This window comes from Nymphaea colorata, chromosome 5 (genome assembly GCF_008831285.2).
Source record: "Nymphaea colorata isolate Beijing-Zhang1983 chromosome 5, ASM883128v2, whole genome shotgun sequence".
Taxonomy (NCBI): domain Eukaryota; kingdom Viridiplantae; phylum Streptophyta; class Magnoliopsida; order Nymphaeales; family Nymphaeaceae; genus Nymphaea; species Nymphaea colorata.
In genome coordinates this window covers 13569678-13641766 of record NC_045142.1, presented here as the reverse complement: position 1 = coordinate 13641766, position 72089 = coordinate 13569678, and the positions used below count along the sequence as shown (strand labels likewise).

At 37.6% G+C, this 72089-nt stretch overlaps 3 protein-coding genes across 4 annotated transcripts; all 3 read right to left on the bottom strand.

The window, feature by feature from the left end:
• Positions 1-27624: 27624 nt before the first annotated feature.
• LOC116254468 (phosphoinositide phosphatase SAC8) lies at positions 27625-53898 on the bottom strand. 2 transcript variants are annotated; one of them, XM_050077937.1, is made up of 20 exons: positions 53488-53898; positions 51075-51149; positions 44518-44645; positions 44308-44399; positions 44116-44173; positions 41952-42008; positions 41276-41307; positions 41099-41181; positions 40920-41026; positions 40432-40518; positions 40280-40357; positions 35242-35306; positions 32866-32964; positions 32658-32757; positions 29245-29347; positions 29099-29171; positions 28677-28770; positions 28426-28512; positions 28177-28243; positions 27625-28099 (listed from the first exon to the last, which is right to left on the bottom strand). In XM_050077937.1, the coding sequence occupies exons 1-20, from the start codon at positions 53675-53677 to the stop codon at positions 27972-27974; spliced, it is 1803 nt and encodes a 600-aa protein (XP_049933894.1). In that variant the 5' UTR covers positions 53678-53898; the 3' UTR covers positions 27625-27971. The 2 variants fall into 2 exon arrangements, 1 of the variants encoding a protein (XP_049933894.1); XR_007573436.1 differs by lacking the exon at positions 27625-28099 and having other exon boundaries at positions 28426-28568.
• A 3085-nt stretch (positions 53899-56983) lies between these two features.
• LOC116254996 (protein NEN1-like) lies at positions 56984-61942 on the bottom strand. Its single transcript, XM_031630684.2, has 5 exons — positions 61376-61942; positions 60742-60788; positions 60074-60137; positions 57917-58611; positions 56984-57538 (listed from the first exon to the last, which is right to left on the bottom strand). Exons 1-5 carry the CDS (start codon positions 61799-61801, stop codon positions 57274-57276), a joined length of 1497 nt encoding a protein of 498 aa, XP_031486544.1. The 5' UTR covers positions 61802-61942; the 3' UTR covers positions 56984-57273.
• A 2523-nt stretch (positions 61943-64465) lies between these two features.
• Positions 64466-65220, bottom strand: LOC116255204 (malate dehydrogenase, mitochondrial-like). Its single transcript, XM_031630989.2, has 2 exons — positions 65022-65220; positions 64466-64894 (listed from the first exon to the last, which is right to left on the bottom strand). The coding sequence occupies exons 1-2, from the start codon at positions 65202-65204 to the stop codon at positions 64601-64603; spliced, it is 477 nt and encodes a 158-aa protein (XP_031486849.1). The 5' UTR covers positions 65205-65220; the 3' UTR covers positions 64466-64600.
• Between the last annotated feature and the right edge of the window lie 6869 nt (positions 65221-72089).

Sequence of the window (72089 nt, the reverse complement as noted above, 5' to 3'; positions counted from 1 at the left end):
TTTGCATATTTGATCGATTACATTTTCAGACTAGATTTTGACCCCTGAGTAAGGGTTCCCAATGGACGGGTATCTTCCCACCATTTCACAAATCAAGACCTATGGCTGAATAAAGGATCGGGTAGATATGAACAAAATGCCTCCATCGTTGTTGGGTTAGGGCATATGTTTTGGACCACTCTGGAGTATCAAGTCCGTGCTCTACAATGGTTCTTTTGGATCTGATCCCATGAACTTGCCTTTATCGCTGCGAGAATTGAAGAAGACAACACTCTGGTTGGTACTCCACTGTGAAATAGGGTCTGAGGAGTAGGCAACCTCTATCTAGGTTGTATGTGTATCTTGATTTGATGACAACTATGTAAAAGAAAGCCCATATGATGTTTTCTTGATCAACTTGCTCTATTTTTCTTGATAATGTTTCACGTTGAAGAATCTTTTGTCAAGATTTTGGAAATGGGTAGATTGTGGTCCTGCATGTTTGTAGAATCAAGACTATAGGGAGAAGACGCATCCTTCAATGTAGCATGCATCTTCAATTGATAAGTTGGACAACCTTCTGTATAGAAAGGTGAGAGCTGCCTTGACTATTGATCGATGACCGACTTTAATGTGTCCCCATTTTCTAAAAAGCTGAGTGACCTTGAGATCCATATTTTTTTCTTTGTTGTGGAAGAAGATAAGTCCAACGATGTACATCATCATTGAGTTTTTGTACTTGTCAAAAACATTGCTAAATAAGGTAGTCAGATTGATATATTGAGAGAGTTTCTTGCTGAGACTCTCTAATTGAATGAACTGATGTCCATTTTGTTCATGAGTGGCCAACTTCTTTTTCTAGTGAGTCTGTGCATCACCTCTAAAAGTTCTTCTTCTTGGTTGATGAGGAACTGAATTTCAATCAACCCTCTAGGATCGCCTTCCGACTGAGGGAGTCTCATGATATTGGAAAATTCATCCTGGGTGATGGTCATTTCACCTAATGGAAACCAAAATGTATTGGCTCTTGGATTCAATCTTTCTTCAATTATGTGGACTAAACAGCCATTGATCGGTTGGGTCACCAAGTTGACTACTTTTTGGAGCCCATAATTCTCCAGATGGTCTAGAAACATACATCTAAAGGTGTGGTACCATGACAAGTATCATTGTGGTAGGTAGACTCCAGTTGGTATGGATCGAAGCCCGCCAAAGAGAATGTGATCATAAGAAAACATACAATCATTTCCTACAATTTTGTTGTTTTGGAATATAATATTAGGTCCCTAATGGGCCTAAGTTTATACCAAGATCAATGGTATTGGTCATTTTCATATTCATCTATGCTTTGGAGCTCCCTGTATCTCCTTGTTTATCCATTGACATACCAAGGACTATTGTCTGTTTTAGTACTAAAGGGAAGATTCTTCAATCCAATTGTTTGGTCCAGTTGTAAGGCTATATCTTAGACTGGGTCCTAGAAATAGTCTGGCAATGTGATGAGCAAGACTTGATAGGAAAGAGGGTTTTTGAAAACTTGAATGTAGAAATAAATGTTTCTATTGCATACATTGCTAAGAGATGAGCTTTTGAAACTTAGAGGTCAAAGTGTGGACCAAACAGCCAATGATAAGTTGGGTCACCAAGTTGACTACTTCTTTGACCCCACAATTTTTCAGGTGGTCTTGAAACATACATCTAAAGGTGTGGTACCATGACAAGTATCATTGTGGTAGGTAGACTCCAGTTGGTATGGATTGAAGCCCATCAAAGAGAATGTGATCATAAGAAAACAAACAATCATTTCTGAGAATTTGGTTGTTTTGGAAAATAATATTAGGTCCACAATGGGGCTAAGTTTTTACCAATATTAATGGTATTGGTCATTTTCAGATTCATCTACGGTTTGGAGCTCCCTGTATCAACTTGTTTACCCATTGATATACCGAGGACTATTATTTGCTTTGGTACTACAGGGAAGATTTTTCAATCCAATTGGTTGGTCCAGTTGTAAGGCTATATCTTAGACTGGGTCCTAGAAAGAGTCTGGCAATGTGATGACCAGGACATGAGAGGAAAGGGGGTTTTTGAAAACTTGAATGCAAAAATAAATGTCTCTATTGCATACATTGATAAGAGATGAGTTTTTGAAACTTAGAGAGCAAACATTGACCTCATACAATCCCTAGATTGAGGAGGGGTAGAATTAGGACTAAGTGAGCATGTTTTTTCTCCTCAACTGGTCCTAGAGGCATAAAATCATGCATGATGCAGGTAAGTGTGGTCATGAAGGTTTCATGCAATGGATGCCTGCCATATTTAGAAAATGACTTGTGCTTGAAAAACCAGACAGATGATGAATGTCCCACCGGGTGTGCGATATGTTTGCACCCTTCATTCCCTGGTGTAGGCACAAGGAAGGTTGCACGTAAATCAGCAAAATTAGAGTTCTTCTTGAAAATAGATTTTAGGAGTAAGGGACCAACATCAACATGAGGATCAACTGTTCCTACTGCCATTAACAAGGTAATCGACCCACGGTCTAGATTTCTCAAGCTTTGACAAGTTATTTTTCCTACATGTATGTGCAGGGATTGGATTTTAGATTTTTGGAGTTCATTTTGAACAAAAGATTGGATTTGATTGAGAATATTTTTGTATTTCAGAAGGAGATCACCATTGGAATGAGATTTTTGAATTAATCCCAGATTTTAGCAATTGAACTTTGATTTGGTCCAAAAAATTGGAATTGAAAGAGAGCTTAAATTTTGGATTTTGAATAGAATTGTGGATTTGGTAATTGAAATGTTGTTTTTGAAACCAAGATCTTGGAATTGAGAATTAAAAATTCAAAGTTTGGGCTAGACTTTAGAATTTAGAAGAGTTTGGATTTTTGAAATTTGATTTGAAAATTCTTGGAAGCCTTGGGGCCAGAATTTTGTTTTGAAGCCAAAATTGAATTTGGAAAAATGAAATTGGATAGTTGAAGTCTAACTGGAAATTTTGAAAATTGGATCTTCAAAATTGAAATTTTTAGACTTGGAATGGTTGGAAATTGACCAATTGAAAACGTCTTTAGATTTGGGGAATCTTGAGATTTGGACCTAGTTTTGGGAGAACTTGATTTCATTTGGTTGGTTTTGATCCTGGAATGAGCTTGGAAAATTTGAAATTGGAAGTCCAATTCTAGTTTTAGGGGAATTTTCATGATTTGAAAAATTAGAATTTTGATTTTTTTGGGATTTTGGTCAATATCATGAAACTTGATTTTGAGTATATTTTGGTTTTGAAAGTTGTTTTTGGGGAAAATCCGGTCATGTAACTGATTTGAAATTGATTTTGAAAATTCGGGTTTTATGACCTCTTTAAAAAGTTTGTGTTTTTGCATCAAAATAAGTGAGATGACCAAGTTTTTGTTGCAATATGCTTGGTCACAATAGCGACTTGACTTGCTTAAATCTTGGTGAATGTGAGTGCATGCATTTGTGGAGTAAGTGCATGCATGCATGAAATAAACTAAATGTGCATTCATGCTTCACTCTTTTTATCTCCATGCTTCACTCTTTTCATCTCGCATAGATATGAGTCCACCTTGTAAGTTGGAAATGTAGGATATCTCCAAACCCATCCTTGATGTAGAAGTGGCTTTTGGAGGTGATGTCCATGAGCTTACGTTTTGAAATTTTAGTCTTTGGAAATAGGATTTCAAAATTCATTTGATAGGCTGATTTCAACTCATTTTTTACTAAATTATGAGCAAAATGAGTTCTTTTGTTTGAAACTTCTAAGGATTTGAGCTTTGAGAATTTTTCTCTTTGCATAGGAATATCACGTTTTCTGAAGCTTTTGAAAAATTAATTTTTGAGTTTTGATTTTGGAAATAGCTTGATATGTATTGATTTTTGAAAGTGGCTTGCATTGATTTTGAAAATGACTGGATCTTTGGAATTACATATTTCCAAATAAGCTTGTAAAAATAGGATTTCTTTTGTGCTTTTGGACTTGACCAAAGTCCTTGTTTTGGATCTAGGATCATTTTTAGAAACCAACTAGATTATGCCTTTTGTTGATTGTTAAGTCTTCAAAATCATGGGAGTTTCTAAAAATTTCAGAAATGAACAAGTTGAGATAAGCTCATTTTGATTGCTATTTTCCATTCAAAAGGTGGACTGCACTCATAGCTTGGGTAGATCTGATTCTTGGTGGAAACGATTTTAAAAGATCATGGAGACCGATTTGTTGCTCATTCAAGGGGGAAAAAAACCATTCATTCTTCACTCGTCTCTCTTTCTTTGCATACATCGTTAAAAACATCCAGTCACATAAACGAATGAGCTACATTTTCTCCCAAACTATGGTGGTCTTCTCTTCTTGATTTTGCACAAGTAAGACTCTTGGAAAATCAGAGTTTTCTTATGGGATAAACTAAGTTTGAAAACACTATTTTCTTGTCTTCAAAACAGAAATATGGTTTGGGTTGATTGTGAGAATCGTGGAAATGCATGCACATATGATTTTAACATGTACATTTTTTTTTTTCTGTGGTGACCCAGGTGGACATCATTCTCAGATTTAAAATTAAGAAAATCCCACCCCAGCCTGCACGTGTTGGCCCTCTTAATCCACCATTTATGTGAGAAATTAAAAAAACATCCACCATTTTCCAGCAACGTTATGCTTGTAAGTATCAACTATAATGCTGTGACATTTTAGTGACCACAATGAAAGAGAAATGTGCCGAAGCATCAATTGGCAGCACCTGTGACAAACACAGAGAAGAAAAGGGAAGAAGGGAAAAAGATTTGTTTGAGGGTTTGCTTCTAAGAGGCGTAGGTTGATTACTCAACTATCAACTATTAGATGAATAGACACTGGGTTTTATAGACCAGATTTATGGTAAGAATTAAAACAAAAACTTTAATTTTGTGATATATTTCATGCTTTAATTCTGTAACTGTGGAAATTCCTTTGTAGTTACAGAGAAAAAGGATAGGGCTCAGGGCCACTACCCAACATTTCCCACGTGGCCATGAGACCACCAGTTTGCTTCCAATTTATGTGGGTTTTCTGTTTCTAAGTTACGAGGTTTTTCATAATTGGTTTGTCCATTGTAACTTGAATTTACTTCAAGGTTTGTAGCGAGGTTTTTCATTCAAGGTTTTTCCATCGCAACCTTTCAAATATATCTCAGCCTCATATGGGTTACATGCTTGGTAAACAAGTCTTCTGATATTCCCTTGATAAGGGGATCTGCTACCATGTCATTGGCAGGCATGTATTCAACTAAAATTTTATTTTTCTCAATTATTTCATGGACATAATGGTATTTCACCATTATATGTTTACTGTTTGAGCTCACAGCTCCATTTTTCATAGTGATATCGCTGCCTGATTATCACAATATAGTTGAACTGGTTCATGATCAAGATCTAATTTCAAGTCTTTCAAGAACCAATTTATCCAGACAGCAAATGTGGTGGCAACATTACACGCCACATATTCTGCTTCTTGTGTGTGCTGAGCAACACATCCCTGTTTCTTACAGGACCAGGCTATCGCTCCACCTCTAAAGAGAAATACATATCCATATGTGGACTTGTTGTCATCTCTATAACCAGCAAAATCTACATCGGTATAGCCAACTAAAGTTAGCTTATTCGCTTGATAAAACAATTTCAGTCTGTTAGTTCCTTTTATATACCAAAAAATTCTTTTAACCGCTTGTCAGTGAGGCCAACCAGGATTACTTTGGTAACGACTCACAAGTCCAACAGGAAAACTTATGTCTGGTCTTTTACAAAGCATTAGATACATTAAACTACCAATAACTTGTGCATAAGGAACATGTAATTTCTGTTGTTTTTCTCCAAGACAGTCGCTACTGCTTAGATTTGCTCTTTTAACTATGGGAGTTCCAATTGGTTTGCAATCTTGCATTCAAAATATAATCAATATATTGTTCTTGGCTCAAACACAGAATTCTTGAGTCTCTATCTCGAGTTATCTTTATTCCTAATATGTAGAAAGCTTCACCCATGTCCTTCATTTTGAAGTTCTCATTCAATCAAGTCTTTGTTTTGGATATCATATTGTTATCATTTTCGGTCAATAAATATCATCGACATATAAAGATGAGATACAATAGAGACTCTCAATTTTTCAAACATATACACACTGGTCAAGTTGATTCGCTATGTATCCAAGCTTTGTAATTGCATTATGAAAGGAAAAATACCACTATCTTGGAGACTGCTTCAATCCGTACAATGATGTATGTAGCTTATACACTTTGTCTTCATTTTCTTTGACTACATATCCATGCGGTTGAGACATATATATGGTTTCCTTTAATTCACCGTTTAAGAAGGCAGTTTTCACATCCATCTGATAAACATCTAAGTCATATAAGGCTGCAATATCTAAAATTATTCTGATTAATGCAAACTTTGCTACCAGAGAATAAGTTTCTATGTAATCAATTCTTTCCTTTTGGGAAAAACCTTTCGCCACCAGCTTTGCTTTAAACTTTTCAACTATTCCGTTGGCTTTATATTTTTTCTTTAGCACCCATTTGCACCCAATGGGTCTTCTATCCTTAGGAAGATCTACTAATTCTCAAACTTTATTCTTTTCTATGGATTCAAGTTCCTCATCCATAGCGTTCACCCAATCTGATGATTCATGCGAGTTTATTGCATCATCATATGTCAGATTGTTAGACATTTCGTCAATATCTGCTAAACAGCATAGCTCCTCTGCAAGATATACATAATAATCACTCAAATATGAAGGTAGAGCTCTAGGTCTTTTATGACCTAACAAAATCTGAGTTGATAAGGTAGTCGGTTTATTACCTAACTGTTCCCTAGTCGGTTCATTACCGGATTGTTCCTCAGACAATTCATGCTCAGTTGGTTCATTACCAAACTGATCTCTAGTCGGTTCATTACGAGACTGTATTCCAGACAATTCATGCTCAGTTGGTTCATTGTCAAACTGATCCACAGTCGGTTCATTACCAGACTGTTCATCTGAATAAATCAGATCCTTCAGTAGATCGTTACGATCTTTCACTGGATTATTGTCTTTGTTATTGAGTTCTTTAAGGAATTCTACATCTCTACTTTCTATGAGTCCCATAGTAGAGTGATATAACCTGTAGCCTTTAGATCCTTTTGGATATCCAATAAACATACATCTTACTGATCTGCTATCCAGTTTATCTATTTTTGGAACTAAAACTTTTACATGTGCTATAGATCCCCATCACTTGAGATGTCTTAAGTCTGGTTTCACACATGTCCATCTCTCATAAGGAGTGGTTGGGACTGCCTTACAGGGCACTCGATTTATAGTATACATGGCTGTTAACACAGCCTCTCCCCAAAAAACTTTGGATAATTGTGCACCTATCAACATGGATCTCAACATGTTCAAGAGTGTTCTGTTACACCTCTCAGCAACACCATTTTGCTGTGGTGTCCTATGCATTGTTCTTTGCCTATTGATTGCAAGATCTTTGCAGTGTTCGAGGAATTCATTTGATGTATATTCACCTCTTCAATCAGACCTTATAACCTTGATATTTTTCCCAAGTTGTCTCTCGACTTCAGATTTATATTCATTGAATTTTTCAAATGCTTTGTATATTTAATAAGATAAATATAACCAAATCTTGAGAAGTCATCAATAAAAGTTATGAAGTATAACTTGCCACTATGTGTTTGGACTCTAAAAGGTCCACAAATATCGGTATGAATTATTTCCAATAAATCAGTGGCCCGAATTACCTCAGATGGAAAGAGATTTCTTGCCATTTTTCCATATAAACACGCCTCACATTTCGTGAAATCATTTACATTTATGTTAGGTATAATACCTTGTTGTGTTGGAATCTTCATCTTATTGATGCTTACATGGCTTAATCTTTTATGCCATAGATTTGAACTCACATTCATTGCACAATCAATATAAGCATAACTGAAAGATTTATTCATTTCATTGAGTTTAAACATACCATGTTCCTTAACATATTTTCCATCGAACATGGTCCTCCCATGTTTTCCCACTATAACTTTCTCTGGAACAAAATGAACTTCAAAACCTTTTCCAGTCAAAGCCGGGACTGACACTAAGTTCCTCCGCATGGAGGGAACGTACAAGACTTCAGTAAGAATGACACTTGTACTCGCAACATTCAGTCGATATGTTCCACCTCCCATTACATCACAGTATGAGTTGTTACCCATATAAACTTTTTGCATTCCTGGACTCAGGTTTTCCATACGAATCATGTCTTCTTTTGTTTTTGCAATGTGACGTGTAGCTCCGAGTCGACCCAATAACCAGTTAGATCTCTATCTGTAAACAAGTACTCTAACACAACACAAATAACTTCTTCATTGTAGTCATCATGATCTTTTCCTTTGGTTTTGTTGTTCTGACTCTTGCTGTCCTTCTTGTTTGAGAATTTTGTCATGCAATTCTTCTTGATGTGTTCAGGCTTCCCACATCTGTAGCATTTCACTGTAGTTCCTTGAGTTCTTGGAGTTCCTGCAAACTTGCCTTTGAACTTGCCATCGCTTTTCTTTTTAAAATCTTTAGACCTTGTAAGCGCAAGATTTGTTGGTTTTTCTTGAACATTCATAAGTTCTGTATCATTTCTCTTGGTCAAACGTTCTTGCTGAATAGCTAATTGTATGAGGAGTTTCTCTAGAGTCAAAGTGTCAAACTGAAGGCTCAAAGTTGTGATAGCCATATCCCAAGAAGGTGGTAAACTATTCAGAATGGTGCATATTTGCATGTTATCAGATATTACATTTCCCACTACTGCTAGGTCCTTAGTCATGACCAACATTTTATTAACATGGTCAACAACTCTATCTGACTCCTTCATTTTATACGAGATATATTGTTCTGATAATAATTGAACATGCATAGTAGTAATGGTGTTGAATTTGGATGAAATGCTATCTAACATCTCTTTTGCTGTTGGACAGCCTTTAAACACTCTGATCAGATCATCTTCTATGAATGTTAACATGATGGTTTTGGCCATCAAGTCATCATTCTCAAAAGCCTCATATTACTTTTTTTCCTCATCAGTAGGTTTGTCTCCTAAAATGGGAAAGGGCTTGTTGATCACATCAATCAGTCTTTCTAGAGTTAAGGCCAACATGATCCTATGTTTCCATGCATGAAAATTATTTCCACTGAGCAGTTCAGAGGCTCCCATTCTTGAAGTCATTTCTAAATTAATTTATAATGGCAAGCAAAGTACAATAAACAAGAAGCAACACAGTGAATATAATGTCAGGAAATCCCAATAAAATTCTAAGGAAACATGTGAGGAAGTAACACAATGTGTATTTCTTCTTTTATTTTCAAATTTATATTCAGAACCCTTTATCTGAAATTCTAAACAAGACTAAGGGTACCAAGAGGCAAATGTACATTACATCCCGGTTTTTTGGCAAAAAAAAAATTGCAAGACAAATTTTTACTAACCCTCTTTTTACAATTTCTGAGAACTTAGAGGGTACCTTTACGCAATTCCGTATGACAACTCCGGTTTTCACTGAAAAATAACTTTTGCAACCCTCTTTTTGAAAGGGTATCTAGCAAAACATTTGCGGGATAAATTTCTGAAAAGTGTAACTGCCTTTTCAAAAATTTTGTTAATAAAGTGGACTATTTAGTAATTTTCAAAAATTTGGTATAAATTCAATCGAACCCTAATCTTTTCTCATTTCTCGCTGGTTTTTTCTCTCTCCTCACGAAAGCACCTCTCTCTTCTCGCGAGACGGGGTTTTGTCTGGCAGTGGTGCTTCCGCCGCCGCTGCCCTTTTCCCATCCGTTCACTACCACCCGTATGAGGAAGGCTTCCTCCTCTGTTTCTGCTGCATAGCAGACGGTGGTAGAGGTGTCCGACTATAGCAACGGTTTGCGGGTGAGCCGAAAAGAAAAAGAAGGGAACCAGCTTGGCGGCGGCTAACCCGCTCAACCCACAACATGCTCCCTGATCTCCTGTAGAGATCTGGCACCTTACTGCATCGACAGAAAACAGAGGGTGTGATCCTCTGTTATTCCACCAGAATAAGTAAACAAAACTTCTGCTGCAGCAAGGATCGAGTAGAGGTCGTCGGTTAAGAAATAAAAGGAGAAAAAAACGTCAGAGGTAATCTTCTTCTCTCATCCTATGCTTGTTCCCTGGCCAAACCCTCGAGAGTGCGCTGGTCACTTAAATCTTTCGACTGAGGAAAGTCCCCGGGCCACTTCTGCAGAAATTGCAGCCTTGGAACAAGGGAGTGCCGTGTTATTCTGTCGCCCTCCCTGTCCAAGGACAGGTAGAGATGTGTGTGGAGCCTGAGTTTGTGATTGATCCTCCCGGCAATAATTTGGCTGTTCTACAGTTATACCACTTGGTCTAACATCGTCAGACTAACTAAACGGGGCTTACACTCCCGTGCTCCCTTTCTCTTTGGTTTGTATAGTTGGACTTAACTTTTGTACAAGCTTAGGTCAGTTTTCGTTTCTGTCCTTTGTCTCCTTGGGACACAGGGGTACAGGGAAACAGGAACAATCATAGAATAAAGTGTAACATTATATATCAGATCTATGAAACTTTATGCAAAAATTTCTAACTAGCATGCTTCATTCATTAGATTAGTAGATTCTAGCATGCTGAAGAGTTACGATCTGATAAAAAAAATGGCATGTTAATATAACTGTGAACTCTTGCCGAGCAGACAGAGTAAGCACCACACGCGCTGCTAGGGTCAAAATTCAGCCGCCTTTACTGTTTCCATCATACCATTGATGGAAATAAAGAATCGCAGGCTGTAGTCCTAACATAACTGCAATCTATAGATACTAGCATGCTTCATACATCCAAGATAGATTTTTAGTCTAGCATGAACTGTTTATTCTAGCATGCTTTCATTCTAAGACGCTATTTTGTTAACTGTCAGCGTACTTACTTTAAAGAATCGTGGCTCTGATACCACTGATGGAAACAGAGAATCGCAGTAGCAGCGGAGATTGTAGTAGCGTCTCACCAGCAACGTCTTAGTACCAGCATCAATTGGCTTGTGACAAACACAAAGAAGAAAAGGGAAGAAGGGAAAAAGATTTGTTTGAGGGTTTGCTTCTGAGAGCTGCAGGTTGATTACTCAACTATCAACTATTAGATGAATAGACGCTGGATTTTATAGACCGCCTCTCAGGATTTCCCCAATCCCAGCTACGGTTATGGCAAGGAGATTTATGGTAAGAATTAAAACAGAAACTTTAATATTGTGATTTATTTCCTATTTTAATTCTGTAACTGCGGAAACTCCTTTGCAGTTACAGAGAAAAAGGATAGGGCTCAGGGCCACTACCCAACAAGGGTCTGTTTTATGACATTGAGACACGAGAATATTTGCAAGCTAATGGTCGACCTAGCTCATTATTGCAAAATAGTAGAAATATGGCCATTGACTTGGGCATTGGTGAGCCAAGGGCTAAGGATGTTTGTACCTTTGTCTTTGGCTTGATAGAGGATGGGGACGACCTCATCATGGCTGCCATGAGCCAGAACATAGTGAAGGTGGTCAAATCACACCGACAACCAGCCTTTTAATGGTGTGCGAGTGATCAGCCATGCATTTTAATCTACTTAAGTAACATGCCAAAAAAGTTGGAGACTGACCTGAGTTGATGGGAGGATCGAGGCACAAGCTGGAGTAGCGCCTAGAACAGGGGAGAACAGGGACACTGGGCTGGGCTCGACATGTAGCCTAGAAAATGCCTAGACTGGTGTTGGACTTCAAATCTTCGAAGTCACCTTGGCTGGAGCTTAGTCGAACCATGACTAGAATCAAGCAAGAGCTGCAGCTGGACTTGACTTGAATGTATGTTAAAAGTAGGAGTGAACAACGAGTTGAACTACTCGACCTCGACTCATTAAAGCTCGGCTCATGAACGAGTTTGAGCTGAGCCATTTGCTTAACGAGTAGAGCTTGAGTTCATGAGTCGGCTCGTTCAAATAATCGAGTTGTGTTCGAGCTCAACACGTAACTGCCAAGTCGAGCTCGAGTCTTCATCGAGTTTGTAGAGCCTTAATCAAGTCGATATATTCAAACGAGTTTACATGTTACACCCCAACCTTTTGACCCTCAAATAAAATGTTGTTAAAACATAAACGTTGAGATGCGACGACATAACAATTCAGAATGAATTGAGCCATGCAATTCAAAACAATGGGGCAAACTTTTCATTATATAATCAATTCCGTTCATACAAAATTACTTCACATTTCTCAATCACACATATGACAAAATGCCCCAAAACCATGACATTAATGCCTAATAAAAATAAGGCATCAATAATATCAAAACAAGACACGCCGACACTACAATTGACCCAAAACATCCCCAGTAGGATGTGAGTAGAGTCATCTGATCAACATGTTGCCCCGAGTTTGCCAAAACCTGAAAAAAAAAGACAACTGAAGGCTCAGCCTTCACAATATGGCAACAAGCTAGATAAATCCCTAACCCCTTTAGGTAGTAGCTCAAATATGAGATATATCAATTACGAAACAAATTACTATCATGTTGTGATAGGGCACATAGTCACATGACTTGTCAAGAAGATTCCTCACATAAATCACATACAACTCATGCATAAACATATCATTCTCATTCCTTTCAATCACATTGTTTTCATTTTCATTAACTTTAGTAAATTGACAGTTCCTAAGAGTGCAAACACAGGCACGTGCACACCATAGGCGGCCTACAACTGGGAGACAACTCCCGTGGTGGCCCGAAACAATATGGATCTATTCACGTTGCAGCGGAAGACCACTCGTCTATGGATGAGTGAACTTCAAGGAGAGATACTCATCCTTCTCAGGGACACCCAATTTGGGAAGGCGGGAGCCCAACACTCCAAGCACATCACACAACAATACCATGGGGCCTTGCACCACCTGCGCTCTGAACAGGCGAGACCAGTGGCGAGGCGGGACAACTCCCAAACACATTGCCACAACCCACAACCCACTGGTCTCTCATCTCTTATTCTTTCTTTCTTATCATTATAATTACACATTAACATTCACAAAATGACTGGCTAGTTCGTGAGGTTGGTTTACTTCATGAGTGCACCCACACCTCCCATTGCCTCTATACGAGGTCCACATATGATATTAACATTCTTAGCTTGCCGTCATAATATTATGGGTACAACTGCCCTTCAATTTCATTCATTTGTATTATGTCATTGATAATGTATGTGAAACATTATAACATTCACATCACACATCACATCAATCATATCTTTCAAAATTTAGCCGAACTACGGAGAGTAGTCTCGATCCATGATTGGCTCGTAGTTGTCATATGTAGTCATCATTCTAGGATGCTTTCTAATGCACAATTGGGGTCGAGGAGATACTCGACTTGATACCCCACCTCATCTGTCCTGAACAGTTATTAATTCTAGCATGCACATGCAATTGCATAGTAATTTTCAAAACAAATCTTATCGCATAAGCATTCAATTTTCATGTATACATTTACTCAATTACATCACAACATTCAATCATATTACAATCATTCAATCACATCACAATCACAGGATCCAACGATCCTGAAAACATACATTCAAAAGTTAGCCCCAGGCAGAGATTTGCCTAGAATGCCACCATACCTGTCATATGCATCCACAAAATACCCAAAACGCCTCGAGCTTTGAATCTGGTCGCTCAAGGTCTATTAGACGTGCTTGGTGTACCTGCAAACACAATCAAGTGATAAGTTCTCTACTTGCTTCGCTTCACAATTTACACAAATATGAAATATAATCATTGAGGCATAGGTCATCACCTCAAGAGGGTGTCGACGGGTAGTGTCGACCTACAAAGCCCTCCAATAGGCCACTTCTCAACTCCCTGACGTTGTCACTAAATGCTTTAAGCTTTGCGCTTTCAACTTGAACCAATCACTAATCTGTTTCTCCTTGTTTCCTTAGTTGAGGCGTCTACCCCGCAAATAAGATCCTCAACATATAATGTATGCACATCAATAGAGGCATATTTTTCAAGCTCGCTAAAAACGGTTCTAAACCTTCCAACATCGTCAAAATTTCTATCATGTTTCTAAATCACTTCGAAAATCAACTTATTATGCTAAAAAGACAATTATACAAGTAGATCATCGTCCTTCTCAAAATAGTCCTAAACTTTCCTCAAAATAGCAACATCGCTAGCATGCATTTTAAACCATCAAATCCTTAGTCTAGCATGCTCAATCATTAATTATACATGCTCCAACAACAAATATTTGACAATTAAAACTCAATTAGGTCTCACTCACACCAATCTTAGAGTCCAAATTATCATAGTACGACAGCCACCTCAAGTGTTCGATGCACCCCTAGCCGCAAAAAACCCATGCAATGCCGCCACCACCAATGCCTTCTCTTCGCTGTTATGAGGGGGAAGATGTGTCCCCAAGCTGCAATTCCAACCCAATAACAGTAAGGAGGTGAAAATAGCAAAAGAGAGTTAAAAAGAAGGGTCTGTCGAGAAAAGAAGACATTCGGCTATGAGATAGGTTGTTCGGTTGAGGGAGATAGGGGAGGTGTGAGCGAGAGAGAGTGTGTGTGTGCAAAGAGGGAGAGTGCTCGGTTGAGGGGCTGGCGCTGGAGAGAGGAAGCAAATAGAAAGAGAAGGGAGAGGGTTGCGCCGGAGGGAAAATGTGCGGATGAGAGGGAGAAGACTCGGTCAATGTGGGAAGAAAAAAAGCAAGCAATGGGGAGAGGGAGTGAGGAGCGTAGACAGAGAGGAAGGTCGAGCAGAGAGAGAGAGCATAGGCAGAGGGAGTGAGAGAGAGCAAACAAAAGGGGGAAAAGAGGAGGTGGACAGAGGGAGAGCTCTAGCAAGGAGAGCGTGGGTGAGGGAGTGAGACAGCACGAGAGGGGAGATGAGAGTTGTCGGGAGAGAGTTCATATTAGAGAGGGAGGCGACAAAAAAGAGTCGGGGATAGAAGGGAGTCGACAGAAACCAGCGAGAGAGGGAGGAGGAGAAAAAGGAAGAAGAAGAGAGAAGAGAGAAAGAGGCAGGAGAATGACAGGGCTCACCTCAAGCGCCGCCACTGCAGCCATTCAGCCTCGCCACTGCCGCCATTCACCCTCGTCAGCACGAGAGGCAACGAAGGTGGAACCGAGAGGAAGACGAGGAAGAAGAGGGCGACGTCGGGACCCTCACGCAAGTTGATTCGGGTCCGGGTCTGGACCTGCCCTAGCCCAACCTGAAAAACATAAAGTGTTACATCCTACCCTCCTTAAAATAAAATTTCGTCTTTGAAATTTAGATCATACCTCAATGCAAGAACAAGGGTGGATACTTCTTTCGCATATCCTTCTCGAGTTCCCATGTGCTCTCCTTCAACCCATGGTGTTCCCATTCCACTCTTACTAGAGGAATTTTCTTAGTGTGAAACACTTGCTCTCTTTGATCCATAATTCTAATAGGTTTTTCCTTCTATTGTTAAATCATCTTGCACTTGAATACATTGAAAGTCAATCACATGTGCAGGATTCGATACATATCTTCGTAGCATGGAAACATGGAAAACGTCATGAACATGACTCAAATTAGGTGGTAATGCCAATTTGTATGTCACATCTTCGATCTTCTCTAATATTCCAAAAGGTCCAATGAACTTCAGGCTCAACTTTCCCTTAATACCAAATCGAAAAACACCTTTAGTAGAAGAAATTTTCAAGAACACATGATCACCAACATCAAAAGCCAACTCTTTACGTTGAATGTCGGCATAACTTTTCTATCTACTCTATGAGGTCAACAACTTTTTCCTTATCAATTGTACTTGGTCGATGTAATGTTGCAATACCAAAGGATTTTCGATTTTGTCATCACCCAATTCAATCCAACAAACATGCGATCTGCATGGCCTTCCATACAAGGCCTCAAAAGGTGTCATCCCACTACTAGAATGGTAACTGTTGTTATATGCGAACACTGCTAATTTCACATGTTTATCTCATTCTCCTTTTCAGTCCAAAACACAAGCATGCAACATGTCCTCTAAGGTCTGAATGGTCCTCTCAGATTGCCCATTAGTTTGAGGGTGAAACGTTGTACTCAGCTTAAGCTTAGTACCCAATGCCTTTTGCAACTGCCCCCAAAATCTAAAGGTAAAATGTGGATCTCGATCCGCAATAATAGACTTTGGCACTCCATGCAATCTCACTATCTCACCAATATATAACTCTGCGAGACTTTCCAATGATTAACTGATTCTGATTGGTAGAAAATGTGTGGACTTCGTAAGTCGATCGACAATCACTCACATGGCATCATGTTGTCTTCTAGTGTGAGGCAAACTAACCACAAAATCCATCGTAATGTCCTCCTATTTCTACACTGGAATATCAATCATCTGCAACAAGCCTCCTGGTCGTTGATGTTCTGTCTTGACCCGTTGGCAAACCAATCATTTTGCTACATATTATGCAATTTTATGCTTTATTCTAGTCCACGAAAAATTTCTCTTTATATCCTGAAACATCTTTGTACTGTCAGGGCATATAGCAAATTTGGATTCATGAGCTTCATCAAGCAACTAGCACTTCACCCCTTCATCTCTAGGGACCCACAATCTTTGTCGAAACCACAATAAACCATCTTCATCTTGATACCAAGAAGAATTTGTCTTCTTACTTTCTTTCATATTTTTAGCAAAATCAGGATCTTCCTTTTGCTTCAATATAAGCTCTTCCATCAGAGGATGTCGTATCAAGACAGTCATTGTTGCTTTGCTCTCACCACAAAGGTAAGGCTGCCGAGCTATCACATCTTGTAACAGTGTCCAAGAGTGAGTCAACATACTTCACATTGTTGCTTTAGCATGTCTGCTCAAAGCATCAGCCACCACATTCGCCTTTTCGGGATGATATGATATTTTTAAATCATAATCATTTAAGTATTCAACACCATCTTCTTTGTCTCAGATTGAGATCCTTTTGAGAGAATATGTACTTTAATGACTTGTGGTTTATGATCACCTCAAATATTGCCCCATAAAGATAATGTCTCCATATCTTCAATGCAAACACAACCACTCCCAACTCCAAATCATGAGTGGCATAGTGTTTCTCGTGGGCCTTCAATTGTCTTGATGCATAAACCACTATACGACCATGTTGCATCAATACACAACCATAACTAATTCCCGAAGCATAAGTGTACACCACAAATCCGAATGACCTGATGGGAGTATCAAAGGGGGGGCAGTGGTAAGCTTGTCCTTCAAGGTTTGGAAACTCTTCTCGCGCTCTTCATTACAACCAAACTTCACTCCTTTTCTCAATACCTTAGTCCTGGGCGTAGCTATTTTTGAAAAGTCATGTACAAACCGGTTGTAATATCCTGCCAATCCCAAAAAGCTTCTAACCTCAGTCACATTGCATGGCGTCTTCCAGTTCTGTACAACCGACACCTTAGCCGGATCTACGAAAGTCCCATCCTTTGATATCACATTACCAAGAAAGTTTACTTTCTCTAGCCAAAATTCACATTTCAAGTATTTGACATATAACTTATGCTTGCGCAAAAAACCCAACACACTCCTTAAGTGATCTCTGTGCTCTGCCTCACTATCTGAGTACACTAGAATATCATCCATAAAAATAATAACAAACTGATCCAAGTAGTCTTGAAAAACCCAATTCATGAGGTCCAAAAACGCTGCGGGAGTATTGGTCAACCCAAAAGGCATGACCCTGTATTCATAATGCTCATATCTAGATCGAAAAGCAGTCTTAGCAACATCTTCCTCCCATATCAAGAGTTGATGATACCCTGTCATTAGATCGATCTTGGAGAATACCTTCGCATTCTTGAGTTGATCAAACAAGTTTTCAATTGTAGGAAGCGGATACTTATTATTGATAGTGACTTGATTCAACATGCGGTAATCTATATACAAGCGCATTGTTTCATCCTTCTTCTTAACAAAGAATAATGCTGCTCCTCAAGGTGACACATTAGGTCGAATGAAGCTCTTATCCAAGAGCTCCTGCAATTGCTTCTTCAATTCTTCTAACTCAACGGGTGTCATACGGTATGGTGCCTTAGAAATAGACACACTGACCCTGGTAACAACTCTATCTTGAACTCAACTTCTCGTGTTGGAGGCAAACTTGACAGTTCCTCAAGGAACACATTCGGGTACTCACTCACAATGGTAACATCCTGTAAGCTCACCGACTTAGTCTCATTGGTCAACACGTTGACCAAGAATGCAACATTTCTTTTTTTTAACAACCGTTTAGCTTTTAGTGAAGATACCATTATCTTATCTGTTTGACTAGCTTTACGAGCTTAAAATTCAACAGGTCACATCTCATGAGTCAAAAACTGTATCTACTTCTTTCTGCAATCTATGTTGACATAATGCGTATATAGTCAATCCATGCCCAAAATGACATCTACATCGGGATACTGGCTACACGAATCTTCAACATGCATAAGGCTAACCACATTTAAGACATACGGCATCATCCTAGCCGACAGTTCTAGTGAAGTGGCAAATCGACTAGATATAAAAGAATGAGTCGTTCCTACATCAAACAACACTCTAGCAATGTGAGAACTAACAAGTAAAGTACCTTCGATGAGATCGTGTGCTTGAAGCTCCTCCATGATCGTTGCATAGACACGTCCAGTTGTCTATTGAGCACTAAAAGGACTGGCCTCAGGCTTCTTCAACTCATTTCCTCACATCAAAAGGTAATCTTTGATGAAGTGTCTCATCCTTCCATAGTGTAAACAAGCTCCGATCTCTCGATAGCACGGCTTTCTGTGGTGCACACATGAACAAGTGGGGCACCTCGGTGAAGTCGGAGTAGCCATTCACCCCCGTGTGGCATCATTGCGGTTTGGCCTATTCCACCTGAAAGTTCGGTCATCATGCCTCTCATAAGGTTTTGCCCTGCCTGTAAAGTGGTGGTGCTTGGCCTGTATACATTCACCATGTGTGTGTTGGCTTGTCTTCTTATGATGGTCCTTTTGTGTCTTTTTCCAGTCCTTTTCCATGCATCTAGCCATACTAACCGCCTCGTCTAAATCGCGACGTCTGCTTGACATAACTCTGCTTTGCAGTCCATCATGCAACCCATGCACAAACTTGTCTGTTTTGGCCTCATCTGTGGTGTAGATGTGTGGGCAATACACCTCCAAGTGCCGATACTTAGTAACATATTCTTCCAAACTCAAATGATTTTGTTGCAATTCAATAAACTCTTGCATCTTTTTTTTTTCTAGCATGCACTAGATAGTAAGTGCTGAAGAAGGAATCCTGAACTGCTTCCAAGAGATTGTTAACACCCCAAATTTTTCCACATCAGAACTAAAGCGATATCAAAATTTTACAAAAGAATTGTGAAAAATTACAATTTCAAAGCCAATTTCAGATCTAAAGAACAATTTACATTCAATTTAACCTGTGACACAAATCCCAATGCAGGATTACGAGTCCAAACTATTTACAAATGTCATTTGATATCCAAATCCAATTACAAACATCATTTGAACTCCAAATCTAATTGCAAAATTCAAATTTTGACTTAAATCCAAGAATTGGATCTAATTCAGTCTAGAATGCTACGTTGGACCCACGTGTGGGCCCCAGCTAGCCCGTGTGGTCAAGAGCCTAACAGGGGTCATGCCCCCCCCCCCTCCATTTCAAAAAATATATATACTTTCTCTCAATTAAATGAAAAAAAAGTCATTTTCAAGGAGAAATGAATGAAAAACCTAGGAAAAGAGAGACATGTATGTCTCTCTCTCTTCTTAAACCATGTCTTCTTTAAAAGGGAGTCAATTTTCAAAAAGCAATAACTAGGCTGGTCAAACTCACCTACCCTACTTAATCCATGTAGGTTTGACCCAGGTGCACCCAAATGTGATGCCAATTTCAGCTAGGCTCGGTCAACTTGGGCTCTGCACAGTCAAAAGGGTAGGTCTATCCTGTGACCCAATCAGTGGACCAAAATAGACTTTAACCGAATCAAACCCACTTTGACTAGACTCTATCAAAGTACAATTCAGTTCAAATTAAGAGCTTTCTTAGCTCAAATTTATCAAATTGCCTCAAACAAAGTCAAACTCCTCACAAATGAGCTTTGACTTTGGTCAATAGGTCGAAATTGACCAATCTGGACAATGCCCTTCTATGGTCAAATTAAGATTCCATAGCCTAAATTGGTTTATAAAAGATAAATATACATTTAGATTTGTCCAATACATAAATCAAATGCCAAATTAAAATTCAATATTTCAAAGTTTGATTCAGTTGAAATCCATTTTTAATCAAGTTATGGATGAAAATACCCTTTTTGATCCAAATTTAATAGAATTTTCAAATATTCAAATTTAAATTGAATTACCATAATTTAATGACATTTGGAGCTTAGTAACTAGGTTTTAACCTAACAAGCTCGATTTGAAACATAGAAAAAAATAAATAGCACAAAATAAAGAAAAACCCTGTGCAAGGGTATTTTCGTTCGAAATTTTGGTCAAAGTTGGTCAGCTAGGTCTGGACCAATATTGACCAACCTAGCTCAACCCACCTAGCTCGTGCAAATGGGCTAAGAATGGTCAATTAGAGCCATTAAACCATCTTTAACTTATTTTACAAGTCCCCAAGGTCTGAAGCAAGTTCCCAAGGTGAGTTAAGAAGGTGGTTGAACGCACTTCCTCTTCTATATAAACCTCCCCTTGGCCACCAAGGAGGAGGACGAAAATTTTGAAGATTCCATCAAGTTGTTGCAAGGAGGGAGAGGCCAAGGAGGAGAAAGAAGATTCGTCCAAGCCTTCTTTCCCCTTCTCTCTCATTTTCCTCTTCATTTTCCTCTAATCTCTCAATTGATTTTGCTAAGTTAGGATGCTTAAGTGAACCCTTACTTAGGATTTTTGTGGTGAGAAGCTCTCTTTTCCACTCCAAATTCCAGCAAGCAAGCTACTCTTCATCTAGCTTTACTAAGCTCGAATCCAAGTTTAGATTCTTGCTTAGGATTGCTCGATTTAAAAAACAAGTGAAGAAGAAGATCAAGCATCAAGACCGACCGCAAGGTAGGTGATTTTAACTCATTTCTCATATACTTTGGCTTCTCGTTAGTTCATTTTAATTTCAGCAATTCGTGAGAGGGGTTTATTTTCATTTATTTTATAGCTAGGAATGATGTCCAACTAAGGGAAACCTACGATTGAATGTACATGTTAATGCATAACGCATGCATGAGTCCTCTTTTTTAAAAAGACTAACCCATGTATCAAAGTTTTGAAAAATGGCTCCAAGGCCATGTCCCTTTCAAAACAACATGCTTAAAACCATTTTGAACTCCTTACCATGAGAGAATCCCACGGTGAGAGAGTGATTTTGCTGCAACATATGTGATGAAAATGCCTATTAGGGATGGATATGTTTTCAGACTTACATGTGAATGATTGAGCCTCAAAAATGATGTAAGATCATACTTCAAAAGCCATAATCTTTGTATTCCTTAAAGAACAAGACGAAAAGTGTTTTAATAGTCCAAAAAATGAATGGATCTTTTATGACAAGAATCTGAAATATTGTTTGATTTTGGAGAGAAAGAAATGTTCTTAGATCTCCATGGCATGAATGAGTACATGTGGCACATGATTTTTGTGAACTTGATGCTTAGTTCGTATGGAGTAAAACTGAATTTCATCATTTTCTAAGAGTCGAACACTCTTAGAATCAATATTTTAATTTTTATCCATTTAAATCGGAATAAAATCTGATTGTTATGACAATTTTAAGGAAAAATGATGATATCCACATTTCTTCTATATTTTAAAGTTTGATTTCAACTTCATTTGCCTAATTCTTAATTGTTTTGAGTTTCTCATCCATGACTCAAGTTTATGGACTACATCTCTAATTCATGTGCTTAACAATATAATCACATTCAGGGAAAGTCCTACATTTTAATTAAAATCAATCTTCAAGCATAGATTGTATGACGTGTGATTGCAATGAATGAATCTTGGGAGATTATGAGAGAGTGAAGAATGCATGTTTCATATGAATGAATCTTGAGAGATTATGAGAGAGAAAATAATGAATGTTTCATATAGTTTTTCTTCTCATTTCATGCATTCACTTTCACTCAAAATCAATAGCACCGCATGCACATTCTCAAGAAGTTAAGTGATTCAACTTTGGGTTGCAAAAAGTGACCAAGTCATATTGCAACAAGAATTTGTAAACTTCACTTAACTTTCAAAGAAAACATAAATAATGCATTCATAATCTTGGCCAAAATATGTTTAGAAAATAACATTTTGGGCTTATGTCCCATCAAAAGAATGCACTCTACACAAGTTTCTAAATATCTTAGACCAAATCACACGATTTGGCAAAAGAAGAGTTCAAAATCTATTTTGATCATAAAATGATCATCATTTCAACTCATGAATCAAATTGAGTTCACAACAAACAAAGAACTCAATTTCAAATCTTCAAAATTTCTAAGAATTGTGGATTTCAAATGACACCAAAACAAAGGTTTTTAAATCAGTTTAAAAACCCTCCAATCTTCAAATCAAAGGAATCCATTTTCAAAACAAGTTAAAATCACTTATTCAAAAATAAACTTTGGGTTTTGAATCCGGAAAATCACTTTGGTTTTTGAATCCAAAACCTCAATGCATAAGCACATAGGACTTGCATCAATAACTCGTACATGATCCAAATGATTCTTAGTCCTTGGTCCAATTACCCCTATTAAAGGTGGCAGGAACGGTTGGATCTCGTACCGACGGGCGGATCCCTTTCTTTTGAAAATTTTTCCTCAAAACCTCAATTGTAAAAGAATTTTGCTGATTCGCATTTCGACCCCCTTCGATAAAAGGGTGGGGTGCGAATAGAGATCAACTGTTGGCCTACAAACCGGATCTCACGAGTTGATTGCCACCATCTTTTGGCATCACCTTTCAACAAATAAGAGTCATAATTCACTCTGTCTACTTTTGGCATCTTCAGAAGTTCAAAGATGCGTTCAACCTCTTCAATCTATTCCTCTGTCTTGTCTGGACTGCCATCTCCAGTAAAGACAGGTGGCTGCATTGACATAAACTGCTTTAGGGGCCGTTTGATGGCCTGGAAATATATTTCTGGAAATATATATCTGGAAATATAAGAAATTGAAAAATGGAATGGGAAAAATCTTTCTGATTCCAATTTTGGGGTGTGTGTGATGACTCAGAAATATATTTCCAATTCTATATTTCTGAATTTGATGATATAGAAATATATTTCCAGATTTTTAGTTGTGAAATTGCACAAAGAACAACAATTACAATTATGTAACAACTAACTAAACTTAGGAAATGGGACGCTACCTTTTCATTATGTTCACATGATGACAAATTCTCTCAATTCAACAACAAATTAATATTGACAATAAGCAAACTACATAGCCATTAGTCAGCTAACTCATTACGAGATCCACTTCATTCTAGAAGAAAAAAAATCAAGTTAAAAGCTTAGCATTTAGCAAGACACTTGTATACAGACAAAAAACACAGAAAAATAAACAGTAGATACACAAATTCAAGCATTGATCTCATATATACAACTGCAACAAAGTCTAATTGGCACGACCTCTAATAACATAAGGCCCATTTCAGTAGGGTCAGTTGCTTGCAGTTTAACCTGGATTCCATCAAGTTCTCTCTTGAACCTGTCCTTCGAACTAGCATACAACATCTTGCTAAATCATGAACAACATATCAGCACTCATCTGTTGGCAGGCTTGCAGTGAAATCCTCATAGCTTTGGTTTGGCTCCCCAAGTTTCTCAACAATGACCTGCTGGAGCTTCTCCTCAATCTTGAACAACATGACCATGTTCATCAAGGTAACCATGGTTTAGCACGTTCTACACAATCCACATACTAAAACAGGAAGAAAGAAAAGCCCAATGAACGAAAAGAATTGATAACCAACAGAGTACAATCCGGTCTCATATTCAACAGGGTGAAGATTTTTCTTTCTTCAATTTACAAGAAAGAAAAATCTTCCAAGCGGCGGAAATTAACAATTCAGGGAACACCTCAAGCAATTCAAAGATGCCCAAAAACGAAGGAATGAAAAACGAAAAGACAAAAGAAATGGAAGCATTAATTAATGAGCATTTGCAGATCGGGTTTTCTTCTTCCTTTGGCTCCCTAGAGTCATCAATGGCATCTTGACACCTAAGAACAAACTACCCAAATACCACAAATAAAGGAAAAGGAACAAATGAAAGGAATAAGGGCAGAACCTTTGCAGATGATAACTTGGCCTTGAGTAGCCATGATCGAGGAAGAGAGAGCGAAAGCGAGGGGGAACAGACCCACTGCCAATACATTATGGGATGACCCATCTGCGAACGAGGTGGGTGCTGCTCAAAACCCCCTCTTTAGGTAATAGCGGTGATACTGGTGGTAGAAACCAGAGAGAGAGAGAGAGAGAGAGAGAGAGAGAGAGAGATCTGCAATCTAGGGTTTGGAACGATGTGGGAATCGAAATATGGAAGAGGTTTTCTGATCCTTTTCCCTTGTCCAGTTGCTTTTCTTCAGAAAATTGAGAGAGAGAGAGAGAGAGGCAGAAAGAGGGAGGAAGAGGGCTGGTGGGGCGATTCACTTTAAGAATGAGAAGAGGGAGCGGTCGAAGAGAGCCATTGACTGATATAGAGGCGGAGAGGATGAAGCCTCGCACATCTTCCTTCCCTGCTGAGGCAGCAGCGGACGATGAAGGTGAGAAAGGAAGATGAGGCAGCGTGAGGCAGTGGCGAGAAAGAAGACGACGGGAACCCAACGCGAAGAGCCCTAACGGGCAAAAAAATAATTCTGGAAAAATGTTTCCACCCCACCAGGCGGAAACATTTTTCTAGAAAAATCTTGCCAATTCCACTCTCAACGGTCTCAAAAAAAAATCTGCGTTTGATGACCGGAAAAAATTTAAAATTTTTGAATTTTTTTTCTCAGTGAACAGTATAATTCCAAGGTATCAAATGCCCCTTTAATGACACCGAAGTTGCTTTCTCCTTAGGTATTACGATGGTGTCTCCTATAGGAGATGCATGGCTCCACTTATTATTGACCATCGACTGTACAATGGAGGTCAGTGTCTTCAAGGTTATTAGCAGTATAGTCTGTTGATCTATAGGTGTGGTGGGGTTTGGGCACCCACACTAGTCTGGGCGTACTGTTGCCCTGACATGCCATCATCCAATGGGGTATGCGCATCAGAATTGGCCGAACTTGGCTCCCTTTGTGTCTCTGCAGCCAACCCAGCTTGCTTCTTACCCCTACGTTGGTAGTCCACCTATACAAACAATAACTCTCATTCTTATAACAAGGTCTGAGACTACTTTTACAAGTCCTTGCAAAGATGTATCACAATCATCAACATATCAACTCATCACAAATGTATATATCATAATAAAAACAAAACTTCAATAAATGCTAACTCAAATAGTGCGTACCTGGGCAACGCGGCTTCACATATGGGCTTTAACTCACATCCATAGTTGGGTTTTGTCGTGGCTCTAATACCAAAGCTGTCACACCCAATCTTTTGACCCCTCAAATAAATTTTTGTTAAAACATAAACATTGAGGTGCGATGACACAACAATTCAGAAGGAAATGAGCCATGCAATTCAAAACAATGGGGCAAACTTTTCATTACATAATCAATTCCGTTTATACAAAATTACTTCACATTTCTCAATCGCACATATGACAAAATGCCCCAAAACCATGACATTAATGCCCAACAAAAACAAGGCATCAATAATATCAAAAAAAGATGCGCCAGCACTACAATTGACCCAAACCTCCCCAATATGATGTGAGTAGAGCCACCTGATAAACATGCTGCCTCGGGTCCACCAAGACCTGAAAAAGAAAGACAACTAAAGGCTTAGCCTTCGCAGTATGGCAACAAGCCAGATAAATTTCTAACCCCTTTAAGTAGGGGCTCAAATATGAGATATATCAATTACGAAAACAAATTACTATCATGTTATGATAGAGCACGCAGTCACATGACTTGTCAATAAGACCCCTCACATAAATCATGACACATTCACAAATCACATGCAACTCATGCATAAACATATCATTCTCATTTATTTCAATCACATTCCTTTCATTTACATTAACTTTAATGAATTGACCGTTTTTGTTGGTGCAAACACATGCACGTGCACACCGCGGGCGGCCTACAGCTGGGAGACAACCCCTGTGGTGGCCCGAAACAATATGGATCTATTCACGCTGCAGCGAAAGAGCAGTCGTTTATAGATGTGTGAATTCCAAAGAGATACTCAGTCTTCTCTAGGACACCCAGTTTGGGAATGCGGGAGCCCAACGCTCCAAGCACATCACACAACAATACCCTGGAGCCTTGCACCACCTGCGCTCTGAATAGGCGAGACCAGGCGGAACAACTCCCAAACACATTGCCACAACCCCCACTGGCATCTCATCTCTTATTCTTTCTTTCTTATCATTATAATTACACATTCACATTCACAAAATGTTATAATTACACATTCACATTCACATTCTTAAAGATATGTTTCTTTTGCCTATGTATTTCCTCCACAAGATTTTCTACTAATGCTCATGACAATGAACAAGGATGGTTGCTATTTGGTGTGACTTTGTAACGCATGATGTTGCTATTTAAACTGTTTGTGTGACTTTGTAACCCATACTGAGTCATGTTATGAGCAGCCCTGAACTGCATATCAATTCTATTTTGATTAACTTATATATCTATTTTACAAAACCATATTTCACCTTTTGCAAAACTATATTCCATCTAGGTTGGACATTATTATATTTAAAGCATTATGACTCCATTCCTTCTATCGTGATTGACTTTCGGCTTTTGGATGGACTTCCTCACTTTTGCAATGGACTAACATTAGCAGTCTAAGCATTAAGTCTTGAATTCTTATGGGTGTCGTGTTGAGCCTATGTTTGTCTTTGTTTGTAAACGATTGTTCTCACATATTTTGATTTGTATGCATTGTCATTACTCAAGTTATGATTTGATCTAATGTTTAAATGTTTATTTCCTCTGTATTTGAATAAACAAATTAATAAAAACTTTGGTCGTAATAGGGCATAACCAGCTTTTTCCAGTGTTAATAGGGCTCAGGCCAGCCCAGCCTGGCCCGACCTCATGCCCCGCGCTAGTTATGGAGCGGATTGGAATTTGTCAAGCCAAAATGTTAAATCAATTTCAAACTGTTGCCTTGTATTCATGACAACTTTAAACTTGAAATTCTGATTCCACTTATACGTTCGAAATTCAACTTGAGACGAGAGCAAGAATGTCCTCAGAAAAAAAAGGAGTTTTGCATAAAGTTCAATGGATGTCAAAAGAAGCATACATAAATCGGAAACTAACCAAGAATAAATGATCAGTTACACTGACCAGCGGAGTGCGAACGATGCCAACCCACCCAAAAGAAGGTAAAAGTATGTTAATCTAAAAGGATGGTAAGATGAGACCAGGTAAAGCACACTTGCTAAAATATAAAGATCCAAAATAGGGTAGTGCTAAAATTATTAAATTCATTTTGATTTACAATTCATAGAAAATAACAGCCATGCAATTCAAGAAAAAATGCTGAAAAATCAAATCTGCTGCTTATTTTTCGGGATAATGCTTGCTTCTAGTTCTCAGTAAACAATGTTAGTGTTGGTATCTACTTTGTACTTCACCTAATTTATAGAAAAGATAGCAGTTACACGTGGTGACAACGGTTCTATAACACTCCAGGCCTCACCTGGCAGAAAAAGAAGTAGACTCACAGCTGAAGCAACCTCACCAATAAAAATGTTTCTGCAGGGCACATAATGTGGTTTTGTATACTGGGGCTGCTATAACAGGCCACATAACCGAGGCCTGGAACAGAACTGCCTCCCATTGGCTTTAACCAAAGCCATCACTCCAGCAGTCAATCCAGCCCAGAATACTGAAGAAATGAAGTGTGGTGCATTTCGTCCAGCTGCTTGCAAGCACAACAAAGTCAATAAAAGGATTAAATTCAAAGTTTCAAACGAATAATTCTAAAAGTGGCATTACCTTGATTAAGTGTAATAGATGTCAATGTAACACCACCGATAAGTATGGCTGATGCTACCGGTAGATACTGGGAAATGTGAAAAAATGAAACTATGTCACAGAAGAGCAACTAGAAATTCAGGAAAATTCATAAAAGAGTTGCTGAACAGACTAGGTCTCGTTAATAAAATGGAACTAATGACAGTTCATACAATATTGCCAGTGAAAACATAAACATCATGCCAAAAAAGGGGGAATATGATAACTCACCGAAAGTGATTCAAACCCATTCAGCTGGAAGGGAGAAGGAACACTTTGGCTGACCACATAATGGCCACTGACTAGATCCATAGCATCCTGAGAGCCTCATTAACAAGTAACAACACATCATCACAAGTAATTGTGAGCAACCACTGCTTTGTTATAAAAAAAAAGAAAAAAAGATCACCATAAGTTTTTGGATCAAAACAGTTGGTAAGTAAATAGAAGGAAAATAAAATGTAGGAACAGAGTAAGCATACCTGACGGACGCCATCACGAAAATTGTTTAAATAATAACGTGACAAGGAATTCAATCCATCATTAATCAAGCCAGGCAGAGTTTGCTTTCCATATCTGAGGAGCACAGGAATATGCATCAGATTTTTCAGGGAAAAATAGACAAGAAACTGTAGCCATCGGCAAGTTATAGGCCATCCAGCCTCTTGTTGTATACAAAGTGGGATAAATTTTTCATTTTTCCTTGCAGTTCTCTGAGAAGATTAGGTCATTGATAACTGTCATTATTTATGTCTTCTTTTGCCTTAGAGCACTTATTATGAGACCATATTCTTCTGTGTATTTACCTCTTGTAAGCATTAACCCTCAAAATTTAGCCTAGACTGAGAATTACTTGCGGCAACAAGTTTGAGTATATCAGGGATTAGAAAGAAACCTGCCATACCTAACCACATCACGCTTTAGAGCATGTGAACCGGAGTACTGCAGACTAATATCATCACCCTGTTCAACCCATGCTGAGAAGGTACACAGACATCAGACTCAGATGCAAAAAGTACTTCTTAAAACAACAGTTAGATCAAGACATACATATTTTGAATTTTTCAAGCATATCATTATGTTCGCTATCTGTTGACAAAGGTGCACCCATTCTTTGCAGCTGCAACTTTAGAATTTTTTCAGCTATGAAGCACTACAAAAGAATAAAATAGTAACGTCAGGCACAATCAAACCAGTACAATTAGATATTATTCAGGGATTTCTCAAGAGATAAAATTTGTGTTGTATGTGTGATACTAACATCCAGGCTATTCAAGTCCATTCCAAGTAACCAGCGAACAGAAACTTATAGTTTAAATAAAATCACAAATGTTAAGTAGAGCTGACTATAACATAAAGCTTCATGGAAATGAAAACTTATTCCAGTGCTTCAGACAAGTAAATGTACCCAAATCGTTATTCTTTGGGCATATAGTGAATGAAATGATTGCAGATTACCCAAGTTAGAAGATGCACAAAATCAAGCAATATAGAAGGGTCTGTAGATCCTACAGGCCACTTTATGCACAAGAGAGCCAGAATACCATTTCTTGTTTACTTGCACGAATCTCAACTTAAATCACATCAAAAGCTCCATTGAATAGAAACCATAATCCCTAGCCTTTATATTTGGATATGGTTGGTGATTCTAACAACCAAAACTGGCTTTGCACTTTCAAAAACTAAGCATATTTCAATATTAGTAGCCATTGTTAAAGAGCATTCTCTTGCAATTTGATCATTTAACCAGCTTTTATGCAGCCCAAGCCTGAAAAATTTACAACCCAAATTCAAACCCGCAAAATAAAACAAATACATTGTTTTGTTCAAGCTTGAGAATTACATGCAGAGGAAACACAGCTGTGATTTACACAGCCTGTGTTTTCACCCCTTCTAGGGAGGGGCAAGAACAGGAGCACTACAAGTGGATTTTATATGAGCTTATCAATCTAATTAGATCAAACGGCTTAGCCTAGTCCTTATCAATCTGGCATACAACTTTCTGGCAAATACTTGCATCTGTATACACACACACACACACACACACACACATATATATATATATATATAGGAAAATTGAAATCTGCTGGCTGAATGGTGCTTTAACCAAAAAATCCCTCCTAATATATATATATATATATACTCTACTACCCATACATGCAACTACATTAGAGTGTATCCCAGCTAAATGATGCTTTAACCAAAAAAACCCTCCTGATAATTGAGTTTTGCAATATTCACAAGTAAATTTTAATTGATCATTCTCCTTCACCCCTGTGCACAATTTTCATCTAGGAACATTTGAAGCCATATCTTCAGAAAACAGGAAATCTACGCGACCTTTAGAAAAAAACAAAAATCAACAATGAAAGTGAGAGATGTTATACATTTTGTAGGAGAAAATCAAAACCCATTTCTTCAAATGCAATCAACCTTTAAAACACAAATCTTCCTTCAAATCAATGTTGTCTCCCACAAATTGATGATTTCTCCCTCAAATTGTCAAGAACACCTCCCCCCCCCCCCAGTCATCTCCCAAGAGTGTCTAGAAATGAAGGGAAGTGATGGTTTTAGAATCTTTAAAATCTAAACAGAAAAAAGGGACCTTCATTTTCATGCTCTGACGCCATACCAAAACAGCGCATGTCCCCTTGTTTTGCACAATATAGGGTCTATGGCATGATCTGTGGAACACAACCCTATCTAGATACGAAGATGTATCATATCACTTTCTTTGATTGATATAATATTGTATCTTATGACTCTACATAGTATGATTATTCAAGGTTGAGAGAGAAAAGAAAGTTTTGATCTTTATTAGCCCTAGTTCCATATTGATGAGGGTTAGGGTAGGCTGAAAAAAATAACAAACTAAGTCTACAAAATACACAATAATAAATAAAGTAACTCTCTGCAACTTTTACCAGATTACTAAAAACCTCTACACTACCTAGATGTCAATCATGTTCAGCAACTAGTGATGGGCAGTGGCTTTGTAAATATATCGAGCACTTGTTTTTCTGAGGTCACATGGATTGTAAATATAACTCATTCTTCCACCATGTGTTGAATATAGTGGCAATCAACTTCTATATGCTTGGATCTCTCATAGAACACTGGGTTGTCAGCAATATAGGTGGCAGTCTTATTATCACATCTCATCTTCATGGAAAGACTACAGGGAACACCCAAACCTATGATTGTGGACTTTATCCACATCATCTCTGCCGTAGTCTAGGCCATAGCCCTATACTCTGACTCTACAATGGATCTAGCAACTACAATCTGCTTTTTACTCCTCCAATATACAAAATTTCCACCAACAAAAACACAAAAGCCCGTTCTGGACTTCCCATCAATAGACCCCATGTAGTCAACATCTGAATAAACCTATACTTTCAAAGATGTTGCCCATTTAAATAATAGTTCTTTACCAAGTGAGAACTTAAGATATTTCAGAACCATCATCGTTGCATTCCAATGCACCTTATTAGACTTGTCCATATATTGACTTTGTTAGACTTGCCCATAAACTGACTCAATTCGCCAACCGTAAGGGATATATTCAGCCTGGTTATAGTTACATAAAGGAGTTTCCAAATCAACGATCTATAAGATTTACTGTCCACCAATTCAGACTAGTTATCGTGAAAATGTACTCTAGGCTTCATTGGAATGGTAGATGGTTTAGAACCCAACATCCATGTTTTCTACAATAAATCAATGTATTTTCTCTGTGAGAAAACCAAACACATAGAAGGTGACTGCCACTATATTTGAGACATGGTGGAAGAAATCTACAGTCCATGTGACTTCAAAAGATCAAGTAACTGATATATTTATAAAGCCTATTCTCATCATTGATTTTGTTTTTTATCTTAAGAGGCTGAGTATGATTAACATCTATGCTCCAGCTTGAGGGAGAGTATCAAAAGTTATTTATGGGTAGTTTAGAGATTTTTTACTTATTTAATAAAAATTGCAGGGAGTTACTTTATTATTATTACATCCTTGGTAGGTTAGTTTGTAATTTTCTTTAGTCGATCCTAACCCTCATAAATATGGGATTAGGGCTAACTCCCAACAATACATATAGACATGTTTGTTGATGCATGTATATAAAGCCCAATCTTGGCTTCTCTAACTTGGTTTCCTAATGGCTCATGCTTGGCTCATATTGCTGCATTTATTTGGTTTAGATTTAGCCAATTCCTAAACACCCCTTCTTCATTTTGTTTGGCCAGTTCACCAGGCATAATGACATCTCCACGATTTATGAAGTAGCATATTCCCCCAATGTCAATGGAATATCAATAGTAAAAGTGTTTTCAACTTATTATAAGATTTCTTTGTTACGAAAGACAGGTGGTCACATTATAAAGCCACTATAATCAATCCCCTCCAATCTATTGCCTGCATCCCTGATCATTTCTGTTATTTCCAGAAAAAAGACATTAGCATACCTGTGTAACATTTGTGCGATCAAGACAATCAATGCAATTAGTCCTGACGACACCTTGCTGCTCTGCAATAATCTTCCTCCCTGAAGTTGCTAAGAAATATCTGCTCAGCTGGCAGTAACATATTATATTACTGGATCTAGATAAATAATCACAAAGCAAATAAAAGGTAATCACTTAATGCTGCTGCTAAGACACTAAAGAATATTACCCTTGATCCTCTATGTCTTCAGCAACTTGATCATATAGAAGTTGTAAGTTGTCAAAATTTTCCTTCTGGCAGATGTCATGGAAATCAAAGGAAACATACCTGAACACGATGCACAATTATGTTGGAATCAAACATGAATTAGTACATTAATCCTGCAGTGTACAACAGTGTGAGATAGTGTACAACAGTTGGAGATAGGTGCGCATCAAATCCTTGACAAGAAAAAGAAAACAGCTAGATGAATGTAAAAACTAATTCACCTAAAACATATTGTATTCGAGCAATCATATTCCTTGAAACTAATTGACTTTGTCAAATACATACTTATTGGATAAGGTAGAGATTAGGTCAAATTAACTTTGTCAAATACATACTTATTGGATAAGAAGTACAATCCCTCAAATCTTATCATTGCAGATGGAGTAAAGCTTGTGCAAATAACAGAACAGAAAACAAAACAAAAAAAGTACACTAGAAATTCAAAAGGATGTAGGCAATTGTTAAGTTGTAATGTGTGTGTGTGTGTGTGTATAGTATATACACCTTCGTAGTTAAAGGTGTGACTAATCAGGCACCTAATTGTGCCTAGCCTCTGGGTGGCATCAATATTGATTAGGCAACTTACCTCGTCAAATTCCTAACATGCCTAGCAGGTGCCCAACTGGGTCAACCATGCAGAACCAGTTTTTTTTTCCTTCTTTTTTTTTGGGAAAAAGCTGTAAAGAAAAAGGGCAAATTGCACTCTGCTTTTTGTCCAGTGTATTATTAAGAAATATTAGTAGAGATTAGGGCTCATGTCTCCTACTATTGGAGTAGCAGCCTTGACATCTCTTCATCTTCACTCTTGGTTTCATCTTGCAGCATGTCGTTGTGGTTATGAACTCAAAATCTGATAAATGGTAGTGACGCACGTGACCAAGGGTTGATATTGTCTCATCCAGGCTGTATAATCAAAATTCTGTATCAATCCTAGTTGCGGCAGCCCCTTGTCATCATTTTCTTCCTAATTCTTTCCTCCTTGCATAATAAATTGAGGCAAGGCTGAAATTGATATTCTCAAATGCCCAAAAAGATATATTGACCCTTATGAATTGACATATAAATTGAGACAAGACCAATACCTCTTATGGTTTCAAGTTTAAAAATCCTACTTATTTTGAGCTGTATCACCACTTAATCAACCCAAACACATCATATGTGAAATTTTAGTGATAATAGGTTGAATCTAATCACCATAGCCTTAATCCTGTAGAAAAGATAGAGAAGGAGACAAGAGAATGCAGGAAAAAGAGGGGTAGTTGTGCTAATCAGAAACCTCAACCTTAATTTGATCATATTAAACCAAAGATTTATACTTGGGGACAAAGCTGCCCCCTTTCTTACATTAATAAAGTACACATGACATTAGTAAACAATTAAAGCATTTCCTCAATTAAAAACCTCACGAGTCCCCCAACCTGGCATGTTTGTATCTAGACTCAAACCCAAACACAACCTCCATCTTAACACCCTCCCTAAAGTTGTACATGGTCCTGGACCATGGACAACTTGATCCCAAACAACAGAAGTGATGGCTTATCAATCCTTTAGTGATTAAATCAACAAGTTGATTTTATGTCCAAACATGATAAGGCTCGGTTTCTTTATTCTCGACCTTTTGGTGTTGATCTATCTCAAAATGCTTCATATGACTGATGGATAGGAACAAAAGCTATGTCGATGGCATTCTAATTATTACACAGCAATAAAGATCGAGTGATATTTTCTCCTAGGTCTCCCAACAAATGTCAAACCCTAATTTTTGTGATATCAAGTTGAATCTAATCACCACAGCCTTAATCCTGCACAAAAGATAGAGAAGGGGACAATAATACAGGAAAAGGAGGGGCGCCTTTGCTAATTGAGCTGTCAACCCTAATTTTATCTATGAAAACAAAAATTTACACTTGGAAGTCAGAACAAAACTGTGCCTTTCCTAGACTAACAAACTACAACATGCCATTAGTAAACAACTAAACCACATGCTCAATTAAAACATGCACCCCAAACCTGAAAAATTCCCCAACCTGATGTGTTTGGATCTGGATCCGGATCCAAACATGTTCTCCATCTTAACAATATGTTCTTTAGACAGGCTGGCAAACTAACATGATGAAGCTGTCCATTTTAACTAGGCAGAGCTGCAGTTCGTTTCATCTATATAATCGAGAATTAGCAACCTATTGTGCAATCCTACTCTGACAATGCACAATGTTCATTCTGCACCCCACATTTTTAATTAGGCAAAGAATTGTCAAAATAAAGTCAAACATCTATCTGCCACTTAGTTGCAGAATGTATACTGCTCAATATAGGACAATGTGCACTTGTCATCACCTCACATGGGAAAGCTTTTCCATCTCTGTTGCAAATGCAGCACTCAATTTACCTTCATCTCCACTCTGCAAGTATTAATTTAATAAAATAAAATTAATTACACCACCATAAGCAAAAGAAACTAAGAGAAATTCCTTGGTAGAGTGTGGCTGGATATTCATAAACTTGAACAGCATAAGTAATTCATCTACAAATACAAGCATGTGGCCCTTCCACATGCTCCTATAATTTTTAAACTCACGTGCAACATAAGTTAAGTAATTAAGGTGCACAGTTATACTTTAGTTCACCGTGGACAACTTGACAAAAATAAGTGCATAATAAATGTATACATTAATGTATACATAAGCATATGCATATATGTATATTAGTATGCATTCAAAGCATAGCCACAAGTAGTGACATTTTCAAAAATATTACGACATAAACAAAAAAAAATTGACAAAAATGATGTTAAAAGACGTGAGAATTTGAAAAAAAAAATGTGAAAATAATTTGTTGTGTTTTTATTGAGATTATAGCATATTTTTCTGTTTATTTTTCATTCACAGCGAAATTTTCACTATTTCATTTGGTTTAGACATAAGAGGGAGGTCACAATGCATCATTCCTCCAGCGCACAATACTTTTCCACTTTATGCCAACAGAGGAGCCCGCAATGCATGATTTACTTCCATTTACTTCTGTTTTAGAGTTTAAATTTCCCTTGTACAGTAAAATTTAAACCTTAAACTTCAAGCACAGTATTTATCATCATTTTTAACATCATAAAAATATCAACTTTATCATCTTATTTGGATATTTTTTTATGTCTTCCGATTAGGGTTTCATTTATTTATTCTTTTTACCTTATCTTTTGAATTTTTTCATTTTTTTAAAAAATGCCAAAATTTTCCGAGATTTTCCCCAAGAAAACAGCTTTGCCAAAAAGGACCCTAGAAAAACCTCACCAATAAAAACCCAAAATGATATTTGTGGCTATGATTCAAAGTAAACATTTACTATACATAAAATGTGTTTTCTTTTCTTCCTACCAATGGAATTAAATTCCTACATGAAAGTCCCCTTCAAAAAAACAAAATATTTTATGGAGAAATAAACTAGTTAACATGAAAAAAAGAGAATGTGCTTGTAATTCATTTGACACCATACTGCAAATCATAAAGGCATACTAACTATTCTTTCCTATAAATTCAAACAAAATAATACAAATAAAACTCAAGCAAATTCCTTAATCTGTTCTTTTGAAGAAAGAAAGAATTCAACAAAAAGAAAGTGAAGAAAGAACTCAATATTTGGTAACACAATTAATTAGTTTAAGTGAAAGAAACATCATCTTATTCAATAAACACAGTACTGCAAATCTACAAAGGATTACTAACTATTACAATCCTACACATAATCAAACAAACAGTCTCCAGAATGCTCAACCTAGCAAGTTTGTCCTTAGATGTTGTGAGACATTCAACAAACTCAAAGATGTCAAACAAAGCAACTTGAAAATGGACATGTCAAAGAAAATAAAGAAAATATATCAGCCATGAACTAACATGCAATTGATAAGACGTGTTGAATCTGGACTCAGTCATGATCCAAATCCACATGATGTCATGTGAACTTGGTGTATATATGTGGAAATAACTGTAATATTATTCTTGCAATAGGAGTATTATTATTCCATGTTTTGGTCTATGACAAGGAAGTACATAGAGCCATGACTCTTCTGCATCCCCTTCATCTTCTTCTCAATATTTCTTGCAAACATAGGTTTCAATGATTGTTGTTCCGTATCTAACATGGTACTAAAGTCACATTACACTCAAAAGGCTGGAACCCAAGGAGATCTGTGATTAATCGCCAAGGAAAGCCCCTTTCTTCAAGAGATCTTCTTTGACTCTTCTTCTCAGTTCTCTATTGACTTTCTTTCCAAACATCTATGGGAAACCCATTGTGTCCATTGCCAAAGTTCTCACATGTTTGGTAAATTTGACTAATTTTTAAGATCTGTTTATCAAACTTCATCAATATAAGTTGAGCTTAAATGGCATCGATGTTGATAACTGTGAAACATGCATACGGTCTTACCTACAAGGATGACTTATGGTTGAGGTTGAGGAGGACACAATTTTTGAGAATGTAGAGACCGCTAGGCGCTAACAGTATGGACAAGAGGTTACAGGTAGTTTTCTACACCAAATATGCCACTAAATGCAGCAACTGCAATAATAAAAAGTGGACGCATCAAGATTGATTGCTGGTTTATCCTCAAAATGAGGGAAACAATACATGCAAAAACTAGGAAGGACTCTGAGGGAGAGAAAACCTAGACAGCAATTCATCTAAAAGACGATGTTGATAAGCTCACAAACTTACCTTGTTATTCCAGTAAAAATAATATTGTGATTAGAGATGGAACCCACCATTTTTTTTCTCACAGTAGAAATGCTATCATTTACTTCCTTGATCCTCAATCAATTTGTCTCACAATTGTTTGCTCCTAATATTAAAAAAAAAAATACATTGTTTATATGTCCAAACTCTATGCTTACTAATTTTTCTGTCGAGCTCGCCCACTTTTAATGTTAGGATCTTCAAAGGAAGGAAATGATCACTAGAAGAGAGAGAGAGAGAGAGAACATGCAGATTTATGTTGTTCTCGTCTAGAAGTCATCATTTAAATCTTTTGAATCTTCTTCTTCAAGGGACATTCGTGGTTTTCCTGTGATAATGGCAAAAACCTTTGAAATACTCTCACACTTGGGAATTCAAGACTTACCTATGGTCAAGAAAGTAATTGGTTCAAGATGGACTTACAAAATCAAGACTGAGAATGGTGGGACCTTGGAAAGATATAAAGATAGGTTAGTCGCTAAAGGTTACACTCAAGCATATGGAAGTTGCCCCAGTAACTAGGATGACCTTAATTTGAACCGTTATTTCCATAGCTGCTGCTAGAAAATAGAACATCTACCAAATGGTTACAAAAGACCGCTCTTTGAACGGTTATTTGAATGAGGAAGTCTACATGGAAATTGCTGGCCTTAAAACTCAACAAGGAGGAGTTCTTAGTGTAAGGAAAACCTTACATGGTCTCAAACAAGCTCCCAAAGCTAGCTTTGATAGAATTAGTAATGCTATGAAAAATTTAGAATTTACCTCCAGTTACACTGGCACTGCTCTCTTTGTTACAAATTCTGATGTAAAAAACATTATAATAGTGTATATTGATGATGATATGATCATTTCAAGAAGAGATAAATTTTAAGTTAGTCAAATCAAAAAATCTTTTGAAGAATCAATTTGAAAAGACTGACCGAGGGTGCTTGTTCCAGAACGCCTCATCTCCAAAATCTGTGATCTCAAACACATTGTCACCATAGTCGGCATGCTATTGGGGTGATCGACCCTTTGTCCTCACCTGCGGGCACTCCTGATGAGTCTGCCCCTACTGCAACTGACATCCTTGAGCTGCTCCTGGCAATCTTGTTGAAAGGGACAGGTGGCCGGGTGGTGCCTGTGGTACAGCTGGTCACACCTGACCGGGTGTGGTATGAGGGTTATGGAGAGAGTCTGGGTTTTATGTTGGTCCAAGGTCAATGTGTGGCACTCAGTAGGGTCCAAGACAATAACTGAGGCTTGATTGAAGGTAAAATGGGTGGCCTAAACAAATTAAGGGTGTAGGTGGGGATGATGCAAGTATTGATAGCCCGAGGAACCGAACCTCGAGTCCCCTAACTATTGGTCATATCTCAATAAGGATAGTTGGAAATTCAAATCAAGCCTTGCAGAGGATGGGAGCCAAGGTAGGAGCTCGAGTTGTGGTCCATAGTAGGTAAGTCTGGTCCCAGCCTAGCTCAAAGTGAAATGGGGGTAACATTGGGATCCAATTTTGGCACGAGTGGTTTTGGGATCACATATCTGGACATGGGCAAGTGCCCAAGATCAAGTTCAAGGGTAGACATGAGCCCAATCCACTATAAGTGGCTTTGGAAAGGGGTTAAGGATCCAAATTATGGTTCTCAAGCCCAAGAAATGGCTCCAAAGGCCCTGAATTGGCCTGAACAAGTCGAACTGGGTCAAGAAACCCGTCCCAGTTTGGAGGAACAATAGAACCCAGGCCGGCCCGACGGGTTTCAGCTCCCAGTCTGACCCAGGAGGGCGTTGGGTCCCCGCTGATGTTCCCTATGCATTAGGTACAGGAGCATCAGGTGAGTCTTGATGCCGATCAAAGAGTCAGCGGCCCTGGCCCCCAAGGAGCCACCAGCAGCTCACCAGGAACCGGCGAGTTATCGCTGGGGACCGCCTCGGCCCGACGGCAGCCCGAATGGTGGGTGGGTTCAACCTCTACCCCAGCCCCATGTCAGCCTCTGGGAACGGATCAGACGAACGTTCCTAGTAGTGGGAGGACCCACTACCACCTTCGCTGAGGTGTAGGTGGGTCGGAGGTAGTTGGCGAGCCTTTTGCAGCAATAAAGGAGGTGGCAGACCTCTTCTAACACGTGATCGTCCCTTGGATTCCCAGACATCATGGAAATCGAGGAGGCAACCTGGGCTTTGATACCAAATGCAAAGGAAAATATGGTTTTTTCTTAATCAACAATTAGCCTAAAACAAAAGAAAAAAAACCTTTTTAGGAGGCTTAAATCCTAGATCAGAATTGGATCCTGAATCCACTAAACAAAAGGGTCCAAAATTCCAAATCCAAAATAACATCAATATCAAATAAAACCACATCTAAAGCCTAACTAGATCCAAATCTAGGATCCCATCTATCACTAAACCACACTGCATAAATTCTTCAGGTACTAGGCTGTGCTTCATATGAGCATACCATGACCTCTTTCTCAAGCACTAACATCAGCAGAGTAGTAAAAGTTGAAGCCAATAAAGAACTGAGCGAGAAAAAGTAAAAAAGAGTTTGCTATTTCAAAGTCACAAAGCCTAGGTTGATTGCCCTTTTATTCAAAAAAATAAATCTACAGTTCCACTTTCTGGACACCCATACAGACTATATCTCAGATTTGTTGAGTAAGCCTACCTTATCAGTCAAGTCAATAACCAAGATTGATCCATATCTTTGTGCAAGATCAACAAAATGGTGTTCCACAACTTTTGACTGCAAAATGTTAAGTGTATTAGCACAAATAAATGAATCATGCACAAGCTAAAGAAAAAGAAGGGCCAACATACTGTTTCGACATGGTTAATTATGTTGAGCCTTGGCTTGTAACTCAGATCTACAATCTGCTCCCAAAGAAGAGGAATTGACCCACGAATCTATAAGAAAAAACAGTCATAGCAAGTAGAGTTATAAAGTTTAAGTAGCTCAAATAGGCACATCTTGCTTATAAAATTGAAAAAAGGCTGAATCTAATTTTCATCATGTATTATTGCCCATCACAAATAGGGAAGAAGATTTAATCCTTTTCTCTTACACTATCAGGGCAAAATGGTGGAAAACTTTATCTAGAAATAGTGCACAGGAAAATCTTCCAACAAACATTAATGCTACATTATCCATGCACAAACACAACACCAAAAACTTGATGGGCAAAAACTCAAACGTGTGCTCTTTCATCCCAAGTCTAGATCAGCAAAAAGTGCTAACAATCATGCGAACATGCAAATGCATAACCAACACACGTCATACACTCACACTCAAAATAAACAAGGACTACCTGTATATATGCAGCAACCAAACCATCAAATTGTACTATTTGTTCTGTCTCTACAAAGTTAGCAGTGTCGCCTTCTAGATTTGCTCCCCTTCTCCACATTCTTGTACCTAAAAATACAAGCTAATGAAATGCTGAAATGCATCATTTGAAAAAGCAAAGCATATCAATAGGCCACTGACCCAGACGTCTTGTGCATCTTCTTGAAATTGTAGTAATCACGATAGGGGAATTTTTTGGTGTAAATTCAATATGCTGGAAGCTTGAGATTGTTAAGTCCAACATTAATCATATCTTGACACGAAATTAAACATTAATGCTAGTGAAGAACTTCCCAAGAAATAATCATCAGGATATTTCCCTGGACTAAGGGAATGATAAATGCATCAAGCTGCACAGAAGAGAAAAAGTTGTCAAAAAGTTGTCAGCTGAAATGCATAGAAGGGAGACAATTAATGATCATGAAAAACATGAAATTATGAGCTGATCTGGTAGCTATATGCCCTAGATTGAGTAAATATCAAGCTTGTTGAATGGAGCAAACCGTTAAAGCACAATGTGAATTACACGACCGCAGGCTCCCAATCGCATACTTTAGTTAGATTCCTGCTCCTTCGGAGTTAAAACTTAAACACAATGCTGAACACACTTATAGCAAAAATGACAAGGTTTAAAGCCTGCTTTGAATTAGAGCAACTAAAGGTCAAACAGGTACTTTACACTGAAGCTGAATTATACAATGTACTAAGCCAAACAAGGACAACAAAGGTCTAGGCTTGGCTCAGCCATCTCCACTTCTATTTAGTTCCCCTATCAATTGTGAATAAAGGAGATTAATATAAATGCCATAGGTGCTGCAAATTGACACTGTATGTTTCTTTTGTTTGTAACAAGCACAAGTACATTTTTCTGTAGGAAGAATGTGTAACCGTTGTTTCTCGATGAAGCCCTTAGCATAATACTGGAGATAGTGCAGATAGGTCATACTATTATTCTGTCTCATTGAGTATAAAGACCATATAATATGTGCAATACCTTAGCTTCAATCAGATCTTCCATCAAACTTTTATTCCAGACATAACGTGGATCAGCCTGCATGGAGCATTCAATGATCTGTTAAAAGAATTCCCGAATTTAATTTTTGGGAAGGTGGGTAAGCATATGGTTTGACAATTAACATTCTAATCACTGGTTTAGTCTACTAGGAAAGGAAAGTTTGGTTTGTATATTTGGTGTTCAATTGCAACCATTGTAACAAGCTCTTCAAGGATGTCGGCACATCAATGTCACACCCTTGGCTGCTGGTGCAGCTCTAACATGCCAAATTCAATGAGAACTGTGTCAGATGCCATCAACTGCAGCCACTGAAATTTGTGCGAGTCTGGTGTGCATTTGGTCTTAACTTTGACTCGAGCTTGCTGTTGTTAAAGGAGTCATAAGTACACCAAATAGCTCATTTTCATAAACAACTTATATCATGTGCTTGCTATGTAGCATTTCTAGTTTTCTTTAACCCCATCGGTGTAATCCATTCTTGTTTGGAAATATATGTTCCACACTGTTAGTTTCTTAAATAGATGTTCCATACTTCATTAGTTTCTTAGGTTGATTTATTGCTCTGGATGCTTTGATAGTGAGAAGCATAGTGAAGTAGAGAAACGTACTGCGGAACATGTTCTCAGGCGATGAATGAGTTGTATGTCTGTAGGAACATAAGAGAAAATGAAGAGAAATTATGGACATTTAATCTGCAATGTGGAAATAATGTGCTAAGTTATTGAAAATTATATTGTTGGTCAAAGCCCTGAGATGGGTTGTTTCTGTTTTTATTTCCATAATGCCCACGTGTTACATATATTTATATAAATACAGACTTTTTAAAACTGTCTAAAAATTTCTAACCCAAAATATTAATCCTTCTAGCCAAATGTTTGATTATATATATATATATATAGCCACAAATATCATTCTCGGGCTATTATGGGTAAGGTTTTTGTCGGGTACTTTTCAGTAAAGTTGGCTTTTCCAGGAAAAGCTAGAAAATTTTCTTAACACTAAAAAATTCAAAGCATTAGGGACAAATAAATAAGTGAGAAAATAATAAGAAGGCATAAAATATATCTAGTTAAAATGATACAAAAGTAAGCATCATACTACATCTAGGAGGTCACATTAAATACCTAAAAGAGGAGAAAATAAAACAATGAAGCAAGTTGAAAAATTGGAAACAAAAAAATGAAAGAAAACAAATGAAAAAATCGAGATAAAAACGTCATAAATTGATTTTTACCTTGTTCTAAAAATGTCATGCATTTTTTCCATTTTTTTCATTAATATCATGATATCGTGATATTTTCGAACATATCATGACATATTATATATATATATATATTTCAGATTTAACCCATATGAGTAGGCAAAATTCCATTTTTTATAACATATGCATTTTATACACAGAACTACCTATAGTCGGACTCATCATCATATATTTAATGGGCTCTCCCAAGTCCCAAAAGCTACATAAGCTCTCCTACGTGTATATATAATGGGCTCTCTCCTTTCATAAGACATGTCCATGCATTTTAAATGATATAAATAAAGTGACCTTTATTACTTTCTGACTGATATACACCTTTTAAGCGTTACTAGTTTGTAACTTTGTACTAAGCAAGATCAAAAAGCTGCTACATTATGTATTTGGCATACCAGAAGCCTTCTCCTTTGGGATATTAAGAAGGCTTCCACTTTTACAGCATGAAATGAAGCTGACATTGAAAACTGTAGGTTCCTGCAGTTTGATTTGTATCATAACCAGAATTCCCACACACATAAACTTCATGTGGTTAAACAGGCCCCTATGTCATTTGACTTTCTTTCTTCGTCTCCTGTTAAAAGAAATTTTGTGTAACTAAGCATGTTCTTGTGGAAAAGGTTAAAAAATAATAAAATATATTTCCTGCCGTGTGATGACGCCAGAAGTACATGGAGTTTCACAAAACCACAGCATGTCAAAATAGCCTTTTTCAGTTCCTCATTCCAATTACCTATGGGCATCATATCTATCGAACAAATGATACTGACCAAAAAGTGAGATGACTAAGGAAAAACAATTAGTTCCAGGTTTCCATGTCATAAGTTTATCATTTTGTATATCACCAACTAATTTCATCAAGCATTAAATCTGTCACATGAATAATACCTGTTTCCATAGTGGTTTGAACACACTTTTTTCAGCTAACCTGTATCTCCTTTGCAAACTGTAAAACAATAATTCTGATTTAAATTCTGCTGATGAAGAGAGCAGTTCAGACTTTATATTAACATTCACTTGTAAAATACAATGCAATCAAGACTATGGATGACTTATGCACTTCAAAATGAACGAACTCACTTCACTGTCAGGTCAACTTCATATGAGTAATATAATCCTGGAGTCAATTCTACCGTTTTCAGCAAAGTGGTAAAGTAAGCCTCATCTCTTTTCTGCATGTAAAGTGTGACAATATTTAAATTGGCAAACTATAACACAAACCGAAATAGAACATTCGCTGGCAGTGTCTTATCCTAAGAGATTTATGTATAGCTTGAACTCCAAAGAAACCTCTTGGTAACTTGAAAGCTTCAAAGCCTCATTGCAAGAAATGAACTTCAATGATGTCACTTGGAAGATATGGTGACCAAAATATGTCCCCACTTGCTTTGTTGAAGTTATTACAAGTACATATGTTCCTGTGCAAAGATATATCCAACGTTAGAATGCTTTCAAAATAAACCTTACCATCTACTCCACGAAATTGTTAGAATTTAAAGATTAGACATTATGTAAGTATACATATGTATATTTCATAAATACTGTCATACATCTAGTTTCATGTATGATTTGTACATATGAATATCTATGTATGCATAGGTGTTTATGTATTTTATTTTATTTGTTTCTTTTTCTTTTTTTATGTACCTTTTTTATTTCTTTTCTTTTTCTATTTTTACTTTTTCTTATTTTGTAAAGGGGAACTAGCTGTTGGGCCAGCTTCCAACGGCTAGATTTCTAGCCGTTGGAGCTGGCCCAACAGCCAACTCCTCCTTCTTCTCTCCCTTACATTGTACTATAAATAAGGGACTGTTGTCCCTTGTTTTGTTAAGGCTTTTAGGCCTCTCTTGTGTTCTCTTCTTTTGAGATTAATATATTTATCTTCTCCTCAAGTTTGAGGTTTGGTTGTGCATTTACCTATTGAAGGTGTTGGGATCTTCGATAGTGTATCTCTTGAAGTGTTTTCATTCTCAAGATTGGGACTGATTTACATGGTATCAGAGCAAGGTTTTGGCTCTTTGTCTTGCTGTCTTTCAAGCTTGAAGATCCCTGGTATTTCTCTTCCGTTGGAGCCGTGAAGCACTCCAAGTGTTCGATATATTGCTGCTTTGAGTTGACACAAGAAGGTGTTGTTATTTTACTGGCCTCTTTTGGTGATATTTATGACGGGATAAAGCTCCCTTGGTGGTGAAGATTGTGGCAGTCTTTGACGCGTCAAACACTTCATTTTGTGTGGCTGTTTTTCATCCTAGCACTACCTCAACGTTTCCTTTACAAGGTACACATTATGGATGAAAGAACTTCTTCTACTCCTCTTCCTAAATTAACTTCATCAAATTATATTTCTTGGGCAAAAACTATCAAACATTTTATTAGAAGTAAAGGCCTATGGGGACTTGTTGATGGGTCTAAAGGTGAACCTCAATTAGTCCTCACCAAGACCATAGATGGTAAAGCCCAAGAACTAGATGGAGTTGAAAAAGACAAGGTTATGAATGAATATGAGAAAAAATGGAAAGAGTGGAAGATAGGACACCACAAGATTATCACTTGGATTATTGTTTGTGTTGATACTACAACCATGGGCCAAATAGCAAAACATAATTTTGCTCATGAAGCTTGGGAATTCCTCAAGAAAACCCACACTATGAAGGATGTGGCCTACATGTGCAATCTTCAAATGAAGATTGCAAGTCTCCAACAAGGGGATAAGTCTATTAAAGAATACGTTGGAGAAATGGAGCAATTATGGGACGAACTTGCTCTATTTGAACCTGAATGGTATGATCCAAGAGACATTGGAGTTAGAGAAAAACAAATCCAAAGGGAGAAATTTTATAAATTCATTCTTGGTCTTAGATCGGAATATGATGGAGTCAAAACTTCCTTGCTCCATAGGCATAAAGTGCCATCTATGAATGAAGCCATAGCGGAACTTCAAATGGAGGAGAATAGACTCAATTTTTCCAAAGATAAAAGTGAGAGTGTTCTTGCTACCTCAAGACCCGGTGCTCATATGAGAACTTATAGGCCTCCTCACTTTAATCGAAACTATGAGCATAACAATAATGGCAACAAGAAGATCATATGTTTCCATTGTCAAGAAGAAGGACATACTAAACTTAGATGTCCTAAATTGAGGAGATTTGATAAAAAGACAAGTGTGGCTGGGACAATGTATGAAGAAAGCAATCGATTTTACCTAGACCAACTTGTAAGTGCCCTCCAACCAAAGCTTATTGATGCTCTTCAACCGCTTTTCAAAGGAGGAGGGACTTCTCCAATCTCCGGAGCAACGGTGGCATCTACATCATCAAGTAAGTACTCTTGGATTCTTGATTCCGGAGCTTCATTTCATATGACCCCTTGTAGTTCTTTACTTACCGAATGCACTAAGGAAGAAACTTGCCCATTTGTTAAAACCGCCGATGGAACTCCTCTTGAAATCAAATGTGTTGGGAATATTGATCAAAATTTTAATTCAAAAGTTTTTAAAATACCAAAAGTTAGATTTATTCCCAAACTTAACTTAAATCTCTTGTCGGTTTCTCAAATAACAAATCATGGATGTGATATTATCTTCTCACAAAATAAATTTTTGATACAGGACCATCTTTCCAAGAAGACGATTGGGGAAGGTTCTAGGAAAAATGATCTCTACTATGTTGATTTTTTGGATCTTTCCAACCCTACTTGCAATGTAGTCAAGAAGAGTGACATTCAAGTTTGGCATCAAAGACTTGGGCATTCAAGTTTAGGAAAAATGTCTTGTATCCCTTTTTTGAAAGAGAAATGTAAAGAAATGATCTCTTGTGATGATTGTATTAAAGCCAAAATTAAGGTTTTACCTTTTGGAAATAGAAATTTTGTTGCAAAGGCACCTTTTGAATTAGTGCATTCGGATGTATGGGGTCCCGCTCCTAATATGTCTAAAGGTGGTTTGCTTTATTATGTCATTTTTGTGGATGATTACTCTCGATATGCTTGGGTTTACTTTCTTAAACGTAAATCGGAAGTCTTTATGAATCTTAAAAACTTTTACAACATGATCAAAACTCAATTTGATGCAAATCTTAAAATTTTTAGAAGTGATTCCGGGGGAGAATTCATTTCCAATGAATTTGAAGAATTCCTAAAGGAAAAGGGAGTTATACACCAAAAGTCTTGTCCAAAAACCCCCCAACAAAATGGAGTTGCCGAAAGAAAACATAGACATATTCTTGAAAGTTGAAACAACAAGAGCTCTTCTTATATCAAAAAATGTTCCAAAAAATTTTTGGGCTGAAGCGATTCTAACATCCATTTACTGGATTAATAGAATGCCCTCTAAAGTTTTAGAAAATATTTCACCTTTTCAAAAACTTTTTAATTTGGAGCCAATTTATAAAAGATTCAAAGTCTTTGGTTGCAAATGTTTCATTTTAAATGACAAAAATGACAAACTTTCATCTAGGGCTATTCAATGTGTCTTTATTGGCTATTCCGAAACTCAAAAAGGATATAGATGCTATGATATTGAAAAAGATAAAGTGTATGTTTCAAGAAATGTGATATTTTTAGAAGAAGAAAATGACTTTAATGAAAATAAAACCAAGCATGAAGATGACTATTCATTTTTATGGATAAATGATGATGATGATGATAATGATGATGATGATGATGACGTTTTGCCTTCTTCACATGATGATGCTCTAAATGAGGTTGAGAGTACTCCTTTTAGATCTCCACCAAGAGAAGTTATAGTTTATAAGAGAAGGTCTCAACAAAACATCCAAGAGTCTCAACCTACTCTTAGGAGATCTCAAAGAGTTTTTCATCCACCTCAAAAATTTGTTTCCTACGAGTCTTTTTCCCCAAAACATAGAGCTTGCTTATTAGCTATTCACTCTCATGTTGAACCTTCATCCTATCTTGAAGTCAAAACTAATCCACATTGGATTGAAGCAATGAACAGTGAACTTAGAGCCCTTGAAGACAATAAAACTTGGGACATTGTGTCTCTTCCTATAGGGAAAAGGACAATAGGATGTAGGTGGGTATACAAAGTCAAGACTAGAAGTGATGGATCACTTGAAAGGTATAAAGCTAGACTTGTTGCCAAAGGATATGCTCAAGAATATGGGATTGATTACGAAGAAACCTTTGCCCCTGTTGCTCGTATGACCTCTGTTAGAGCTCTTATTGCCATTGCTTCCATTAAACAATGGTCGATATATCAATTGGATGTGAAAAATGCATTTTTGAATGGATACTTAAATGAGGAGGTATACATGGATTCACCCCCTGGGCTTGATTTACCTCAAGGAAAAGTTCTTTATCTTAGAAAGGCATTATATGGCTTGAAACAAGCTCCAAAAGCTTGGTTTGACATGTTTAGCAATGTTATGTTTAAACAAGGTTTTAAATCCTGCTATTCTGACACTGCTATGTTTGTTAAAAATACTGTTGTAGGTATAATTGTATTACTTTTATATGTAGATGATATGATTATTACAGGTAATGATGCCAACGGAATTATGCAGGTAAAGGATTTTCTAAAGAATGAATTTGAAATGACTGATTTGGGTAAACTAACTTATTTTCTTGGTATTGAAGTAGCTTATAGTAGAAAAGGATACTTACTTTCACAAATGAAGTTTGCTAATGACATTATAAACAGATCAGGAATCACTGATGACAAAGTGGTGGACACTCCTGAAGCCTTAGGAGTAAAGATGAAGATTGATGATGGAGAAATTCTAGAAAATCCCACTCCATTTCGACAATTGGTTGGAGCTCTCACATATTTATCCATCACAAGGCCTGACATATCACATGCGGTACATGTCATAAGTCAGTTTCAACAAAGACCCACTTCTGTACACATGGGAGCCGCATTGAGGATTGTTCGATATATCAAACACACAATCACTAAAGGACTTTTTCTATCCTCCTCATCAAACTTGAATATGATTGCCTACACTGATGCTGATTAGGGTGGAGATTCTAATAACAGGCATTCCACCACTGGTTTTTGTGTTTTTCTAGGTGACTCTCTTATTTCGTGGAGGTGCAAAAAACAAAATAAGGTCTCTCTATCATCAACTGAAGCAGAGTATCGTGCCATGGCCACCACCACCATGGAGATTGTATGGTTAAAAAGCTTATTGAAGGACATTGGAATTGACTTAAATGAAACAACCAAGCTCTGTTGTAACAATAAAAGTGTCATCTACATTGCTAGCAATCATACTTTTCATGAAAGGACAAAGCATATTGAAATGGATTGTCACTATGTGAGAGAAGAATATCTTAGCCGAACAATCGATATGTCCTTTGTCCCTTCCGAATATCAACTTGGAGATTTCTTCACCAAGGCACTTGCTTCAGCACGATTTCAGTTTCTTCTTGGCAAACTTTCGGTGATCACACTGTAAGTTTGAGGGGGGGTGTTAGAATTTAAAGATTAGACATTATGTAAGTATACATATGTATATTTCATATATAATGTCATACATCTAGTTTCATGTATGATTTGTACAGATGAATATCTATGTATGCATAGGTGTTTATGTATTTTATTTTATTTGTTTCTTTTTCTTTTTTATGTACCTTTTTTATTTCTTTTCTTTTTCTATTTTTACTTTTTCTTATTTTGTAAAGGGGAATTAGCTGTTGGGCCAGCTTCCAACGGCTAGATTTCTAGCCGTTGGAGCTGGCCCAACAGCCAACTCCTCCTTCTTCTCTCCCTTACATTGTACTATAAATAAGGGACTGTTGTCCCTTGTTTTGTTAAGGCTTTTAGGCCTCTCTTGTGTTCTCTTCTCTTGAGATTAATATATTTATCTTCTCCTCAAGTTTGAGGTTTGGTTGTGCATTTACCTATTGAAGGTGTTGGGATCTTCAAGAGTGTATCTCTTGAAGTGTTTGCATTCTCAAGATTGGGACTGATTTACAGAAATGCACTTCCACCTCAAAGGTATAGAAAATATGGAAAATCCAGCAATATAATGAATCAGCCACTGTTAGAATTTAGAAATGAAAGCGTATAAAGATGGCATATACATGATGCTCTTACGAGTGAAGATAGGCATCAATCTATTTCGACAATTTTCAGTTCTAAGACCATTATACTGTATAAGAGGGATATCCTGGTAGTGCTATCACCTTGATTGTTTGAAGCAAACTTCCAAGTATTTAATGAATATCATAACTTTACTATTTAGCTTCTTCACAATCTGTCTTATTCTTACATTAACACAGTAGGCTTCTACACGAGCAGGGTTAGAATCCACTCACGCACACTGAAACACGAAATTAGGGCAAATCCTCTCCTCAACGAGGATGTTCATCTCATTAGTCATCATAATCCTTTCGAGTCACCCTCCCAGAGTATATTGAGTGAATACAAGATTAGTAATAGAACCCGACCCATTTCCTGAGACAGACCTGACCTACCTATTGTTCTACTATTCCCCTTTTTATTTAAAAGACTCAGTCTTACAGTTACTACCACAATGAGTCAAACCAAAAGCGTAGGTGGGCCTATGCAGCATTAGGTAAAACTCTAAAATGTACTAATTAACACTAAACAGCAAAATTGAGGAAATACTAACTCTGGAAAATATATGGGTATCAACTTACAATTAAAATGCATGATTCCACTAACACGATAAACATTTCATGTGATAGTAAACATAATTAAGAAACATCACATTTAGTAAGCAGGTGTGTTCATCTAAAAGCACCTCAATGTTCATAGCAAAGAGCAAGTTTATGTATACTAATATTTCAACAGAAATGGCCAGGTGGGAAGCATAAGGAACCTTTCTTTACATAAATCATTTGGTTTACACATTAAGACTTACCAGCTAGTAGTCTAATTGTTCCAACAATACCAAAGATTGTCTGAATCTTCAATGGATCTCCATTAGGCAAGTCGTCTGCATTGCAATGGACAATTAGCAAAAATCTGTTTAATTATGAAGCAACAACTAAATTCATCAAGGTAATACACAGAATCTTTACTTGCTAATGCCACAAGCAATGAAAAGATATTTTGACAAATATTTGAGTCTGCATGCCAAGGTCATAGGATGAAAGGCGCAGTAGGAAAAGGAGGACAGCTTGTCTATAAGTCAATGAAAGTAGAATATAAGAAGCAGTACAATTGTTATTTTATGTAAAAGATATTACAGTTGCTAGTTGTTATTTTATCAGGCATGATATCTGTTTTTGGAACACTTACGAAAGGAATGCTAACATGTGCCAGTGAGACCAGTCAGAAGCATAAAGTCATGGTTTAGGCTAGAGTCTAGACTGAAACAATATTTGACTGTAGCTCAAGGAGATAGTGTCCATGTTTGCAGCTTCCCATTCCAAACCATCCCCTACCGTCTAATTGACCACAGTCCTTGCAATACCATGCGTGAAGAAACTAAGAATGGCAGCCTAGTAGCAATTTTAGTAAATTATGTATTTGTTCAAATTTAAGAAATGAGCTGCTTTGAGAAGAGGAGATGGTCCATTTGAAAGTGTTGATTACCAATTATAGCATTTGTTTGTACACATGTATATGCATGGCCAATTAACTCGCACATCTTCATAATTCACAATATCACCTTTGTCAACTAAACAAGTCTGAATTCTGAAAAATGTTTTCAGTTTCATCTTTACAACCTTACGGTAAAACCAGGGGATAGCATCAATGCTACCTGCCAATTTTGATGTATTGCATTGATGCTACCTACCAACTTTGATGTTCGAAAGCATTGATGAAGCATTGGGCAGTTTTAAACAAAGGTGCAATTTACTTTTCACTTTTGATGTGCAATTCACGCAAGTAGTTTGCAGCATCTGTTGTGAGATACTTTATTAAATTAGTTTCAGTTGCTTGACATGCAATATTGCCGATACTTCATATCAGATATCCACCTTAATGTGGTTAACAATGTTAAGGTTGTATGCAATTTAAAAAATTAATGGATGACACTTTTATGTTGTTAACTCTTGATTTAGTTAGATGCATTTATGTTGTTTATGTTTTAATTTAGTTATATGTGTACTTTACATGTGATTTTTGTGTCACTTATTATATAACATGTTTGCCTCTTCTTCCTTTCTTCTGGTTTTTATGAGTCATGATTTTTCTTTATTAAATTTCAATGAATGAATTAACTGTGCAGGAACGCACACCTTTCAAGAACATAAAAATTATCTTACAAACCACGATTAGTATCCCGTAAGAAAGAGAATTGGTGGAAGAGATGCTTGGAGGGTAAGAACATCATCTATTACAAATTTCTACTCAATTATACGTTATGTACTATGATAAGGCATTAGCTGTTCGTAAGGAACTTGTGTAACCCAGGTGAAATGATCCAACAATTAACAAGCAGTTGCAAATATTTAAAAGCCTAAAGGAAATGCGCTTATAAATTTTGAAAGTTATCGGGAAGTTATAAACTACCTAAAAGATCACGTCTCCAGCGAGCGTTTGACAGGAGCATTTGATTTTTAATGACAAATCTTTAACGAAGTTAGAGATGTGTTCTAAATAAACGCACCTTTGTACCAATGATAATGGAATCAATTTTTTTCCACCGCCGCCCCTTATCCATCTTCGAGCAGTAAGATGAGGTTTTAATACGTAGACAAGGTTTTAAGGTATCTAACTATGGTCCACGATTTCCAAAATCTTCAGGGAGAAAACCTAAATTAAAATCTACCAAACTTCAGGTATGATTTTTTTTACCTAAGGAAGAAAAAAGTCAACAGCCGAACTAATCGCAGCACCTATTTGGTTACTAGCGCTTGCACTCACTACTTCAGACATTCTACGCGTTGGAGAGAGAGAGAGACTCCCTCGGAACACCAACAAACGGATGCCCCTTTACACATGTCGAACCAGCTGGAGCATTTGGCTGTAAGCAAATGGAAGTGCCCGGTTTATCTGTCACGGAATCTAATGACGGCCTGCATATTCGCGAAATACGGGATGGTAGCTGATAGGCCAAAACGTAATAATTGAAATCCACCTTGCTTTCAAGAAGGAACACCAATAAGATAAACCGGGAAAACAACAGATTAGATACCTCAAAAAGTTGAGGGGAAAGGTGAAATATCCAGTTCACATAGACTCGGCCATAACTAATTCTTTATGTTAACGAAAGAGGAGAGAGAACAACCAATTCAATGGCACGGAAACAATTGGATCAAATAAAATGAACATTCATTTCTATCATAGAGGAAAAGCAACAAAAAAGCGCAACGAAGATCTACCGAGGGGCCCAATAACTCCGTCAGAGCGGCCGATGCAGAAAGGCTGAAGGGATTGAGAATCCGTTGGCCTTATGACGTACTTGTCCGGGAATTCCAGCAATTGCATTTCATTGCACAATCTAAAAGGTTCTCTGAGATTGGACGACGACGAAGACTCTTCCATCTTTTTATCCCGTCTCTCCTCTTCCATATTCCTCTCCCTTGGCCACAGGGCGATCAATGTCGTTCAGGGTCGAATAAGCAACGGAAGACCAACAGGAACGTTCTGCTGCGAAGCATCCTTTCTTCCTTCAAGCCGATCGTCCATACACCATAGGAGCAAACTCAGCGAGCGGCCCCGACCATGGAACTGGATGTTCCGTGCTGACGCCAGCTAAAAACGAAAAGGTATTCAGTTTTTCAACGAGAAGCGCCCCCTGGTTATGCCCTTGTAGATTTCAGTAATTTAAATGCCTTCTTTTTCCAAAATGTCCCCTTCTTATTTGAGCAATTCTTTTTGCTTCCCTATTTATGCAATATTGCTGCTACACGTCCCATCGTCCTTTTTCCCATCGTCTCCACGATGAAAGGGCTGGTCATTATGCAGCCCCTTCATATGCTAAGTATACTAATTTGCCTTTTCAGTGATCATATTTACATTTTTAAATGTCTTATAACTTCATACAATGAAGTGAAATAGATTACAACACAAAAAAGTTGAATGACTTAGTTTTTGTGTTTGATAATCAGCGGTTAAGGGAACAATATAAAGAAAGAAAAAGAAGTTGCAAAAAAATGGATCTAATTGTCTTGCGAGAAGTTAATGAAAATGATGAATGGGCAAGTGATGATAACAATGTCTATGATGATGATTATTTTCTCACATGGATCTTGTTGACAAGGCAACTAGCACTTCTTAAGACCAAGATGGTCTGTCAAGACAATAAAACAAATAACATAGAAGTCAAAAGAATGAATCCAAAGGCAAGGGAATGCTAAAGTTGATTGAAATTCAATAAGAAGACGAAGAAGAATAAACCAATTTTGAAGACGCAGATGAAGATGTTAATATATCATTAAATTTGGACGATAATTCAGATGCATCTTTTTCATGAGGGTTTAATATATGAGGCAATGGACAGTATAAAAAAACAAAGAAGCAAGTTATTTATGCTTTGTAAGATTTTTTCTTCGTTGATTCGTTATTACTCTACAATCTAGCATTTTTTAAATTGCAATAGGTGAATTTGAAGAAAGATAAGTCTTCATATCAACCTATATGGGAAATTGTTGATAAAACATGGAATACTCAATTGCATCAACCTCTACATGCAAATGGGTTATACTTAAATCCTTCAATATTCTATGATGATGCTAATATTAAGTCCAATTACGAAGTCAAGCTAGAACTATTCAAGTGTATTTTTATGTCTAGTTGGCAGTCCATTAGAGCATATAACATACATGACCAACTAGTGGCATATCGTAAAGCACAAGGACCATTTGGGATGGACATGGTAATTCAGAAGAGGAAAATACTTTTGCCAAGTAAGTTATGACTTCTGAATCATGATATAAATTTATGACACATTTTGGTTATTTAACAACAAATAACATTAGGGTTTTTTTATATGTCATAGTTGATTGGTGGATCTTTTGTGGCATTGGATGTCCTAAACGACAACATTTTGTTGTTCGAGTGTTGAGTCTTACATGCAGTGTTTCTAGTTGTGAACGGAATTGGAGTACTTTCGAAATTCGAACCGATATGAACATTTTTTATTGTTTTTATATTGTTTGAGGGTTAAGCATTATCCTCATATATTTACATTGCTAAATGTCTTGGAGCTAAAGAAGCAAAATAGGTTGCAACACAAAAAGTTAAATAACTTAGTGTTTGTGGATTATAATCAGCGGTTAACGGAACAATATGAAAAAAAAAAGAAGTAGCAAAAAAATTAATCCCATTGTCTTGCGGGAAGTTAATGAAAATGATGAATGGCCAAGTGATGATGATAATGTTTATGTTGATGATTATTTTCTCATATAGGATCTTGTTGACATGGCAACTGGCACTTCTCAAGACCATGATGGTCCATCTAGATGATCAGACAAATAACATAAAAGTCAAAAAAATGAATCCAAAGCTAGGGGAAAGTGAAAGTTGATTGAAATTTAAGAAGAATAAAAAGAAACCAATTGTAAGGACACAGATGAAGATGCTAATATATCATTAAATTTAGACGATGCTTCAGAAGCATCTTTTTCATCATCTAATTACCATGCTTTTTAGAAACTTATTGTCTTGATTTTCCTAATTTTTAACGTTTAATGAAGTAAACATTATATTTTGGCATCTAAGTATCGAGCATTTCTTTGTTAGCGTATTAGCATCCTTATAATGCTATTGTTTATTCAACTGAACAAGACAATTTATCTTCACTTGTAGTCCCAGACTCTGAGAAAGAAGACAATTATCAACCACTAAGGAACTTGTTGAAGCCACAACAAGACAAATTGCAACTTCAGGTTGAAGAACCTAGTGAAACAATCAAAGCCTTCTTGTAGATTTACATTCCTTCGTATTAAGATTAAATTTAGTTTTTTTTTTTTGTTGTACTTTATTTCATTTAATGAGAAATGTTAAACTTTTGTTATTGATTTTTGCATATTTAATGATTGTATGATTTTCAATTACCAAAAATTACTTTTTTATTGTTTACGTTAATTATGCGTGTTATATTTCTATTATATGCATTTCAAATATTAGTAATATTGTAATACTTAATATTATTATATATATTTTTGAAAAAAAACCAGGTTGCCTTTTTGGCCTAGGCACTGACTGGCATGTAGCTGCCTTGACAACATAGGTGAGGACTTGTCAGCTAATGCTGCAATCAATGCCTTAAACAGGAGCGGCTTGTGGGAAGTGATCTTTTTTCTTGTGCCAACTGGAAAGAAAAGGACTCTTCACCCATGCGGTAAAGAGGAAATACATGTGAGAAGACTTGCAGCAAGTTGAGGAGTTTATGTCTCTAGAAAAGATGGCTCAGGCTGTTGAAGAGTCCTCCCGTTAATTGGCTCCATGATATCATGGCATCGGCAGTGTTAGCAGCCCTGGCCACTCTTCCCAATAGCTGACAGACTTCAAGCAGACTTAGACTCAACGGGCTGGAAAGAGGGGAAGAGTGGAGGGGTAAAGGAGAGTAGGGGTGAGGGAGGTTTCGGCCTCTTTGAGATACCTCCACCTTCGGGCTATTGGCCTATGTGCTAATTGTAGTCCATTTTCTCAATATCATTTAAGTATCATAATCTGTTAAGGTGGACTTAACACATCTGTTTGGTGAGTTTACCGGCTCTTTGCTAAAAGAAACAAGTTAAGACCTCAGAATATTCAAGCATGGTTTAACAAGTATCTCACAACTTAAATGCCAATCAAGATTTTGAAATAATACACACTAGAAGTATCGATCATCTTAAGATCGTTAAAAAAATTCCACATGGCCACCAGAGATAAGCTGATTTTCTTTTCTTCAATTTTTATTTTTAAACATAAAAAAGGATTACACGACCTGATAGCACGAAAAAAGCTCACTGAGGATCAACCTCTCAACTCGACCATGTGCACAGGGTTCTCTTGACAAATAAAAAGGTTTTATTTCTTCCCCTATATCATCATCAGTTAAATAATCCATGGCAAATTTCCCAGGTGATGATACGATGGCGATCTATGGGTTAGTATACAAGTAAAACAACCATCCAAAAGATACATGGTCAGCACATTCTGTCTGATTTTCCTCTTGTTCATGCATTTACCTCCATTGCGGAAGGCACTGGCATTGAAGGATGCAGCAACAACTTCTTTGCCACCAGGCGGATACCAGCATGCTGTTGGTAGTCGTACACATCTAAGCGAAAGCAGGCATCAACTAGAGTCCCTGGGAGAAAGAATGGCTCCAGCTCAGAAACATTTGTTTTAGTGAAAACTAGTTTCCTTGTTCCTGTAGGTTCTTGCTGATATATTTCTGTAGAGTAGGCAGAGCCCTCTCCTTTTGTTGCAGTAGGAATGCTGAAAATAGAAAGAGAATGCAAAGCAAAGAGTGGATAACATGGCCGAACAAGTACTGCTACATATATAGTAACAAGAAATCCAGGTGCATCCTCACTCATGAGCGTGAGTTACCTACCTACTCAATAAACGGAATTCAGCTCATGTGAGTCAACCTTCTTAAGGTGAAACACCACTAGGACCCCTGCATTTTCTGGCTGGTGCCTCAACTATGGTTCCTTGTGGTGTTTCATGTAACCCACTGGATGAACTGAGCACATCTGCCTTCCATATGAATACACGACACTCGAATGATAAGACCACCACACATGGATGCAGAAGAAACTAGGATCAAAGAGATCTCTTGGATCACACAAGGGAAGGAAATAAGAAACTTACTGCAGACGAAATGTAGGGCCCAAGTTTGAGAATCCATTCTTCCGGATCACAGTGGTTCTCCATTCTGAGTCACTACCAGAATCAGAAGACAACTGCCGAGCGAGTTGATCACATCTGTCCAGGATCTCGCACAATGCTTTGGGTGGCTCTACTACAATACTTACTCGAGGTCGTCCAGAATGATCAAGATACTTTGAGCTCACTCCAAAGTGAATCTTCATATTCACACCACAAATTTGCAAAGGAACCCCATTGTGAAGCAGTGCTATTCGCTGGCATCCCCCCAAAAATGGAACAAGAGATGCATTCAAAGCAGCCAAGGAGATCTGATGCGATTCCAAGAACCCAGAACAACTGCTAGATGAGCCCTTAGACACAGCAGGCAGATTAGGCATCATTTCAGATGAATCCGATTGCCTCCTTCCATCCAGAAGATTAGCATCCCTTTGGGAGGTGTTTGTTGTTTCAATTTCATCAATGAAATTGGACAAGTCAAAGGGATCTCTACTGTCAGGCACCTTAAGAGAATCTGGAACCTTGTGTGGCTGCTTCATAGACGTAGAAGGTAACTTGTGGGTTGTCATCAAGGTTAGAGTAGAGCCTACATCTCTAGAGCATGCAGCCTCAGCAACACAATGGCATTGCTTGACCATGTTTGAAGAGTCAACCATCAAAACTTCAGGAAGACTGGACTCCTGCAGGAATTATCATGCAACAACATATTTGCAGGATAAGGAGTACGTTACTGAGTCACGAAAGCTACTTTATAAGTTTGTTTGATGGCTTCCACCCAAAGATTCTTTGATGACTGCCTATTCCAGAAAAAACTTTCAATGATACGAATGAAAGAACATATTGATGCAACAAAAGGGTGCTGTTTTTGATATTATGGAGGTGAAACCAAATAAGAACAAGCAACTGGGATGAACTGTAGGACTGTAGCACCAGGAGAGACTACTGATCATCACAGCGACACAATTCAGACAGCACGTATGGTAATCATTCCAACATCCTCAGATAGTGCCAAATGTGGCTTGTAAATATAAGTCAAGGAACTGCAGCTTTCATCTAGATGTCAGAAATCTATTTTCTGACAAACATTCAAAGACAATCAATCCTCCAATGCAGATGAACATCCATGTTGGTAAAAGCATGCTTGGTGTGCCGAGGCCTCATAAGCTTGGCTGGTCACTTGATTTTTGTTCTTAGATGATAGACCATTAGTCACTTCTAGGTTATTGCCCAGGGGTGCTTAGGCTTACTTAGGCACTCAATAGTTGACATCTTTCCATTATTGTCCAAGGCAGATAATTTTCAGTTTTCTACTTCTTCTGCAGTCAACAGAGCTTTGCTTTCTTCTTTGTCTATTTTGATGTAGATTTTCCTTTTCTCTTTCTTTTTGATGTTGCAGATGATTTTGCCATATATATGTACATATGTGTGTGTGTGTGTGTATATATATATATATATATATATATATATGCACTTCTTTTTCTCTAGTTCATTAGAATTATAAAATTGAAGACAATTGACAACATGGAAACTGTGATCATCTTGAGGAATTATGTTCCACTATTTTTCTAATTAGATTTAGTAATTTGAGGCTTCAGTTCACGTTTTTAGGTTTTAATAAATAGAAATAGGATTTTAGTATTTGGGATTTAAGAAATTAAAAATTTTATGTGCACTACAGTATACAAGCCGGGGATGTTAAATTGTAAAATGCTCTCTTTATGATATATAACCTTTAATTTTTAATTGTTTAACTTTATTATTCCACATCCAAACTTCTGACCATGTTCATTACTATGTTATGGAACGTCTGGCATCAGTGGTATTGTGCAGTTTAATTATTTTGTTGTTATAAATTGAGAGTGATATGTTTTTCATTGAGAAATGTTTCAGTTCTATTGTTAATTTAAAAACCTAATATTGTGTTTTCTTGGTTTAGTTTTTCTTTTAGACTGTATAATGCACCAAGTTCTGCCTGGATTTTAGGCATGTCTCACGATGTAGGTTGTATCTAGCAATATTGATGATATACATGCACATAAACAATCACAAACGATTCAAAACAGTTGCTCACCATGCAAGAGAGTACACAAATGATACATATGACAAAATCCAGACTTCATAGTTCATAGGCATCAAACTCACCAAAAACAAGACAGTTGCACAATACTTGACAACTTCCAGATTCATCCGAACATCATCCAAGCTCCTGATACAATAACAAGATTTAGATTTGAAGCTTATTCTTGATCAGAAATTGGAAATATGTTGGGTTACTCACAATTACAAGTTGATCAAACAAATAGCAACTAATTCCTTCTACTCCTGTACCAGAGGAAATTTATGAACATCTAGCTGCTCAGAAGGTGGGCATTTGTGCAAGCATTGGGTCTTGCGCCCAAACCCTGGCTCAAACTTGTGACTAGCCTCCAAACCCCTTTTGAATGCGGATGACCCATTTTTCCAAAATAATTTTGATTTTCAAGGTCTAACCAAATGTTTGGAGCTAAAAATTCTTCCTTTTTAGGTTCTGTTCCAGACAATATCACCTTATCCGAAGTAGTACATTTTCTACGTTTGTTGCAAAATGACCAGTAGGTAAATAGCTAGACAGAAACACTCCTTACAAAATTACTTGTAGAAGCATTGTGCATGTGATGTAAGATGCAACCGATTAAGGAAATAAACATGTTAAATAATGAAGCGATTTAACAGCTATACAATTAAGCAATTAATATACGAAAGTAAAGGAAACTGTGGCCAGTCAATCGTCCGAATAGACAGAACTACGTCAAAGAAAGCAGATAAAGTACCTGTGCTTCTGTTGGCCAAGCCCAAAATAAGATGCCAAAGTAGCCATCTGACGGAGAAAACAGACAATGGAAAATGTTAGTGAAAGGCAAACAATCAATTAGCTTGGTCCTGCTAAACATGAAATTGACTGAGCCGTAGAGCTTCTGCATTGTATCACACTAATCCTACACTTTGCAGAAACATAATCTAATACATTGGGACTAACTTCTCTTATAAGCCTATTCTCGAAAACATTAAAATATAGAATGTCCACTAACGAGGTGCTTGTAAGGGGAAGGCAGGAAAAATCTTGATAATGCCTGTGATAGGGGGGTCAAAAGAACTATGACTAATCAACATCTTCCGCTCAATGTATTCTCTCTCTCTCTCTCTCTCTCTCTCTCTCTCTCTCTATCTCTCTCCCCCCCCCCCCCCCCCCCATCCTCTTCCCGAACTCTGTCTGTGTGTATGTGTGTGTGTGAGCATGAATCAAGATGTAGACCTAATAGTTGCAGGACAAATAAGAAGCACAACTAAGTCCCATAGAAGAAGAAACTGGAAAGAATGGAAGAAGAAACCGCCTTGAAGTGGACCCATCATTAGAAGAAGCGGAAAATGGTAGGGAGAGGAAAGAGAGAGGAAAAGGAGACGTGCCTTCATGTTTCCTGCTCTTCTTCCGAACCTGCGCGTCAGCAGTTCCAAAGAGTCGATAATCCCCTTGGGCTCCGGCGCTGGACGACCAATCTCTGCGAAGGCTTCGCGAATTCGAAGGCAGTCGAACCTCAAAATGTTGTGGCCCGCCCACACCCTCCCGTTAAGCATGTCGTAGACGAGTTCGGCCACCTGATGGAAGGAAGGGGCGGTGGAGAGGGCGTCCCTCGTGATTCCATTGCAGCGGACTGATGTCGGAGAGACGCAAGAGAGGTCGGCCGGCCTCACCAGCGTGGAGTAACTCCGCAGCTCCTCCAGCCTCCTCGGACAGACCACAATCGCCCCGAACTCCAATAGTGCGTGCTTTTGCCCGCTTCGGAAGGGCACGCTGGTTTCTACGTCGAAGAACACGATCTCCGTACGATCCATTTGTCTCTCACTCTCTCCGTCCGACGCGGGAGGGACGCGAATAAAAAGAAGGGGATGGCCTGTTCGTGAAGCAAAGCATACCTGACCCGTGGAAGGAACGGCAGGAATGAGTGCCCTGTGTGCCGAGGGAAGACGTGGAGGGAACGGCGCTGAATGTTCAGGCCCCCACGGAACCTTGGTACTCCCAAGGCCACGTCAAGCCGCTCAACTTCCAAATGCCTGTTTAATTAATGTTTCATAATTTACATTAACTCCCAGGTTAAGGTATTAATTTTCAATTCACAGCTTCAAGAACATGCTACACCTTTTTGAAAGACCTCAGCAGAACGAGAACCATCAAACAACAAATCCCTTGCAAGGCCCTCGTCAGCAGATGCCTGGAGTTTCCCTCAAAGTTGAAAATCGTTAGTATGGGAGTGTCATCCTTTTCCAGGGCATTATTATGATGAGTTTTATTTATTTTTATTTGTCATGTAATTTTTATGTGCTATTGTTGTGAGAGTATTTTGTGTAGTTTTACCTGGGAAATCAAAGATCTACCGTTACCAAGTTTCATTAGGTTATCATGTAACAAAGAAAGGAGATGCATAGAAGATCTCTAATGCATGACAAGTAAATCATGAACATAATGGAATTGAGTGTATATGTTGCACATTATAATATATACTCAAGTCGACATGATATACTTTATAAGAAATGTCAGAGCCCAACTGGTCGGTCTTGCTCTAGGAACAAGTTTGTTCTTAGTATGTAGAATAGTAACTTGCTAGAGAAGATATAAAATCTCTTCAGTTCAGGGATGTCAAAACAAATCGCTATTTTGTATCTAGTGTATTGAATGATGTCTACTTGTCACCATGTATATATTTTGTAAAAGATCATTGATCGGCCTTGTAGAAACAAGTTTGCTTTTTATATGCATAACAGTAAATTGCAGAATGATATTTAATTCTTTCAATGCTTCATTTGCTAACACGATCGGCAATGCAAAAAAACTATTGAGTGATTTCTTTGTTTAGAGATATAAACTTAAATTGCTATCTCATAAAAATCATAACAAACCAACTTTGTCAATCTTGTTGTAGGAATGTTTAACTAATCATTCAACTGTTGCCTGTTGGTTTCCAATGGGTAGATATCGTTATTGATATATATACATGCCATTTGAATTATTGTATTTTGTAGATATCATGGCTCTAGTTAAGAAGGCCCAACTGCTATGTCCATGGTTGTTGTTAAGGTACCTTCAAAGCTACTTGTACCTAGGCATGACATAACTATGGACAACATGGATCAGCTGCACTGTATTGTATATGAGTAGAAACCCAGTTGAAACTAGAATGGCAGAAGAAAAGGGAATTGAACAAATGAGCAATAAAGTGTGAATTCAAGAAGTGAGAATGGAAGAAGACACAGCTGAATGTAGAGGAAATCAAGAGAGAGATGTTGGGGAGCTTGAGAAAAGAGAGAATGAAAAGGAAATTAAGAGGACAAAAGGAAATGAAGTAGAAATCGAGAGATAGAAGTGGAAATGAAGTAGAAATAGAGAGATAGAAGTGAAATTAAGAAGTAAAGATTGCAAAAGCAAGAGTTGAAAAAAGAGGATTGAAGAAGTGAGAGTTGAAGAAGCGAGTTTAGAAAAATAGAGCAGAAGGGAAGAGGAGGTGTAAACATCCCAAATGTTTTAATTCTTTGCCAAGTTTACCTCCATTTTATTTATTTTCAAATTACTCCCTCATTTTATGTCATTTTCCAATTGTTTGTCAACTATTTTATGCTCATTTTGTTCCACTTTATTCTTCTTTTACAACAATTTCTACTCTCATTTATCCTAAATGGCCTTAGCTCGTCCTACCCCACCTTAATTTCCCTTAAGAATGATTAATTTTGAGCTCAATTGTGTACCCTAAGCTTATATCAAGCTTACTGCAAATTTTTTGTGATGTAGTAAGCCTGATCGTAGCTCACTTTTGGATTTTAAGTGACTTAGAGCTAGTACAATTAAATTTTCATTTTAAGAGTGGCCACTTCTCAGCAATTGTTTTGCATTGTTTTAACTCAATTGAAGTTGATCAACCTGGCTGAGTTTAAAGCAAATTCATCATGCTCCATCTGCCTTAGCTTTAATTTGCTACAAACTCACAATCACCCCATTCCAGTTCAAACCCAATCCATTACTATCACAGGTCACTTAGCCCACTTATTTCACTCTATGTATACTTCAAAATTTTTTCAGCAATAATTTCATCAAGTTTCCATTTCTTCCATCAAATTCTTGTATTGGCAAATCTCCTTAAGCTGTCTAATGAAAATCCCATTTGAAACCCCCTCAAACTCATACTTTTCAGTTAATGTACTTCACTACTTTACTTCATTTAGGGACATAAAATTTAAAGAGCATCATTTGAGAAAAGTTGATTTTGGAATAATTTGGGCAGAATTTCCAAATGGAACTCAAGCTAGGCTCTATCTAGAGGTGAAACTACTATGCAATCTTTTTTAGAGGGACATAATCACCAAAAGTAAAGATATTTATGGTAGATATAAAATGTTCTTTTGACACAAGTAGTCAATTGAAAAATTCTTGTCATATTCAAGTCCAATGGAAACTTTGATTTTGATTTCAAAATGATAGTTGTCACATTGTTGCTATTTTAGGCATGGCCTTCCAAATCAAGTTATTTCAGCCTACTGCTACTGATAGGTTCTATCATCAATTCTCAATGCAAGGTTGGAAGTTCTATAAAATTGTCATATTTAATGGTGGGACTCATCAGCTGAGCTTTACTTATTGCAATCTCAATGAGCCCGGGTGGGCACCAGACCGGGCCGGCCCATTGGGCCCAAAGCATGGGCCCAGGCCCGGCCGGGCCCGTTTGAGCCTTCATCCGGGTCCCTTCCGCATCTTCGACTCCGACGCCCGACGGCCGTGCTTGTCATCATCTTCACGAATGACTTGATGATGTCGGTGTTAATGTTGAAGAGATCGTCGCGGGTCATGCCAGGTTTGCGGGGGACACTGGCTGGGATGATGACCACATCTGAACCCTCCAAGGCTTGCCCTAGCTGATCCTCGCCCATGTACCCAGCCACCTGAAACAGATTATTCATCCAAATAATAAGAAACCCGAGAACCCAGCTCCCTAGATCTGCAGATCCGATGAAGCAAACTCGACAAGGAAGTAAAAACAAAGAAGAAGAGGCGGGGAAATGGGTGGACCTGAGCCCTGGAATTGATGTGGCTAACATCGGCAGTCATGCCAGGGGTTTCGGCAATATCGTACAAAGCGAGACTGGAATCAAGGGGGTTAAGCTTCATCAGGAGCGCAAGGGGCTGGACGATGCCACCTGCAGAACCTAAGACCACCACCTTCCGATCGGGGCCGCTCGTAGAGGAGAACATGGGGAGCACACTCTTGGGCCGGCCTTCATGTCGCCGGAGGAGGAGGAGCTAAAGGAGGAGGGGTTGGAGCCGGAGACGGAGGGGGAGGGGGAGGGGGAGGGGGAGTGGGCCGGATCGGGCTGGGCCGGGCCGACCTGGGCTGCATCATCTGGCCCGGGACCCAGTTTTCTCGGGCCAGGTACCGGGTACCTGATGGTGGCCCGGCCTGACGCCCAGGCCTACCACCAACCACTAGGTTCAAACCTAATAATGGACATAAATGAGACCTACATGAAGCTACATTCTTCTATTTCATGTTTTCCAAATTCAGATCCTATATTTATTTATTTTATCATCTATTACCTCTGATCCAATTTTTATCATTCTAGACTTTGGATTGCTGACCTAGATCCATTGTCTGATCTAAATCAATGATCCACCTTCTATTTTCAATTGATATCTCAATTCCAAGTCCAATTCTTTGATCCACCATCTAGTATTAAGTTCTAGATCTACATCCCTTCAACCTAAATCCATTTCTCTCTAGATTCATAATCCATCTGCTACTATAGACCTTTATCTCAAATCCAACTATTGAAATCACAATCCAATGTCAGTTTCTGGTTCCAAATCCCTCCAAAACCTCATTGCATCTCTATCAAATCCATCTTCTATTTTGGATCTATAGCTCAATTTCAACTCAAACTTTCAATCTATTTAAGATCAATGAATAATCCAACATCTTTTTCTGGATTGGGTTTTTTCAAACTCAGGATCCATGTCTATTTGGTGTCGAAGACCTACTTCATTTTTTCTAGACATTAGACCTTCTTGCCCAGTCCATGATTCAATCCAAGATCTAGAAATCCACTCCTACACCAAATATGGATCTTCATTTCAAATCAATCCATCTATATTGTCAGTTATCCAAGTTCAATACTCTAGAAGCCTTCTTTGGGTCCAATCCCCAATCCAAAATCTGCCCCCGTTTGATATCAATATCTAGTTCATGAAGATCCTTGAATATTCCTAGCTTGAACTCTCTCTCCTTTTACAAAAGCTCTTTAGTTTGACTCACTTTTGGACAAGGTAAGCACATCTCTTACTTTGCTTGTTCCTTTTTCGTGATTTTATTTTCCGATGTATTAGAATCGAAATTGGTTCAGCCTTCACAGAAGTTGAAACCACTTCCTGCTTATCACTTTCATCTTTGCTTTTATTATGCCTAACTACACTAACATTTAATCTCTTCCAATTTTCTTATGAAAAGGCTGGATGAAGGCTTAATTGTACATACAAAATGGATGGGTTTACCTTAAGATTGCAACAATAATCATATTGTCTTTCCAAAGCATCTTCCATGCATATGCATTCATTTCATTGCATTCACAACTATATAGTGTTAAGCTATTCCTAACCATGCATAGCAAGGGAGGAGCCAACATTTTTTTTAGGTAGGGCCGAATAGTATTTTCAAAATTTGTACAAGGGCCAAACAACAATTTTTAGAATTTTTACATATGCCAAGTTAAAAATTTTCAAACACGTATGTATAATTTTTTTTTTCCAAAAATGTGAGGGGGGTCAAGTCTCCTGCCGGGCCCCTCTTCCCTCCGCCCCTCATGCAAAGCAAAAGGCTACATCAAGGTAATATTAAGTAGCTTTCATTTCATTAGTTATTTAGATCATGCAAGTTAGCCGCTTATGTTCTTTAATTAGAATATTAGGTAATGTAGCACGCATGTAGGCATTCATATGGTGGATATTTATATGTATTTTCGCATAGTTTTTTTGTCCCAATATGTCTAATAGTTTAGATTTTGTCTTGCATAACCTGTTATACAATAGATTTTAACATATTCCAACCGAATTAGCATTGTAATTAGACTTGGCCTTTTCTAAATTTGGGACTCCCATGGCCAAACCATGTCTTTTCATAGAATTTTCTATGAAATCCAGCTTTTTGAACATAATTTCTTGGGACCATATTTGGATATCTAGAACTGGTTTTTCAATTCTATAAAAAGAAGTTGCTTCTAGACACGTCTAGACATCCCAAACCAAATTTTACAAAACTCTCAAGTCATTTTGGCCAACCTTTTTTTTAAACATGTTTATGACTTTTTACAAATGTGTAAAAGAAGTCTTTCTAAGATGAATACAGATATCCCAGATCAAATTTTAGCCCAATCACGGTAGTATTGATGCCATTTTGGATCATTTTATGGAAGTTATTTTTCTACCAAAATCGGTTTTCTATTTTCTACTAAGCATTTTACCTGTCATAAATTGCAGATATCATACCTCGTGATTTGGGATTAATATTTTAATTTTGTTGGTTGCACATTGTTATTACGTATGTCTAATATTTAGCTTAATTCAAGTCTGTTTAGTGGGTTTTTCAACCAAATTATTGAAACCAATTGTCTATAAAGTATGTTTTGATATGTCTCAGTCCTGAAGTTCCAAGGATAATATCTTGAGTTATACTAGACTTTTTAAACTATGTAAACTGGGCAGATTCTTAGATGTGTCTAGATCATGTCCACTGATTTTTCAATTATAAAAGGGCGCCAATTGAGGATGTCTTAATCCTTCTCTGTTGATGCTCTTAGCTCCATTAACCATTAGGCATGGCTCTAGTAAGTGTGTGAGATCTTCATATTTACTAATGAGGGATAAAGGTGGAATGGTGTTAGAGTAAGAATTTATTAACAAAAAAGGGGGATTTTGGTTGCTCGAATGATTAACTTAACTGATGAGGAAAAGCAGAATGGAGCATTAGAGCTGCAATCTAATGAGAAAGAGTGGTGATTTCTTTGCTTCCAGACAATGGCTGTAAGGATTTCATTGTTTCATTGACGAACAAGAAGCTTCCATGTCAGAGGTAGAACATCAATGATGGAAATTCATCAGAAATATAGAATCTGCTGATGGTGGGTAGAGAAGCACCTTCAAAGCTGTCAATTGACAAAGTCAGTGTTAATAGGGAAGCAATGCTACTTCATTAGAAATCCCTAACTTATAATGGTGAGTAGACAAGCACTGTCATGCGAGCTGAGTTTCTTTGGTGATTATGGTTGAAACGTTGGACAAGAGCTTTGAATTTCAGAACTAGTCTTTTAAGGGGAAATTTTGCCATGATCTCCATGGAGTTCTTAAATCTAGCATCATCTTTACCATCACAATCAAGGGGGAAGTCAGGGGCAATCGATAGGGCCATGGCCCCTCCCCGTGTTTTTTAATTACATGTAATTTTTTAAAAATTTCATTTAACCAACATAAAAATTTTGAAAATTTGTGTATCAACACTATTAAATTTTGATACTATAGTTTTGCCCTCCTAATAAAAAAAATCTCTATCTCTGCCTCCAATCACGAATGAACACCGCCCTAGACAGAGCCAAGTGGGGCCAGCAGGGACCATGGCTCCCACACACCCAAAAATTTTTAAAGGAAAGGATTTACATTTTAATATCCTAAAGAATTTAAACTTAACCCATTTAGAAATTCTAAAAAATTGAATGGGCCCTTGTGATTTTCTTCAAACATTATATGTATAACCCTGGAGCATTTGGCCTCCAAAGCAAAAAAATCTAGCTCTACCCTTGATCAGCACCACCATGATAATTACTTCTCCCACTGATACAACTAAGTGTCTCTTCTATACTTCAAAATGATCATGACCTGTTCTTAACCTTTGTCTTTTGTTTTTAACACAACCATTATCATTCATGAGACTCCATCACCACCATCATTACTTTATCACTATTGTTATGGTAACTGGTACGCCATCATCATAACCATCACAACTTACTTGCATTAGGGTATCCACCTGAGGCTGCCAGCAACTTCCTTCTTGAGAACCATACTACCGTGGCAATTGTGACCCAGGTATTAAACTATAGATTTCTTTCAATTGAAGGTCTTGAATCAGAATTCTGGACAAGTAGAAGGAGATTTTGCTGCCAACAAAACTCAAGTTCTGGACATTGAAGTCATGAAAGAATTGACCATTCTCTCAAACTTGCTTTTGGTTGATCGATATGCATGATCAAATTCTCTAGTTTTTTAGTTCACTTAAGATCCAAAACAAATCACAATCAACTAAGATTTTCTGATTGAATAAAATACAACTAGGTCAAATAACTTTCTGTATCGTATGGACATTCACTTGAGTCATTGCTCACTAGTTGATTAATTGTTGTCATTATGATTTCCACTGATTGGTCTTTTCATCATCTGTTCCAGTTTTGGTTGTACACACTATGAGTTGTGGGTATGGCCTATGGTTATACCATACAAGCCATTTATAATGTGCAATGGGTCATCCTCAAAAGCGATGTTATGTAGGCTTGTTAAATTGCTACTCATCGAGCTTGCATACTACACAATAACTTGCAATGTAGACTTCACAATAATCAAAGTTTTCAAACCCAGTGACTCGGGAATCGACTCGACTCAGGACTTGACTTGGCTGATCTCGACCTGTGATTCGATGGGTCAACTCGGTGACTCGGACCGGGTTACGTTAACTTTTTAAAAAAATATGTATATGCATGTATGTGTGTGTGTGTATAACTTGTCATTTAAACATAAAAAGTTCGTAAAATGATGTAATTTCACTTATATGATTACAAAAAAAGGTCAAACTAACATAAAGTCCCAGTTAAGTTCATCCTCCATGAATTGTTGCAATTTAGCATGTTAAATGCAAATATTGTTGCAATTTAGCATGTTAAATGCTAAAACAATAAGAAAAACTCTATAAATTTTGTTAATATTTTTTCATTTTTAACAAACTGAACTTGTTTCTTTAATACAGCTACAAACACAACTTATATTTTAACATGCATCAACTGTAAATTAAAAGGAATAAAATATTGAAAAATAAAGTAAAGCGAGTCAACCTATTGGGTCGACTCATTAGGGGGGTGAGCCGAGTCGAGTCACCCAAGTCACCGGGTTGACTCGGTGAGTTTTTAAACATTGACAATAATCATTTATGAACTGTAGATTTAACATATCATCGCTGAACCTAAGAATGATTTGCATCATATTCATATCCAATCTATGATGCAGCAAATCGAGGGAACTTTTTTCTAATAGATTTTGCATTTAATTCATCAGTGACTTAGAATGTGTGAGATATGAGGGGTCACAAGATTTACTTTATATGTTAGTCTTAGGGATGGAACCACATGTGTGCATGTGTGGGAAATTGCCCACACATCCCAACAAAATTCCCTTATTCACATATTGGTTTACCACAAAGTGTTGCATATTTATCAGCATTGTGCCTTTCAAACATGTATTTGTAAATTGTAAGTGCCCCTCAGCGCTACCACTTGTTAGTCATTGCCATTCACAACCATCTTCAACTTCCAATATGCAAGATTCACAAAAAAAATCATCTGGAGTTTACCATCTTCACATGCCAGGCATCTTGGTAGTGTTGTTGGTCAATGAAGTGACTAAATTTACATGGAACTATAATTATTGAATTCAGTTAGGAAATGTCATCAGTAACGAAGATCATGTGTCACAAATAGTTCCTCTCAATGGTTATCTGAAAGAATGTCGTTGCATCAAGAAATGAGAGGCGAGACAAGTGCAGCTATGATGCATGTCCACTCGGAGATGTCAACATTTTTTTGTATTTCTTATTGACATCTTGGCAACAATAACAGTTTCATGTATCTTCCAAAAAAACGGGGTAGATTTATAGAACAATTTTTAAAATGTTTCATGAATCTACCTCAATTTATGTCCAGTCGAAGATGTCAACATTTTGTGTATTTCTTATGGGCAGTTTGGCAACAGTGACAGTTTCATATATCTATCCAAAAGAGGGGGTAGATTTATGGGACAAATTTTAAATGTTTCATGAATCTACCTCAATTTTTAGGGTTGGTTCATGAAATAATAACATGTTGTTGAGTTTACCAAATGACCCCATAACCTCAATTTTTCATCAGAATTGTTTTGGTATGGTAGTAAAATAAGGCATCATGAGATTCTGACCACAAATTTAGGGTAGTTCAATTGAAAAATCAATCCAAGAAAGGAAAAGATTTTTGTCTACCCAGTTAAGATCGTATTCCAAAAAGCATGGCCAATTTGATTCCACCGCTTAAACTATTCAAACAACCAATCCAATTTTGGGTTTCCTGAAGTACTAAGAATTCTCTTGAACTATGTAAAATTTTCAATGATAGAGAAAAAGAACTCAGCAAACCCAAGGACCAGGGTCCCCACTAGAAACAGATGAAGGTAAGTGCATTCACAAGTCAAAATGAAAACGAATATTCATGTTTGGCATCACAAGTGTATATAGCTCATACAAAGGATTTGGAATCTTTAACCATATCCATAAATTACCAAAGCAACGAGAATATTACCAAGAGTGGATATAAAACTCGACCTTAACACAGTTTCTTCACATATCACTGGTGGCATTCATGTTACAGTGTCATGCTTCCAATTCAAACAAGGCATCAACAATATAATAGTAAACCTTGTAAAACTAGCAGAATGTGGCTGGGTTGTATCAACTATTTTCCCATTTTAATCATATGGTCCTGAGGAAATGAGTCTATAACCCTCACAGTGTAGACACAATTTTGTTGGACTTAGGTCTGAGGCCGCCCAGGAGGGAAAGGACCCAAGTTTCTTATGAGCCAAGTGCTGTAACGCACCATCGCCCGCAAGGTTGGCAGTTGCCGTTTTCAGTTTTGATTGAAAACGCAAAGATTAACGAGAAAAGGAAAACGGAAGAGCAACGGTGGAAATGGCAAAGCTGGGCGTTCTCCAAAGTGTGAGTAAGTCATCTACGTCGAGGCATTAGAGTTGGTCTTCATCCGCTGCACATTTGAGGTAACAAAACTAATCTGTTGTATAAGATAA

Excerpts from the sequence above, each read along its gene's own strand:
- LOC116254996 (XM_031630684.2), bottom strand. The coding sequence starts at position 61,801 with ATGGATCGTACGGAGATCGTGTTCTTCGACGTAGAAACCAGCGTGCCC. Across the intron at positions 60,789-61,375 it reads GAAGAGCAGGAAACATGAAG|ATGGCTACTTTGGCATCTTA; the intron begins GCACGTCTCCTT and ends TTTCTCCGTCAG. Across the intron at positions 57,539-57,916 it reads GGCCCTACATTTCGTCTGCA|CATTCCTACTGCAACAAAAG; the intron begins GTAAGTTTCTTA and ends TTCTATTTTCAG.
- LOC116254468 (XM_050077937.1), bottom strand. The coding sequence starts at position 53,677 with ATGGAAGAGGAGAGACGGGATAAAAAGATGGAAGAGTCTTCGTCGTCG. Across the intron at positions 44,174-44,307 it reads GAAGTTGACCTGACAGTGAA|TTTGCAAAGGAGATACAGGT; the intron begins GTGAGTTCGTTC and ends ATTGTTTTACAG. Across the intron at positions 32,965-35,241 it reads GAAAAGCTTTCCCATGTGAG|GTATGTTTCCTTTGATTTCC; the intron begins GTGATGACAAGT and ends CATCGTGTTCAG.
- LOC116255204 (XM_031630989.2), bottom strand. The coding sequence starts at position 65,204 with ATGTTCTCCTCTACGAGCGGCCCCGATCGGAAGGTGGTGGTCTTAGGT. Across the intron at positions 64,895-65,021 it reads ACATCAATTCCAGGGCTCAG|GTGGCTGGGTACATGGGCGA; the intron begins GTCCACCCATTT and ends AATCTGTTTCAG.